This window comes from Callospermophilus lateralis, chromosome 7 (genome assembly GCF_048772815.1).
Source record: "Callospermophilus lateralis isolate mCalLat2 chromosome 7, mCalLat2.hap1, whole genome shotgun sequence".
NCBI lineage: Eukaryota > Metazoa > Chordata > Mammalia > Rodentia > Sciuridae > Callospermophilus > Callospermophilus lateralis.
The window spans coordinates 112,282,941-112,354,336 of NC_135311.1; the positions used below are offsets into that span (position 1 = coordinate 112,282,941).

The 71,396-nt window shown below is 45.3% G+C and overlaps 1 protein-coding gene across 1 annotated transcript; it reads left to right on the forward strand.

Moving 5' to 3' along the window:
* Positions 1–16,920: 16,920 nt before the first annotated feature.
* Positions 16,921–46,879, forward strand: Slc2a1 (solute carrier family 2 member 1). Its single transcript, XM_076862874.1, has 10 exons — positions 16,921–17,189; positions 29,890–29,985; positions 41,405–41,565; positions 41,742–41,982; positions 42,620–42,782; positions 42,873–43,060; positions 43,338–43,442; positions 43,888–43,989; positions 45,222–45,425; positions 45,786–46,879. The coding sequence occupies exons 1-10, from the start codon at positions 17,172–17,174 to the stop codon at positions 45,984–45,986; spliced, it is 1,479 nt and encodes a 492-aa protein (XP_076718989.1). The 5' UTR covers positions 16,921–17,171; the 3' UTR covers positions 45,987–46,879.
* Positions 46,880–71,396: the final 24,517 nt, after the last annotated feature.

Genomic DNA, 71,396 nt, shown 5'->3' on the forward strand with positions numbered 1-71,396 from the left:
ATAACATGAGTAAGGATAGATAAATGTTGAAAACAAAAAGAAAGAATAAAAATATAAAAATCAATGAATAGTAACAAACATGGAATGTACAAATCAAATTGTATCCATCACTTTAAACATCAATAGTCAATTTAAAACCCAGAATTTTTATTAAATTGTTAATTTTATTAATTAAACAGAATTTTTAATTAATAAACAAATTTAAGAAGAGATTGTCAGAGTAGATCAAAGAACAAGATCCAATTTTATCTTGTCCACATGAAACCCACTTTAAATATAAAGACATACAATAGGTTAAAAGTAAAGAGCTAACACTAATCAGGTTAACACTTAAAAGAAAGTGGGAGTAGCTATGTTAATTTCAGAGTAAACTTTAAAGCAAGGAAAGTCACAGAGATTAAAAGTGGCATTACATAGTGAAAAAAGATCGATTCTCCAAGAAAACAACCATCTCTAAAGTATATATACCTAACAACACAGCATCAAAATGTAAGAGGTAAAAATTGTCAGCATTATAAAGAGAAATAGATGAACCCACCTAGTTGGAGGCGTCAACATCTACCTCAGAAATGGGCAGATCCAGCAAGTCAGAATATAAGTGAGGATAGTTCAATCAACAGCACTATAAATCAACTGGCTATAATTGGTGTATGCAGAATACTCCAGCCAACAACAGCAGAATACACATTCTGCTCAAGTTCTTGTGGAATAATCAGTAAGACAAACCACATTCTGGGCCATAAAACAAAGCTAACAAATTTAAAATAATAGAAATCATACCAAAATGTCTGCTCTTAGACCTCAGTGGAATTAAACTAAGACAGCAATAACAGAAAGATAGTTGGAAAATACTTGTAGATTTAACAACACATTTCTAAATACCATTTGGATCAAAGAAGAAATCTCAAGAGAAATTTTAAAATGGTTTATTTGGTGGTGCTGGGGAACCAACCCAGGGCCTTGCTCATTGAGCCATATCCCCAGCCCTTAAAAATGTTTTGAACTAAATAAATTGAAAATACAATTTATCAACATTTGGCAGCCACAGCCCTGCTCCAATCATGACTGAGCTCCCCATGTTTATCACACCTTGGACTGCTCAGGTCCCAGCTCTCGAATATAACCAGGTTATTGAATCTTCCCAACTGTCATTGCTTTAAAATCTCGGCATACCTTGAGTTGAAGTCCACCTTCTGTTACAAGAACAGAAGAAAGTTAAGGTCCTCTTTAATCATTTCCATGCGTACCAGATGAATAATTTCAAGGTGGAACCGATCATCTGGTGAGGGAATAAGAGCCATATTTAAGCCGAGACAGTCCAAGTAGGTACCTCTAATGTTTTAGAGCGGATACCTGTGTTGAACAAGGTAAGGACTCAATGACCTCTTTGGACTCCTTCCCATTGTTAAGATTTTGGGGGATTCTAAAATTCTCCATAGTTCTTAGAACTGAGATCCTTAGCCTATAGATTATTCCAAAATTCTTATTCTGAGATGATCTGATGGGGGTTAGATCCTTGGGGATTGCAACCAGGGGCACTTAACCACTGAGCTATATCCCCAGCCCTTTTTATATTATATTTTGAGATAGGTACTTGCTAAGTTGCTTAAGGTCTTGCTAACTTGCTGAGGCTGGCTTTGAATTTATGACCCTCCTGCCTCAGCCTCCCAGGTCACTGGGATTACAGGCCTGTGCTGCCACACCTGGGGAGATGATTTGATTTTAATGTTCTGGGAGTCTTAGGTTTTATAAGTGCTACTAAATGTGATGAGGTATTAAAAAATTACTAACTAGAGCCTGGGGTTGAGGCTCAGTGGTAGAGTGTTCACCTAGCGTGCATGAGGCACTGGGTTCGATCCTCAGCACCAAATTAAAATAAAATATATTGTGTCCACCTAAAACTAAAACATAAATATTTTTAAAAAATTACTACCTAGGCATATGGCCCAAAATACTTAAGAAGAGAAGGAACTACCTTTGATGGGAAAATGCTTTGATAAAGACTTTAAGCAGAGGGGCTGTGGCTCAGTGGTAGCGCGCTCGTCTAGCATGTGTGAGGCCCTGGGTTCGATCCTCAGCACCACATATAAATAAATAAAGGTCCATTGACAATTTAAAAATATTAAATAAAAAAAAGACTTTAAGCAGAGACCCACCAAGAGCCAGGGATAGCTAAAGCCTTGGGCCCCAAGGAGCAAATTAGGGGGCAAGAGGGAGAGGTTAAGGTGGGGTATGTGGGACCACACATCCCAGTGTACCATCTGGACAGTGATAGACTTCATAGGATGTGATTCTTCTCTGGAACATTCCAAAACTTCTGCTCAGCCTACTCTCAAGAATGCTTGGAGGAAGTAATTTTATTTTATTATATTTTTTTAAATATGAAATCCAAGAGATAGTTTCATCACATTCAGGTCAGTGTGGTTCACAGAAAAGTCAGCATGTTTTGCTGGAAACAGAGATTACAGGGGTAAGGATGAGCTACCAGGGATTTAGCAGGCTTCTCTAGGAGAAAGTGGTGGTGCAGATCATATGGCACCTGGGCACTCCATTCACATGGGAGTCTTTGTGAGTGGCCTTCTCTAGAGAAGCAGAATAATCAACCTGAGCAACTGAACATGACAGGTCTGGACCCCAAAGCATTAGAGGAAATTTCACCTCCATCTGAAGAAACAGGGAAATCTCCACCTTCCTAGCTAACATTACCCACTAGCTAACATTAGGGCTCTGTTCTGTTTAGGTTTTGTGTTCAAGGTCCTCAGAGCCTAGGTTTCTATGACTACATTTTACTGACTCCAGGAATCCAGAGTTTTATAATTCTAAAGCAAGCACTACCACCACAGCCAATGCCATTGTGTGTCCCACATTCCAGGCACAGATGCAGGATACCTTGCATGTTCTGTTTCCATTAAGCCCTACGAGATACACACTATTGTTCACGGCCGCTGGTGGATGTGGAAACTGAGGCCCGGAGAGTTAAGTCATTAGTCCAGGACTGAGGCAGCAGGACAGAAGCCTACAGACCTGACAGTAGGGCCTCGTTCCTCTACTGTGACCTCTCAAGAAGCATCTCCTTCCCTGCTTGGTACTCATAGCCTCTTTGCCTGCGAACTGCTTTTTCTCCAGCGGAGGCCCCAAGGACTGGAAGGCAGACCTGAGGCCTTGCATCTTGTGTTGAGATGTGTTGAGTCACACTGAGTTGTGCTGTGTTGTGTGATGTTTTAAAAGATTGGATTGTGTTGAATGTGTTCGTCTCCATTGAACTGTGAGCCACCTAATTCAACACTGTTAGTCTAGCTCTCCGTCCAGGGACTGGCACATCGTGGATGTTTAAAGATACATTTATTGTAGGAGTGACTAATTGGCCAAATGGGCTCAGGGAGTGAGTTGTGGTGTCCGGGTACCCCTAAGTCATCACCCTGAGATTGCATCCTGGGGACGCTGGGGAGGTTGGCCTACTCTGGGAGGCACCTAAGCAAGTGGAGCCAAGCCAGAGTTTATCCGGAAGCTGGGAGCCAGGAGCAGGACAGACCTGAATCCCAGGTCAGGAACAGATTATAACTGAAGTCAAAAGGAAGAGCCTGAGGGTAGCCTTGAAAGATGGACACTAGGCACAGTGAGAAAATAGCCCAGATGCCCTCAGGAGTCTGTGATTCATCTTTACCAGTAGCCATAAAAGAAAAATGGTCAAGGACATAAATGTGCTTAGAGATAGGTTTCCTCAGTTCTCTGTCTTATAACCTCTTATTTTCAGGATCAGGGCCCCATCTGACATGGCCTATGGTAGGATCTCATTCCTAGGGCTGGGCTTTGCCCTGGTTCCCAGGTATGGGTTGGGGTCCTGCTGTGGACCTTCCAAATCCCTAGACACAGTCTTAGCTGCACCTGACTCTGTTCAAGCCAAAAGCGCAGAAGTTCCTGACTGCCTCAGTTTCCCTTTGACCTTGATCCTTGAAAATCTCGAGCTACCCAAGTGGGACCAGCTCTATAGCCCCGCTGCCCCGCTCCCTCCTCGGCTCCTACACTGAGAGGTGCTCATACTTACTGGCTGCTCTGCCTGGCTTCCTTTCTCCAGCTCATTCCCCAACCAACTTCCACGTGATGATTCTAAAGGCAAACCCGACCACATCCCCTGATGACTGCTCATTGCCTAAGACAGAAAGCTCAAGTTCCTGCGTGCAGTATGCATGGCCCTTGTGGTTTGCCCCTGCTGACCTCTCAGCCTCCACGCCTTCTGATCCCTTGAACCTTACTTGTGCTCTAGTCATTGCAAACCACTGTCTCACACCTCTCTGCCTTTGCCCTTATTATTCTCTGTGTGGCATGATCTCCTTAGATTCCTACTCATTCTTCAAGAATCAACCCTCCACTGGTAACACCCTGGTTTTATAACATTCTACGCATAAGTCTATGGTGATAATAATTACATTGCATTGGTTGTTCCCCACCCAACTGTGAACTTCATGCAAAGTCATGAAGTCTGGCTCTTCCCCGGTGTCTGGCTCATAGTCCCTGTATGTCAAAGGAAGGAAGGAAAAAAATGAATGAGTGAATGAGACAGGGGCATCTGGTGACAGTGCAGGGGCTGGGGGTTGAAGTGGGCAAAGGACCCTGATGAAAGAGAAGAACAGAACAAACATGAAGACACAAAGAACTGGCTCCAAGGGGAAGGTACGGAAGCTGCCCATGAGCTTCTAACCCCAGCTCTCTGCAGGGATCCATCCTGTACCTGAGCTGTGTGCTCTGAAATCCCCGGAATCCTTGTCATTTCCTCATGTTTGTTGTTTTTGCTACCCTGTGAGGAAATGCTCCAGGACCCTGCCCTTGGGAAGAGCTGCTCAAGTCTTACACAAGACTCTTGTCTTCTTTGTAGGCTGGTGGTGGAAGGTGGGCTGAGGCTCACTGTGACCTTAGGTGCCAGGACCCTCCTGACAGGGGGCAAGGCCTGGGAGTTGACCAGGCAAGTCCTGAGCCAGGACGGGAGAAGATATTAGGCCTATGGGTGTGTGAATAGGGGAGGAAAAAGGGGACCAGGAAGCCATAGGGCCTGGAGGCTGGACGGTTGGGCCCTGATGCTGCTATTTGAGCCCCTTGGGTGGATTTCCTGCCCCAATCCTCTTGCACTTAACCACATTCCCAAAGGCAGGGGAGCTGAGGGACCCAGGACTGATCAAAAGCTTTGGGGAAGAGGGATGGATCTGGAACTTGATTCACCAAACCTCCAAGGTCCAACATAGGACCTGAGACATGATGGAAGAGTTCAAAAATAGAAGGAAGGAAGGAAGGAAGGAAGGAAGGAAGGAAGGAAGGAAGGAGGCTGGCTGGCTGCTGGAGCCAGACCACAGGGAAGAAGCATCTCCAGGGGCAGCCCTGGTAGTATATGTAGCCATCAGATGGGAGGACTGCCCTGGAGAGGAGGGGAAGGCTGAGGGTCAGAATTTCCTCTCCCCATTCCTCCTCTTCCCAAGCTCTCTGCTCAGATCTTGAGGTCTGGGCAAGGCATCTGGGTGGGGCCTATCCCTTCTTAGACACCCCCCTCCCATCATGGTTTTCATACCTGATGGGTATCAGAATTTGCCAAGAAGCCTCAAACAATGAAGATTTCTGGGTCTCACCTGAGACTTACTGACTCAGAATATTGCTGGGTTGATCACAGAATGGGATTGTTTTAAAATGCCCCAGGCCAGGCCTGGTGACACATGCTTTTCATCCCAGTTGCTCTGGAGGCTAAAACAAGAGGATGGAAAGTTTGAGGTCAGCCTCTGCAACTTAGCAAGAGCCTATCTCAAAAATCAAAAATGAAAAAGGCTGGAGATATAGGTCAGGGATAGACCATCCCTGAGTTCAAGCCTCAGTACCAAAAGTAAATAAATAAATAAAGTTCTCCGGGTGATTCCACCATATTGACCGAGACTCCCCACCTACTAGATCAGGTTTAAATCCCCAGCATGGCATTCTCAGCCCAATTGAGATCTGGCCCCAATGTCCATGTGCAGCCTTGTGCTTACCCCTCACCCCAAACATGCAGCCTCGTGAAACTGCTTCATATTCTTCTCACACATGCAGGCTTTCTCAAGGTCGAGTCTTTGCACAAGTTCATCTCTCTATCTTCCCACCTTCTCTATCCAGGGAACTTCTGCACATCCTGCAAGGCCTAGCTAAAACTCCACTTCTGGGAAAACTTCCCCACCCTTCTTCCATCCAACCAGGCATTCAGTTCTACACGTGCAGATGCCTTCATCCACATGGCACCCCTGTGAGGTCTCTTCTGTTATTATCAGGCCCATCTTACAGATGAGGACACTGAAGCCCACAGAGGTGAATCACTTGCCCTAGGTTACGCTGGTCATTGGGAGAGCCGGGACCTAACCAGGCAGCACTCCACATATCCTCTGGGATACCTTACAGATGGGGACACTGAGGCCCAGGGAAATCATTAGCCCACATTCACCATTCTCGTAAGTAGCAAAGTCATTATTTGCATTCAGGAACCTCTGACTCCCCAGGCTGTACACTCCCAGATGGCCCCTGTTTAAACCTACTAAGTAATCCCTGGGTCAAGCCCCCAATTCTTGAGCTATCCAAACGCCCTTCCTCTCTCCCCACAAGCCCCCGGAGACTTGCCTTCTCCTCTTCCCGGCCTGCTTCCCCTCTGACCTCACTCCCTACCCATCCTGCCCCACCTTGAGTTCCCTGGCAGGAAAGCCCGCCAGGCCCTCACTGAGGTCACAACATCCCTGGCCGGCAGGGATCCAGTAACACTTGCAAGCCTTTCCCGTCATTTCCCTACCCAGCATTCCAGACGGGGCTGGCTGAGGCACTGGGGGGAAAGCCTCCTTCCTGGGCCTCAGTTTCTCCATTGCTAAGATAGAGAGTGGCCTAGCCTGGACGCCTGCCAGGGCTGAGAGGACACTCTGATGAGACAACCGGCAAGGCTGTGTAAACGCTGGTGGTCCAGCCCTGAGCAACTCACCCTTGGGCCACGGATAGAAGGGTGGGGTCTCAAATCAGCAAGGAACCCTGACACCCTAGAAGGTTACCTTACCTCCTTACACCTCAATGGGGTCCCATCTAAAGAATGGGAATCACAAGAGCACCTTCAGCAGAGGTTCATTCTGAGAACTGAGTGCAACAGGGAACTCCATGCAGTTAAGTGGTATCTCGCGCAGGGGAATGTCTCCATAAGAGAATGATAGCGAGTGTCCAGTGACAGGCCCTGCCTCTTTCTGTAGAATCACAGCTATAGAATCACGTACCTTTGTGGAAACTTCCATCAGAAAACCGTACTTTCCAAAAGTGGGACCCCAGTCCAGCCATCCTGCCTGCTGAGAATAATGCTAACTAACATCCATCTGGGTGACAGCAGGTTTTCAAAATTGCATTGTAAACATAGATATTCTTTTTTTTTTTTTTTTTTTTTTTTTTAAGAGAGAGGAGAGAGAGGGAGAATTTTATTTTATTTATTTTTTTTAGTTTTTGGCTGACACAGCATCTTTGTTTGTATGTGGTGCTGAGGATCGAACCCGGGCCGCAGGCATGCCAGGTGAGCGCGCTACCGCTTGAGCCACATCCCCAGCCCCCATAGATATTCTTTAACTCAAAAAAGTTAGTGGAGCTCTGTACCACTCTCTCTCTCATCTGGTCCTTCACAAAGCCTGAGAAGGAGTGTTCATGGGATTTGATTCTAGGCTGAACGGAGCTTATCTCCAGTTCTGCTGCTTACTTGCTAGTTTTTCTTGGGCAAGTTATTTCCCTTCTCTGGACCTCAATTTGCCTCATCTAAATCAGCATCATGCTCCCAACCTTTAAGGGTTCCTGTGAGAATCACAGATCTCAGGCATAGAGGAAGTACAAATAGACCTTAAAACCCTGTTACCCTTATTTTCTAGATGGAGAGACTGAGGTTCAGAAAAGTTCCATTACTTGCTACAAAGCCAGGAAGAAGCAGATGGTCTCTATGTCCAGGAGCCCTGCTTGCACACAGGAATGTGTCCCCCAGTTCATGAGTTTTGGGGACCACAAGGACAAAGCTCAATCTTAGGGTCCTGCTTGACCTGCTTCTTGTTACAACTCTCATAAGACAGATGGGGACACTGAGGCCCAGGGAAATCATTAGCCCAGACTCAGCAAAAGGTCATTCATAGTAAGTCAGAGCATACAGGGGTCAGAGCAAGACTGGAATGGTGGGTAAGGACACAAGACAGGAAAGCAGTGTACTTATCCCAATAGACAGTAACCTTATGCCTGCAGCCACTAGTATGGCTGTCAGTGTCATGCTTTGCTGATCCAGACTAAATCCATAGGCATCACACTGCTTGGGTCTTGCTGATGTAATAAGACCACCTAGAATTATTACATTCTCCCTAGAATTGGGCTCTGGACAACTTTTAATCTTCTCTCTGTAAAAGATAATAATTAGATACCATTTCTTACCAATCCAACTGACAAAGACTAAAAAGGTAAACCATACCCACTATTGACCAGAGGATTACAAAAGGGCAAATCCCTTTATAGTTGGTAGAAGAGGTATAAGATATATTACTCCCCTCCTTTTTTTTTAAAGAGCCATTTGGTACAGTCTTAAAAATGCACTTGTCTTTTGATCTGGTATCCCTCTCCTACAAGGATTTGTATTGAATCCTACAAGGATTTGTGTTGAATTCTTAGTACAGGTATGTCATTCACAGAGTGTTTATAATTTCCTCTAGATAAAAACTACCTAAAGTATTCATGGGTAAGGGGTTGGTTCAATTCATGACGAACTATCAGTCAATCATTAAAAATTGTGTTGGAAAAATATTACTTGTAAGGAAATGTTCATTGTAGATTAAGAGACAAAGTAATTTAAATCCAGGATGATTTGCACTGATACAACCAGGCTAGATTGGCTTTCACATTGAGGCTTGAACTCTTGGGACGCTCCCTCTTGGAACTCAGCCGCCATGCTGTTAGGAAGCCCAGGCTGTCCTGCCGGAGATGGAGGAGGACACAACACGGTATGGAGAGGATGGCTCAGTCATGCATTTGCTGAGTTCAGTTGCATGAGTGACCATGGTTCACATCATGTAAAGCACAACTTCCCAGTCAATCCACAGAATTATGAGAGATAATAAATCATGGCCAGGCCACCAAGCTTGGGGGTCGGGGTGGTTATTCTATAGCATGTGTAGCCGAAAGGCTCTGTTGTTTTCATGACCTAGATTTTCACAGTGCATACAGGTCTTTCATGCAGAGGCACCTGTGCATGGGGACAAGCTTTATTTCGAGCTCCTGAAGGCAGAGGCCTGAATGACCCCATCTTACTGAGCCTCTACCACTGACCAGCCACCATGCAGCTTCCACAAACACCAGCACAAACTAGGTGTTTAATAATTATTTATTGAATAAGTAAATTAATATCTTCGTTAGTACATATTGTAGCCTTGTGAGGTAAGGATTGTTACTCAACTGATACCCATTCATGACAGACAAATGCAGATATTACAAAAGAAGAAAATAATAATCACCCCTAATTCTAGCTAATTTCCGTTAATATTTAGCGGAATCCAAATTCATGAAACCCAGGCATTTTCTTTTGGGAATGTGACGGTTTTATAACCAGTTTTTTTCCATTTGAAAATATCATGACTTTCTTTCCATGCCAATCAATGATCATACTTGATCATACTTCTCCACTCAACAACATTTTTAATAAGTGCACGTGTGCTTGAGTGACATCAGCAATCACTCTCCCTTTCTCCACCCCATTCCCACACAGGGGGTTTCTGACAGCCTTGTCTGTGGCAGTCTGGGAGGTTACCTTAGGAAGCTGAAGAGACTGAAGTCATCCAGTTAAACTGTAACAAAGCCCGGAGTTCAGCAAACTCATCCTCTGAGTCTAGAACTCTTCAGCCCCCAGTGCTTTCTCTTTCTTACCAGCTAAAGTGCATGGATTTGGAGCATCAACCTCAAGCCTCTATAAAATTAATGCTCCAAGCTTTTTGTGTATGGAAAAGGAAGGTCCCTAGGTGCTCTCAACAGGTTTTCTCCTTAGAAGTATGAGTCAGTTCCAGCATAAAGGGTGAGTCACGCAGCTCCTCTATGATGAATATGCATGTGACTGCCAGGTGGCATTCAGGTGGGGGCTGAGGGAGTGGATTGGTGACCTGGATGGACACTGGCTAAAGAGTGGCTGCTCCCCTGGAGGGTGAGCTATGTGCGTTCTTCCTATCCGGATTGCTACATGATGGATTCTAGAAATGAAGAGGCCCAGGTTTCATAAAAAATTCGGTTTGCTAACAAATTCCTCCCTCACTGTAATGAGGGAGTGAAGCAAGTGGCTTGACTTCTTCATGCCTCAGTTTCTTCAACTGTGGATGTGTGTGGTCTTGCCTTCAGTAAAAGGTGTGGGGAAGACCCAACAAATGATGTGTGGGAAGATGTTTTGTCCAGTTAAAAGGTTATATCAGTCTGAAGGGTGTTGACATTTCTCTTCTCTGGAGAAATTTGGTTCTCAGAACAGAACAGAAGAGCCAAGCCCAGCTGTTTGTTTTCCCATCAGTTCCTGGACTTCTCAGGGTCTCTCGAGTCTCTCCAGTCTCCTTGCTATTCCTCCACCCTCAGGGCATTGAGTTAATTCTTCACATCACGTTTTATGGAATCCTACTGTGCACTATGTCCAGGGCCAAAGGACTGAATCCTTCCCAATGCTCCCCTACAAGTTCAAGGGCTGTGTGTGTGTGTGTGTGTGTGTGTGTGTGTGTGTGTGTGTGTTTTACTGGGATGAAGCCTGGGGTATTCCACCATTCCCTCCACATCCCTGGCCTTTTAAAATTTTGAGCCAGTGTCTCACTAACTTCCCCAAATTGGCCTTGAACTTCCATCCTTCTGCCTTAACCTCTTGAGTAGCAGGGATTGCTGGCAGATACCACAGCACTCAGCCAAGTTCAAGACTATTGTGGTCCTATTTTACAGAGAGAAAACTGAGGCCCACAGGGAATAAGAAACTTATCAGAGATGGCACCACTCACAGGGGGAAGCTGGACCATAAACCAAACTTCTAGACTTTTCCAGCATTCTACCCTTTCTGTGGACTTGAAGAAGAAAACCGCTGGGGGCTGTACTAGGTCTTCTCTTCCCAACCTTAGGGACCCCCCCCCCGCCAATAATACACTGAGAGTATTACACTGTGAGCAGGTGCCCACAACCCTAAAGTAAATCAGGCTTTGAGGATGTAAACACTGGAAACAATAATAGTTATCATTTTTCAATTATTTACCACATGCCAGCCACTCAGTAGACATTGTCTCCCTTTATATTCATGATCTGTGAAGTGAATATTGATATTATACCCATATGACAGCTGGGGAAATTGAGAATCAGGTTAGAGAAATGCCCAAAGATCCATAGCTGGCAGGTCTGTCTCCAAAAGCAGAACTCTGCCCACCACAAACCTCTCTCACCTTCTCCTTCATTCATTCTTTGGTTTACTCATGTACTAAACATTTATGGTTTATTTCCTATGTCAAATTACTTACTGGATAGAGGGAAGACTGAAATGCCCAAGTCCCTGCCTTGGAAAGGTCATTATCTAAGGGGAAGATAAGGTTCAAATAATTGTAATCTAAGTGATAAGAGCCAAGCAAGGTAAGCTGCTTGCAGCAGTGCTGGGCTGGCTGAACAGCTCGGCCAGTCAGTCTTTATTTTGTGTAAGCAAGGTATTAAAACTCACACTTACTACCTGCATGATTTAGGGCAAATAACTTTACTTCCCCAAGAACTTTCATTTTCTTCTTTAGAAAAAAGAGGGAAAAAACCCTCATCTCCCAGAGTTCCTGTGGGGGTTAAATTAACTGAAATAGTATACATTCATATAACAAATATATGCAGAGACCCAGAATGTATTAGGTACTGTTTCTGGTGTTGGGGACACTGGAGGGAGCAGACATTCCCTTGGAACCTCAACAAAAGAATTTCCTGGTAGGATTGAATCCAGGTTTGCTTAACCACCAAACTACATCCCCAGTTCTTTTATTTTTTATTTTGAGACAGGGTCTTAAGTTGCTAAGGCTGGCTTTGAATTTGCAATCCTCCTGCTTCAGCCTCCTGAGTTGCTGGTGTGGGACACCATGCTCAACAAAATAATTGTTTTTGATTGAAGTAAAATATACACAGAGAAAAAGTGCAAAAATCAGAAGTGTTAACAGCTTAATCATTTTTCACAAACAGACTATGCCTGCATAACCAGCATGCTGATTAAGAAACATTACCACAGGGTCAGGAATGGGGTGTGGCAAGAGAGGCGCTTGTCTCCCAGGTAAGATTCAAGGCAGGGGGAGGAGTGCCCAAAATTCAGTTGTCAAGATAAATAATCATCTTTAATGTTATTATTTTTGAAGAGCAAAAATTAATGCAAAAAAATTATGAAAAAACATCAAAATTTTAAATAAAAATAGGATTAGTAACCATGTGCTACTGAGTCATCTTACAGCTTGGGGCAAAAGGAAATCACCAGAACTGCTGATCTGGTCTCCACCTGCCTAGCCCTGATTACCAGTTCCCCTCATGGCCAAGATCCTTCCTTCAAGGGAACTGATTCTCCAGACTTCTAGAGTCCCACACGCTTTGCCTGTTTTTGAACTTTATATACATGCAATCATGAATTTAAAGGCCACCTTTTGCAGGCGGACTCAACACCTCAATGTGATGTCTATGAGATCAGCCATGTTGGTGTGTGCTATGGAAAGATGTTTAAGGGAGGGCATGATTGGCAGCTGGGGAGTTTAGAGACCAAGGCAGTGGCAGTGGGGAGGATGCTTGAGCAGTGGCTCTATCCTAGAGAAAGGGTTGTGAGAATGCAGAGAAGGGGACAAGTTCAATACTAAGTATTTTGAGAGAGCAGAATCCACTGGATACTGAGAGGAATCAGGATGATATCAGAGCTCTGGCTAGTGCAGTTTGCAAGGGCTGGGGCGGGGCGGGGCCTCGGAGAGCAGGGGGAGAGATGATGAGTTTAGATTAAGCATGGTGAGTGTGAGGTACCTGTGGGACCTGCAGAGTGCTGTCCTGAAGGCAACTGAGCAGACAAGCCTGGTGCTCAGGGGACAGAGGAGGAGGGATGTTCTCTCAGTATCCCTCAGTACCAATGAGCAGGTGGTGGCACCGACGAGAGCCCTTGCACAGGGCAGGGAGGGGCACGCAGAAGGAAGGGATGCCGCCTAGCTTTCTGGGAGCAGGTGTGCAAATCAGATTGAAAATACTGAACACACCAAACGGTCCTGCTTGGCCCAGCAGGCTCTCCTGGAGCCCAATGCCACGTTTACCTGCAGTCCCGGAGGATCTGAATTGCAAAACATTATGCGGATTAGGGGATCTCCTGCCCCAGCCCCTGCCAGCCCCCCGTGCCTCAGCTGCAGCTGACTCAGCAAAGCCTCTTCTTCGGGCTGCCAGGGACGCTTGCCTTTAAAGGCAAAAGAGACTTTTCCGGGCTCGCCTTACTCACTCCTGGCTCCAGAGCCGCTAAGACCCGCCCTGCCCAGCACGGCCCCACCCTCAGCCCCGGGCCTTTGCGTGCCCTCAGACACGCACCAGACGCCCACCCGCGTCAGCCTATGCACCTGGCACCTCCGCGCCAATCCCGGGGAGCTTTTTTTCTTCCCCACTGGCCAGAGTTGGAACTACTTGGAATCAACCCAGAAAAGCCCGAGTTCTTTCCAGGACCGAAATCAGCTTCCAGAAAACAAAGCTCCCAGTGTGGGCACCGGCTGGAGAGGGGGGCAGTAAGCTTCTCCAAAGTGAATACTGGGGCTCCAGCAGCGCTTCCCACCCACTTTTAGAGCCTCATATAGAGTAAACTTATAGGGAGGATGAGATTCCCTCGGGTCCCTTCTCTGCTCAGAAACTCTATGGCTCCCTACTGCCCAAGGAAGAAAGTCCTGACTCCTCTACCTGGCATTTGGGAGCCTCTGTGACCCGACCTCTTCAGACTCTTCTTCCCTCCCTGTCTTCATCTCTTCTCTCTCCCAGGTCCCTGGGAGCCAGCCATTTCACAAGGGGCTTGCTAAATCTTCTCGCTTTCCCTCCAGGCATCTGTCCATGCTCCCCTCCCCTGCCCCAAGCCTGCCCAGCTCAGATGCAACTTCCTCAGGCCTCCCCTGGTGCTCTCCACCTAGATGGAGTCAAATTCTGTTTCCAAGGACTTAGTCACTGAAAACACAAACCAGTCCACCTGAGAATCTAACCTCTGATCCAGTGTCAATAGCTTCTGGTGAATTTGCCTCTGAACTGTAGCCTCCAGGGGCCATCAAACATTTACAGAGAGAGGACACCAAGGAGTGGAATTTCAAGCGGGTAATGGGGGTCTGTGTTTGGGCAGGTACGGTGGGGTGGGGTAAAAAGGTAAAGCTGCTTCTCTGGCTACTCTGCTTTGATCTCAAGTGCCACTCCGATGATGGCATGGGGGTTTGACTGAACTGCTGACATCAAGAATTAGTAGTTTTATTAATAGTATAAACCTTTACACACACCTGTTTTCTCTCAAGCTGACTTGGGAAGGGGTTGTTGTGCCCATTTTATAGGCTCAGAGAACTGTACTCATGAATGTCTGGCAAGTAAATAGCAGAACTGGGATTTCGAAATTCAATTCTGACTCCACCATGAATCTCTGGCAGAAATTCTCTTGTCCCTTCAACGATCATTCTCTGCCATCTTTGCATCTGTTCTTCCCTCTGCAAACAGTAGCCTTTCCCATAATCCACCTAGAGAGCTCATATTCAGCCTTCTAAACTCTGCTCAGTATGACCTCCCCTACTCCGTCTTCTTCCCACGGGGTGTTCCTGTGCAGCTTATCCTGTGAACTTGAATTGGAACTGTTGCTGCTCTCCTCCTTTTTGCTGCCCATCTAGTCTGGGGCTCCATGAGGCTAGCAGTGGTCTTTTATATCTCTGTCCCTGGGAAAGTGACCTGCACGGGGCTGGTCTGGAGAGGGGAAAAAGTGGTTGCTTAGAGAGCATGATCCAGGGGCTAAGGGTGGCAAATCCAGAAGACTGGATGGGCAAAACAGGGAACCAGGGAGAGACTTTGAGCAGGGAGGTAGCAAAACCCAAAAGATACTGAAGAGAAGGCTGCAAGGTTGGCAGAATGGACTAGAGTGGAAGGGAAGCTAGAGACAGGAAGACCAATCATCCATTCACTCATTTTGTCCTCTGCTTATTCACCTTGTGCCTCAGTTACAGGCACTGTCCTCGAGTTGCTCACATTCTGGGAGAGACAGAGGATAACAGCAAACTGAAAAACACCCAGGAATAAAGGAGAGAAAGACTGCCACTTCCCAGAGCAGGACCCACTCCTGGGGCACTCTATGGCCTGCTGAGGTGGAGGGAAGGCTCTCCAGGCAGAAGACACAACCTGAGCAAAGGTACAGATGTGAGGTGCTGGTGCTAGGAGTGAGGCTGAGCCTGTAAACAGGTGTCCTGAAGAAGGACCTTGATGGCCAGGATGGGCCTCTCTCCCTCCATGACAATGTCAGATATGTGAGTGGGAATAACAGGGTCCAGGATTGAGAAGATAAAGATGCTGTAGACACTGGGAAGTGGGGAGGAGGAGGAGTGGTGGAAGGTGGTGTTAGTAAGACTTAGTGCCCTCTATAGGCTTGAAGAGAGAGGAGGGATATGGTTCCACACTTTCCAGGCTTAGGAGTAAGAGGCTGTAGAAATTGGAGCCATGGGCAGGGGAATGCCCAGAAGGGCTTCGTGCCCAATCAGAGTGCCCCTTCAGCCAGCATTGGACACACTGCCCAGAGAACTCCAGGGGTCATTTCAGCCTTCCCATTTCTAACAGGACTAATCCCACCATGACCCCTCGGCACAGGGAAAGGGACCTGAGGCTAACTCCGGACTTTGGAGTGGCGGTTTTTCCCTACACTGTGTCTCAAGAAAGACTCTGGTCTGGAAGAGGAAATAAGTGAACTCAGATGACAATACCAGCGGCAGTAGTAAATGTGGTCTGACTGTGTTTCATCACATGCTAAGCACTTTCATCACATGCTAAGCACTTCATGAGCTCACCTCAAGGAAACTGTTAACTCTGTCGAGAACACACAAACTGTTATGAATTTAATTTTACCCATAAGAAAACCGTGGCTCACAGACCAGGAGCTTGGCGAGGATCAGGCTAGCCTAGCATACAGATGAGCTGGCTCAATGCCGAGGTCTCCTGTATCCTTAACCATTCAGTTACCCTGCCTTTCATGCACTTCACACTTAGGTGTCACTATAGATACAAGTGAACTGTCAGAAGTAGAGAAGAGGTCAAAGAGGTGATTTAAAGTCACTTTTCATATAAGAAGTGGGCATGGATTTCCAGGCAGAGGGCCCGGATGGTGCAAAACAGAGGCTTGGCTTGGGAACAGGAATGTTGGGGGTGGAAAAGAGGAAGGGAAATCTCAATCCCTGAGCAAGACCTCCCTCAGTCCAATAAATACTTAAATACCACGTTCCACCTAACAGACGCGGTTCAAAATATTTTACAAATATTAACTCGTCTAATGTTCATCACAGCCCCAGAAGGTGATGATGCTATTATTATCGTTAGTTTACCTAAGTTATCCTGTTGCAGAGTGAAGAATCCAAAGTCCTAGCTTTTACGCGATACCCTACGTGGTTCCCAGTTTGTTTTACAGCCGGGTACCAGCTCCACCATTTTGCGAGAGGCTGCTAAGGCTCAGAGAGGTGTGCGCACTTGCGCGGGGTCACACAGCAAGCGTCCCCTGGGGTCCCCGCGCACTCGGCACGCGGTAGACTGGCAACCAGAGAGAGGCGGCAGCCAGGAGCCCTCCGCCCCTCCCCCCGCCCCTCGCCCCCTCCCTTGGAGCCCCGCCCCGGACGTGCTCTACCCCAGGCCCCGCCCCAGGCTCTGCCCACACACCCCCGACACACCAGCCTGGCCAGCCAATGGCTGGGGTCCTATAAACAGTGGGGTCCGGGAGCTCTGGTGCTAGAGGCAAGAGGCTAGAGGTAGCCGGCAACCGTGCAGATCGCGGCTGGGGGTCCGGGAGTTAGTGTGCCAGAGAGCGGGAGGTCAACCGACGGGAGTCGGAGTCAGGGTCGGAACAGAGCCTGAGCCGGAGAGCGCCGCCGCCCGCTTGTTGCCGCCCGCGCACCCAGCGCTGCCAGAGCCACCAGCGCAGCGCGGCCATGGATCCCAGCAGCAAGGTGAGTAGCGCGCCGCGAGCCCTCCACGCCCGGAACAAAGGCGACCCCTGCGGACCCTTCCGCCGGCCCGGGCCTCCCGGATCGCCTGGCCCTGCTGTGCGCCCGGGGCCGGCGGCGCGCCTCTCTGAGCCTGGCTCCGCGCGGGTTCAGGACGTAGCGCCTGGCCGGGGCTGGGGGTGCGGTGGGGATGGGTTCCGGTTCCAGCAAGCGGGAAGGCGCAACGTGCGTATTTGGCGCCCGCGCCGAGTCACCAGCTTCCTTCCGGGGGCGCCGCGCCGTCCACGCGGCCCGGCGGGGGCCCGGGACACAGGGCCCTGGCGCAGCACGTCGCGCACGACCTCGGCGGCGGCGGCCCTGCGCCGGCTCCTCCCGGTGCGGGGGAGGGGGCCCGAGCGCGCCGCCCATTGGCTGAGCGAGCCGAGCCCCCAGCCCGGCCCCGGCCCCGGCTTAGAGCCCGCGGGACCCGCCCGCGCTCCTGGCGGGATCCTGGCCGCCGCTCCCCTCGCCTGGGTGCTGCGCTCGGTGAACGGCTTGGCCAGGGCCGTTTTCCCGGCCTCCCGCGGTCCTCGCGGCAGCCTCCCGAGATGCCCCGGCGGAGGGCACTTCCTTCAGGCCCGTGATCGGGCGCGGGAGGTGCTGGTCCCGGGTCTCAGACGAACAGCCGGTTTCCGAGACCCTTTTTTCCTGGACAGTGTGGGCCCCAAAGCGGGTGCCTAGTCCTGGGGAGATAGATGTACTCTGATGAGGCGCGGTCCCGGCCGGGTGGGGAGAGCTCTCCGGGGGCCCCGCGAGCCCGGGGCTGGGATAGGGCCAGGCGGGAGCTGAGCGGGAAGAGCGCCTACCAGGGGATGAGGGACAGGGACTCCCTGCCCTGAAGGTTGTGAGATGGGGCAAACTGTCTCGTTGGAATCTCGGTAACTTATCCACACACACGCTCACTCTTTGCATCTGTGAACAAGGTGGTCCTCAGGGAATCTCTGACCGCCCCAAGGCGGTTCCTTTTCAACAAGTGTTTTTGAACCCCTCTGTGTGTAGGGCATTGTTTCTTTGCTCCCTCCCTTCGTCCTTGTCTAGATTATTTCAGGTCGCTTTTTTCTTTTAAAATATTTCCTTTTACCTCTCGATTTTTCAAATGAAGGGTCAAGAATACCCCCCCTTTTTTTTTTTTTTTAACCTGGGACGTGCAGTTTGGGACTGAACCCAAACTACCCTTTCTCTATGCTGTGGAGGTATCCGATGGCACCCAGCTGGGTGACACCAGGCTGTACCCTCGCCTGGAAAAGGCCTCCCCAGTACATACCTGTTGAATCCAGAGGGACTTGCTTCATCCTGCCATGGCCTTCAGGCTTGAACGGAGACCTGAGTAAGTTCCTTCTTTGAGGCTCCCAACTTGCATGGCTGAGCCACAGTGGTGGGGTGTAACTAAAATATAAAAGAGAGGTGATTTTAACCAGGGACAAGTCTTGAGATCCCAAAAGTCCAAGTAATTGCTGGGTTATCTTAGAGGTCTGGTAGGACACTTAACTTTTCGGGGCCTCTGTTCCTCCACATGAGAGACAGGGATAAAAGAACTGTCTTATCAGTGTGTGATGCCAGACCTCGGTATTTATTTGAGTGAATAAGTGAGTATTCTGAGTGGAGACAGAAGAGTAGAGGGGAAAATCAACAGCCGCTTCCAGTTTACTGGGATCTGGGCAAAAATCCTTTTCCTTGTCTCTGGCCATTTATCCTTGCTGAGGTTCTTCTCTGGCCTGGAGCTCAGAGAAGGGAAATAACTTTCCTGAAGTGGCTGAGCTGGATTTGAACCCAGGCTGATCAGCAGGGCTTGTGTTTCTGTCTCTCCAATTCCAAATGGAAGAGAGAGTTCTAACTTCAAAGGCAGCCTTCACAGCATCTGGTCTAAATGCAGTGGCAGGTGGGTGCTTTTCCAGAGTTTCCACTGTCCACTGGGTGGATCATCGGAGCACCTCCTGCCCAATGGTTCATTTGCATTTATAAATTCATACACGTTATCTGCCTACATAAAATAGAAATCTCAAAAGACAAATACAAGGTAGCAATGATAGTAAATTTTGTTTTCTAAATTCTCTATGATCATCTTGTATACTCTGGAGACTGCTGATTTGATTTCTACCACAGCCTTTTGGAGCCACATGTTAAACTGAGACCTGGCATGGTTGTATCCTTTGCCGGGTGTGTCTGGCTTGAAGCCTTAGTTCGGCTATGTTCCTCTTCATCTCCTCAGAACTGGGAATTGACTCAGCTGACTTCCCCATGCTCCTATGTGCTCCGAAATGCTCCTCTGCAGCTCGAAGTAATGAGCTTAACTAAGTAGGAAGTAGGGAGGGGCAGGTGAAATCGTCTGGCTAGCCAGGGCTTCACCCACCGTCCCTCCTGGGTCACAGGCAGGAGTGAGCCCTGTCCTGGGATGTCTCACCTCACCCTTTGTAAAGAACTTGTAGCTAGTCTGGTCTATTCCCATCTATGCCCTCTCTTTTACTGACCAGTCTGACCTCTACACAAAGGAGGCATCAGAAATCTGCAGGGTTCCTTGGCCCCTGGTGGTAGGAAGAACATTGGTATTTGAGTCCTGCAGATGTGGTTTTGCATCCCAGGGTAGCTTAATTGTCTTACCCGCAGAATGATGTCATTTTTATAGCATTAGACTATCTATATGAATTCAGGGGGATAAATGTGGGTGTCTGTCCCCATACGTGTTCCATAAATGTTCCTTGCTTCCTCGGACTCCCATGATGCACTCTGCTTGCCTGGGTCCCAGATAATATATACTTGGCCCTCGGATTCTATGCAGAAGCCTGGTGTTCTGGCAGTGTGAGTTTTTTGGATGCCTGGCTCATGGTTATTACTTAGGTAAAACATTAAAGCTCCTACTGACAGTTCTACCAGAGGGGATTTGTCAGGAAGCTGGTTTGCAGAGATGGCACATGGGCGAGAGTAGCTAGTGTGGCTCCCTCCCTGTCTTGCCTTAGTCTTCTTTGTTCCTACCTTCGGGCCTGAATCTGAGTCAATCTTGGAGTTCAAAAAGGGAGATCATATCCTTTATCTCCTGGATCCTTACAGCTGCCCTGTGAAGGGGATATGAAGTCATGGGGACCTCAGGGTCCAATGAAAAATGACTTTGCCAAGGTCACACACTGAACATCCCATCGTAAAACACGCTGTCTTTCTTTCCAGTATCATATAAACGAATGAGAAAGTCAAGCAGGAAGAGACGCAGCAGCCCGTGGCTTAGCCCTCCACTTGACAGAAGAGAAAACTGAGGCTAGAGAAGGGAAAAGTCTTAAGATAAGGCTGTCACAAAAAATTTGAGGCATTCTGTGGGTTTGGGAGAAAGCATGCTTTCTTCTCCGTATTCCACTGCGTTCTGAGCCATCTTCACTCATCCCAAATGAGCAGAAATCCCGAGGCTTTAGGACTTTCCAAGCTTTTTCTGGGTGCAGTGGCAGTCTGGAAGTTGGATTAGATGTAACCTGACAACTGAAACCCTTCTGTAAATGGAAACAAAACAAAGCTGTGACCTTGGAGAAGTGGCTTTCCTTGGACCTTGGTTTCCCTCTCTGTAAAATGAAGGGTTTGCTACCCCTGGTGGAGCCCAGCTTCATGCCCTCAATTAGCTGGTGGCTATTTTAAGTGGAAAGACCCTTTCCAGAGCCAGTTTGGCATTACAGTGTAAACAGCCCCAAGATGATCCTTGTTCGGTGCTGAGCCGTCCAGTCTACTTGCCCCAGAGCTGGGTCAGCCCTAAATCCCCCATAATCAGCTTGTGACTTCAGGGAACTCAGCTTTGCCCAGTACCTCCTGGTCACAGGGTGTCAGAACTCAGACCTCTGCTCTGGCACCGAGGGTACAGGCATCTAGTTTTCTCTCTCTGTCAAACTGGCAGAACTGGGGAGGCCTAGAACAAAGGGGAAAGTGTGCAGCATTGGCGTGGGTCCTGTAACCTCCACCCCCACCTTATTCCAGGGCATAGAGGTGACAAAGCCATTCAGTCTGGTAACCAATGTCCCCAGGATGGCAGAGGCCAGGAAGGCTCCTGGCTGGATTCATGGGCTCAGAGAGGCTGTGTCCAGGCTGGCAGGCCCAGCCTTGGCCACCAAAACAAACCTCCAATTGTTACCTCCCTCCAGCGGAGGGGTGGAGTAGAGCCCCAGGCTGTCATCCAGCCACCAGGCCTTGGCAGTAGCTGAGGAGTAAACATTGGGGTTTTGTGGTAACTGAAACCGGGCTCCTGGGCCTTAAACCTGGACAGGAAAAAGGTAGGGTTCACCCCTTCACCATTTTGCTGGCTCTTGCCTCTCCTACGCCCCCACAACCTGGAAAGGGAGAGAGCTCTTGCCCGACTCCAGTTGATGGCACCTTTGGCTGCTGAAGACTCTGCAGGACAGAACATCTGCCCAAATTGCTTAGGCCAGAGCTTACCTCTCCCTGCCCTGGAATTGGGCGTGGGAAGGAAAAGTCTGAGACAGAAACGGCTCTACCATTTGACCTTAGGGCGGGCACATGTCTTGTGGGAGCTGTGTCCTCAGCCCTAATGGAGATAACGACCCCCTCTGTGGGTCAGCAGCTCTGAAGCTCACTAGGAGTGTGGGGCCCATGCCGCAGTCTTGAGGAGCGGCTGAGGAGCATAGATCTGCTTTCATAGAAGAGCCAGAGCCCCAGGTGGGCCAGATGACTGGCTGTAAAGCCCTCTGCTGGAGGAAGAGGGGGACTCTCTTGGGATGGGGGTTGGGGGCCGGAGCAGTCCAGCTTAGGAAAGAGAAACCGCCTCTCACTTCTTGAACACCAGGCTCCCCCTGGTGTATAAGAGCTCAGAGCCACTTTCACAGCTGTGCAAAGCCACCCCAGGGTCCAGGCACCAGGTGTCCATACTGCTCTGGGCTCACCTACCTCCCTTTCATACTCGGGTACTGCCCGTGGCATGGCCAGAAGCAGCACTGGCATGGTGGCTGTGTCCATCATGTTGCTGGAACTGATCATGAAATCCACCCCAGTAGTCATAACTTGAATCATCGCCATCTACGGCATGGTGGCAGTAACCCTCAGCATCAACTCTGAATGGCTGTGTTCTACAGGAATTTCCTCCAGCCAGGCTCTGACTTTCGAGTGAACCTGCATGGCATAGCAGCTGGCTTTGCCAAAGCAGCCCTGGCTGTTTGTGGGCATGGCCACCATCCTCATTGTTGCCCAGGTGCTCAGCCTCTGCAGTCTCAGCATCACTCTTGTCCTTTGGTAGCCCTCGATAAGCCCGCCAGCCGCAGAATATGACTCTTCTCATCCTAGAATGATGTGCCTGGCACATAATGTGTACCTGCCCCTCAGTAGTTGATCTTGGAAGTTCACAGTGTCCTAGTCTTATGGTCTCTTGTCCCCACCAGCTCCATGCCATGGAGCTAGGTCCACCTCTCACCCATCCAGACCCCTGACAGGTGAGAATGGCCCTGCTCGGCCAGAGTGCTCCCTGCAGTCAGTGTCATTTTTCCCCCTACTGGATGTTATTTATAAAAGCTGACCTATTCATACGTCTGTGGAACAGCTCTCCATCTCCTAGCCACATAAAGCCTTCAGTACTGGACATCGTGACACAGGAGGCTGAGGCAGAAGGATTATTAGTTCATCAAGACACTGTCTTCAAATAAAATAAAAATGACTGGGGATGTAGCTCAGTGGTAGAGCACCCCCTAGGTCCAATCCCCAGGACTTCAAAAGAACGAAAACGAAAGACCCTTCAGATAGAGTGCTCCATTGTGGAATTACCATTTGTTTTCTGGAGGGCAGTGCGCTGGGCCTGCCAGGCCCTGCTACTGGAGCTATTCTCAATAAAGTTTTTAGATGTGGCTGGGGAAAAAAATTGGATCTCTCTCTCTCTCTCTGTCTCTATTTATTTTTTAGTTGTAGTTGGACACAATATTTTATTTATTTATTTTTATGTGGTGCTGAGGATTGAACCCAGGGCCTCACATGTGCTAGGCAAGTGCTCTACCACTGAGCCAGGATCCCAGCCCTCTCTCTCTTTTTTTAAAACAGAAATAATGAAGCCAACTAAAGAGAAGCATAAGAAGTGAAAGGATAAATGTGTTCTTTCTCCGAGTTGTGACTATTTGATGCTTACGCGCAGAGACCTCTTTGTGAATGTGTAAACGTGTGCTCATATGTGTGATGTTTGTGTAATTGCTTCATACTTTCTACGTGTTCTGTGTGGCACCCATCCAATTCACCAACCCAAGCCTTAGAGAAATGTTTGCAGTGTTTCTCTCTGTACGTACAGTAGCTACCATGGTACAAAAGTTCAGTAACTATTTATTCCTTACACAAAATTACATTCTATACGTTATACCTTGATTTTTTTTTTCTTTTAATAATCTACCCTGGGTCTCTTTTCATTGCAAGTACATACAGATGTGTAGCATTTTTTCCAACAGCTGCATAATATTCTATTACAGACAAGTTCCACCGTGATTGAGAAATAGCATCCCCATACTTTCTTCATACCACTCACCACCTGATATATTACATGTATTTATTTTCTGCCCCAGCCTTCAACTAAAATATCAAGTTCCATAGTCAGGGATTTGATTTAATTTATTGCTCAGTCCCCACTGACCAGGAGGATAGTGTTGGGAGCATGCATTCAGGTATAATCTTTACTTAATAATATAATTAGAAAAACCTCTCTTATGGGGGACTGAAGCCTTAGAGGAAAGAATATTTTCTTAAGGACACAAAACGGAGGAACTGGGCCTTAAACTTGTTTTCCGAGAGTGACAATGACGTTTGTATATATATATATGCCCAGTTAATATTGTCTTAGTTGAACTGGTGCCCATCTCACTGCTGAACGTATACCTCCTCAGGAGTGTCAGCTTCTCCAGGGTCCAATTCTAGACCCAAAGTTCAAGCATACAGCACAGGGAACCAGATGTTTGCATTTAAGGTTACTTACCCTTTTAGTTATTTAGGGAGGATAATGTGTTTAGGCCTAAAAGGTTTCAATAGTTCTTTTGTTTGTTGAGTTCATGCATTGGATTTGCTCCTAACCCCTCAGGGGACCTGGGGCTTAAAGCAGAGACTGACAAACTTTTTGCAAAGGGCCAGATAGTAAAAATATTGTCAGCTTTATGAGCCAAATAGTCTCTGTCTGCCTCAACCACTCTGTGCCATCAAAGCATAAAAATAACTCCAAACAGCAGATACACAAATGAGTATGGCTATGTTCCAATAAAACTTTATTAATAGTCTGAAATTTGAATTGAAATTTTCACTTACCACAAAATGTTGCTCCCCACCCCCAATACACACACAGTTTTAGAAATCCAATCCCCCACCTTAGCTAGCAGGCTGATTTTAGCCCAGGGGCCACAGTTTATCAAACTTGGCTTAGAACAGAATCTAGCAAAGTGGACAAAAGTTTCCCGAGGTTGATCTGAGGCTGTCTTGGTTCAGACGGACAAGGCGTAGAGAGTGGCTGGAATGGAATTTGACCTACATAGCAAGTACCAGGTAGAAACCTTGTTTCCTTCAGGGGCCAGTACCCGGAAGCAGGGTGGGGGTCCAGGGAGGACCTAAGGACATAAAATCAGGCATCAGAGATCCCTCCAATTTGAAGGGCCACATAGCATACTTTTTCCTCTCAGAGTCTCCCTTTTTCTCTGTGAGGGGACAGCAATCCCCCTGCTGAACAGAGCAAAGAATATTCATGGTGGTTCAATCAGGATATGAGCAGCCCCTGGCAGTGTGCCATTGCTGGCTCCTCCCCTCCCTGCTTTAGAGATTGATGGGCACCTTCTGCCTTCAGGGCCACTGTGGGGTGCCCAGAGGCTCAGTCATGCAAGTCCTAACATCACTAGAAGGCTCAAAGGCAATGGTTTCAGGAGGAGTCAGTGCCTGAGGTCACCTGAAGGTCAGGCTTCTGAGGTTAGCCCATCACTCTTCTTGACAAGCCTTTGGGCTGGAAGGGGTCCCAGGGTGAAACTCTAAACTAAGAGCTCCAGTCCTAACCCTGGCTTTTGTTTGCTGAGTATCCTGGGAGCTTGTCCCCAGACCTTAGGTTCCCCATCCATCAAGTGAGGGCGATACAATAGTCTGCAATTTCTTAGGCTTCTTTCTTTTTTAATGCCCAGAACTTTGTTCAAATGGAATCTTAGAAAAGAAATGTACAGAAAATGAAAAAGGAGCTGTCATGGATCAGGTGAACCCCTGCCACACCCCTTCCCACCCCACTTAGAGTTGTGAACCAAGTGCTTAGAAAGCCAGGTGTCCAGTGCTCCTTGCATCTTGGGAAATTGCAGGAAGCTGTGGGAGGATGAGGTGGATGATGAGGTGGAGTGACGTCTGGATGTTGCTGGATTAGGACCCGCCTCCCTCAGGGCACACCCTGTCTCTTGAGCAGGCAGTGCCTCGCGCACTCCCTCTGCCAATATTGACTGAGAGCCTGCTGTAGGGCAAGCCCGAGGCCAGGCTGCTATGTCCAGGAAGGGCACACAGGCACAGGTCAAAAGGCCACTGTGAGTTTAGCAAGTTATGCAACATGGCCAGGGCCACCCACCCTCCCAGTGCGTGGGAGGAGAGGTTCTTGAAGCTAATACCTCATCAGTGACTTCTGGGAGGGGGAGAGCTTTCAGTGGGCCTCAGACCCCCAGATCAGAACAGGGAGGATTAGGAGTGGGGACATGAGATAACCTTCTGTATGCTGGAGGCTGAGCTGAGGTATTTGGTGAACCGAGGCGGGGGGCGGTCAGGATTTGAACTCTTTCTGCCTTCAAAGGTCTCTTCTCTTCAGCCATGTGGGCTTGGAGTGGAGGATTCAGGCAGATGCCATTAGCTTGTTTCCACCTCTCAGAGCTCTTGAGTTCCAGCACTCACAGGGATTTGATGAACAGTTAAGTTAGCTGAGTTACAATGAGCACCATTTTGGCAAAACAGATACACGAAGATAGTTTTGCCCCAAAACTAAATTGATAAAGTGGCGGATCTGTGTTTTACAGTTGTTCTCTGCTATTCCCTACCCAGGGTACTCTGGTTGCAGAGATGAAAAACCCAGGTTCCATTCTTAAATCACAATGGCAGATAGGTATTGAGGGCACAATAAGGACAAAGGTCTCAAAGAGCATGGAATATTCTAGAAGATAGCTGTGTCCTCAGAGGATGCTGGGGGTCCCAGTCTCTGGGTTCTGCCTTGCTCCCCCACCCCTAAAAAAGTTTTCCACAAGAAAGCCACAGTTGTGGGGTTTGTATCCCCTCTCTAAGTCCTCTCCATTATATGAGCTTGACACCCAAATAAATACATGCTGAATAAATGGACTTCATTTCTACGCTTCAGTTTTAGTCATGGGCTAGCACGGACACATGGGCCAGTGGTGGCCCGATTGAGGTGACTTCCTGTCCTTCCCTAATTCAGAAAACACTTGCTGAAGGAACTCCACTCTGCTCCACAATGGCACCAATACAGAATTCAATAGTAGCCCCTTAAGAAAGGAACATTATTCCCATTTCCCAGGTGAGAAATCCAAGGTCCAGAGGCACTGTAAGAAGTAGTTCACTGAAATTGAGCCAGAGTCTCCTGATTCCAGGTCCAGCCATGATTAAGCTGAGTGTGGTGGGAGCAGGGGTATGTGACTGGGCTCAGTGCCATGTGCCTACCAAGGAACAGGGACCCCGTTCCACACTTGCAACTCACATGTAGCCAGTCCGAGCATCTGTTTCTTAATCTGGCTGTATCGGCCCCCATTTCTCCCCCTGCACATACTGTTCTGTCTACCAGGAATGTAGTCTTGCCTTTGTTTCCTACTTGGCAGACTCTGCTTGTCCTTCATGGTCTAACTCCAGTGTCACCTCCTCGGAACTCATCTTTTGATTAGAAGTCTCTCCCTATAGGGCTCTGTCAGTTCCTCATACCACCCCTGTTAAAGCCTGGACCACACACTAGCCTCGTGTCTTCTCTGTCTCCCCGCTGGCCCTCCAATGACCTGCTGGCCCTTTCCTTACATCAGGACGAGGGCCTGTTTGATTCCAGGCCCCAATCCCAGCATAGGGCCTGGAGCACAGGTCACTGAGTATTTTAGTGAGTTCTAATGCAGCAGCCTACCTGGATGGATATGGCCATACTCCAGGGCCTGGTAGACAGGTTTTCTAAAGTGGAGTTTGACCTTGACCTGCCAATGGCAAAGTCCTGCAGAGGGTTTGTCCTTGCCCTCCCACCAGTCCACAGTGCCAATTGAGCAGCTGCTCCACTGGGATCCAAGAGTGACTTCAGAAGCCCAAGGAGCCTTGGAACATTAGAGCTGGGATTCAATAAAACAAGGCCTATAGTAATAACAATAAGTGCCTCAGGCAGGCTGTGAGTCTTTTATTTATGCTTCATCAGCATGACTTTTGCCAGAACCATGGTTCATCTGCATTGTTTTTCTTTTAGTATTTCTATTTAAATTGCTGTGTTCCAAATAATAGGAAATCATAGGGCATGTAAAAACTTTAATTTGCATAGGTAATCCATTCATTTGGTTCAGAATTCAAAAATGTTCGAAAGAGTATAAATTGAAGTCTCCCTTTCACCACATCCCTGGCCACCTGGGTCCCCTGAGGCATAATGTTACCCTTCATGTGCATTCTTTGAAGTAAATATGAATAGTCCCTAGCCCCACCAACTTTGGTGGGTTTTGTTTGTTTACACAAAAGGTAGCATCTAACACTTCTCTGAAGCCTGCTTTTTAACGTTTCATTTGAAGAGTGTCCTAAACAGTACATAAAGAGCTGTATTCTTGTGTATTCCACGACACAAATCTGCCACATCTCATTAAATCACAGATTTGCATTGCTAGTTTTATTTCCATTTCAGTTTGCAGTAGAACAATACATATCTTCCCTGCCTTAAGTATCACACCCAGTCACTGTTGAGTCATCCTAGTGATACCACCTCATCACAGCCTCTTCAATACCAGTGGTCACCTGAGGACCTGGGTTTAACCCTATCTTGACTGGGTCCCACCAAAGGTTTGTCACATGCTCATTGCCCATTCAACTGGCAGCCCCGAGTCTAAAGGCTTCCTAAGAAGTTGAGAGAAGATAGACTTCGGGGTACAGTGCCAGAGATTGTGTGTGAAATTGCCTTTTAGTTGGGCCACTAAAGACAAGATTTAGAAGGAATGAGATTCTCATGGCAGGAGGAAAGCTCCCTGCATGTCAGAAGTCAACCAAGGAGGGGAGACAGACCAGTGGAAGGAAGGCCCGGGTTCTGATGTGTTGTGGGCTCCGAGCTGTGCACTTGGGCAGTAAAGCCTCCTTCCTCTTTCTCAGTCTCTGATATGAGAACCGTGGCTTTTGCAATCCTTGCCCTGTAAGCTTCTAGTGAATGAAAGAAAAAATACTAGGAACCTGTCTGCTTAGCAGCTATGCCCCATGTTATCTGTGGTGATCTTGAAGCAAGAAAGAATCCCAGAGACTTCCTGTGGGGCAACTATGGCGCAGAGACCCCCAGCAAGGCCATGGCTGGGCTGAGACTATCCTCCACTATCGTGAAGTTTTCTCCAAACTATCCTGTGGCCCAAGATGCCAAGCTTCCCTTCCCTACCTGCAGTGCCAGCCCTGGGTGGTATAGGCATGGTGACAGGTGGGAGCCAGCCATTTCTTTGGCATGCTCCCCAACTCCATTCTCCCAGCAGTTAAGGGTCTGCCTAATGTTTCTTGGTTTCCTTGTTTTAAAAGGCAGAATGAGTCCTCTACCTTTCCCTAGCCAGGTGGACACCTCATTGGCCTCTCACCTATGTGTAAGCAGGGCCCTTTCACCTGCTGGCCTCTACCCCTCCCTCTGCCTTCTGTGTCCAGGGAACAGAGCCTTCCAGCCTTTTTCTCCTCCAGCCCTTTGCCCCTTAGAAACATTTGCTGCCCAACACACTTATTCACCTTGCATCATGTACTTTGCCAAAACACACGTCTGGTTGGTGTGTTATCTGTGTTCTAATAACTCTGGGAAGCTCCTGGTTTGGGGGTGCTGCTGTGAGGGGTACTGAATGGGGAGTCCAGAGCCCTGGGTTCCATCCCTGGCTCTACAGCAGGCCCTTGAACACATCTTCCCTTCTCGGGGCTCACTGAGAGGTGGGAAGGGGAGGGCAGGGCAGGACCAGGTGTCCAGTGCTGACAAGTGTGTCTGTACCTATTTTGCAGACAAGCAAATGGAGGGAAGGAGGAGTAATGGGCAGGGTGACCTAGCCTGCTGGAATTCACAGAGCAAATAGGCAGATGGGCGGGACTCAGAGGTCAGCACCTTTGGCTCCAAATCCAGGGTGCTTCCTCCATCTCTGCTGTTCCTTTCATGTAATTTGGACCTGCTTGCATAGGAGAGTTGGTTCTGAGCCTCCCAATCAAGTCTGGGGCTACCTGGATTCCAAGCATGGCCCCACCAGGAGAGACCCTCAGAGAATCCAAAGCCCCTCCCTGTGTCACCAAGACCATGCTTCAGAGAGAGAAGACCCTGATTCCTCTCTCTCCCCAGGAAAAGGTCTAGAAGTCTGCTGGGCTGGTTTAGGCACCCAAGGTCAGGAAATGTCTGAGTTTCCTGGGAGAGGGATGGGTGTGGTGCCAGGAGTCGGGCAAGATACCTGAACGAGGGATCCTGCCAGCCCAGGCCTTGCCCTATAGTATCGTGGCCCTGGACACACCTGTAACCATGTGCTTTGTCTCTCTGCAGAAGGTGACTGGCCGTCTCATGCTGGCCGTGGGAGGGGCAGTACTCGGATCCCTGCAGTTTGGCTACAACACTGGAGTCATCAATGCCCCCCAGAAGGTAAGTGCTATACTGTCCTTGTTCTTGGCCCCATACTCACACTGCTACCTGGGTGTCACTCATGAGCATTGACTCCTGTCTGCCTCCCCAGCCAGGATTCTAGAATCTCAGGGTCCACGGAATCCTGGGGTCTTTATAGGTCATCTTGACCAATTTTCCCACACAACATGGTCATTTATTAAAATCAGAATAGCGCTTGTTGTAATGATGCTGTGTTCATAGGGCATTCTCGGACCACCAAGGGCTTTCCTGGTATTTATCTCACTTGAGACAGACAGGTAGGCAGACAGACCATCTTTCCCTCCTTATCCCACAGGTGAGGAAAATGGCCAAAGAGGAGACTCCTACCCAGGGCCACCCAGCTAGTCAGAGACAGAGTTGGTATCCAACACCTCCCCACTAGGTGGTCCCCCAGCCTGTGCTCACACCCCATCCACACTTAGTGCACTCTCTTTTAAGGCATCTGATTCCAGGTTGAAACCGCTTCGTCCCCCAGGAGACCCCGCGTCAGGTGAAGCAAAAATTCATGTCTTGCCTTAGGGAACCACATAGGTTGGAGGTCTGACTTCTTTCTCCCCACAGCACATCCCAGATCTGCCCTCACTTGTTCATTGGCATGTCAAGACTAGAAGGGATGCTGGCAGTGATCTCTAGCCCCACCAACTTGCTTTAGGGGGAAAAGGAAAAGAGAGTCTGGGCAGGAAAGGAGATTATAACCGAGTCCCTCCTGTACTGGGTATTTTGCATATATTTATGGGATGAGTGGTGATTTCCACTTTATAGACCCGGAAGAGGCCCAGGCTGATGAAATATCCACCAGGCCCAAGGTCACACAGCCAGTGAATGGTAGAGTCAGAAGCCAAGCTCTGCTGTTTCCACAGCCTCAGGCTGTCTCTGTAACCAACTGCCCTGTCATTTAAAAAATTCATACCCTCACCGAGAGGATGGAGTGAGAGTGCCTGGTCTTCCAGTCCAGGACCACGTTCACTGTCCAGAGGGGTGAGGCTAGAAAATGAGGGTGGCAGACTCCTGAGGACAGGGGGCCTGTTTGGGGGACCAGGCAGTGTGTGGAATCAGAGCTGGGCTTCTTCCAAGAGGGCAGACAGGGTGGCTGTGGGGGCCACGCCCAATGCTGGGGAGCAGGTCACCAGGAAGGCCAGGCCTGCTGAGTCATGCTCAGCTGCAGCCGTCCTGACAGAACTTTTCCAAGCTTGCCTGACATGGCGACTGTGGGCCCCGGCCTGGAACAATCCCAAGTGCTGTTTTTGCTAAGTGTTCTGCACAGCTCCTGCCAAGGTGTGTGCTTTTGAGCTGGCTCCCTTCTGAAATCCTTCTAGATGGAATTGTCTGTAAGGCAGTGGAAAGCAGAGGCAGGGAGGCGGAGCTCACCACCTTGGTTGCACATTGAGGTCCCCTGGGCATCCCCAGATTCTGGTTTAATAGTTCAGGGATGCTGTTTGGGTATTGAGTAAAAAGCTTCCGAACTGTGATGCATAGCTGAAGCTGGGAACTGGATTGAGTGATGTCTTGACAGTGGTCACAAAGTGAGTGAATGACAGAACTAGGACTCCAAGGTCAAGATGGAGAGGTGTCCAGGAACAGAACAGGGTGGGTTGACAGGAGGTCTACAGAGGAGAGAGGAAAAGATCCAGAGGAGAGAGAGCCGGCATTTAGTTAAGTGTTTAGTTTGCTGTGTCGCCAGGAGGATGGGAGGAGAGGGAAAATTGGGGAGCCAAAGGTGCTGACCTCTGAGTAAACCGGGGCTGGACTACTGTGGGCTTTGTGGGTGAGTTTGATCTGTAAAACAAGTAACCACCAGAATGGTGTGGCACAGCTAGATTGGGCACGTGGAGGAGGGACTTCAGAGGGAGAATGGTCGGGACCCATGGAAGAGGGTAGACAGGACCACATCTGCATCTCAGGAAACGGATTCAGGCTCCTGGAGTGATGGGATGGATCTGAGAATGTGAGAGCAGAACCAGGGACATTAGTGGGAAGGCTGCTGTGGCATCCTCCGGAGGAGGAATGGATGGGACTGGGTCATCAGTTCAGGCAACACAGGGTATCAGAGAGGAGCAGGCAGGGGAGCAGCCGGTAGGTGTCATGGGACGTGCAGGAATTGAGGTTCAGTGGGACACCATTGGGGAATGTGGGAGGTGCTGGGACACACAGTTCTTAGATGCAGTCTGGAGAGGAGTTGAGAGTTGGTCACTGGTGTCCAAATGGGAGTAGGAAGATCTCCCAGGGAGACTAGAATAAAAAAGAACCCAGGGTGAAACCCCTGAGAACATCCCCAGTGACAGAAGAGAGGAGCAGAAGGAGCATAAAAGGTGATATCTAAAACCCAGAGATAAGAGCCTCGAAAGGGGAAGACGTGAGGTCTTGAAGAACCAGGGTGTTTTGTGTTCACTGCTGTGCCTAGAACGGTGCCTGGGGTAGTAGTTGCCTGTGGTCAATGTGAGTAGATGAATGAAGTGAGGGAATGCTGTCAGATGCCCGGAGAAGAGACTGTGTAGCTGGAGGGATTATAAGGCTAGGATTGTTTTTCATTTCATTTTGAAACCAGTAGATGAGGAAAGGGGGAAGATCAGGAAGTGAGGTGGGGTCCTGAGGAGGCAGATGGGTTAGAGCAGGAGCTAAGGGGTTGCATTTTTCCAGAAGGGACTAAGAAAATGTGACCAAATCTAGAAAGAAGTTCTCTAATCCCTGAAGCTTCTTATCTAATCAGAAGTTGGCTAAAGGTTGGCACTGTGGTAGGCAGTGGGCAGGATAGCTGACCAGGGTGCCATAGAAGTACAGGTGACCAGCACAGAGGACCCAGCTGAGGCTGTAAACTGCATTTATGGGAGTATTTGGGGACACAGGTCCAAAGGTCACTCCATAAACCAGCCTTGAGAACATACAGAAATCTAGCGGTGTTTTCTGGCAAGCACACACGTGTTTGGAATGATTACATTTGCACTTTACAAACTTCTCACTAGAGGGTCTGGCATTTTCTGACAGGAACAGATTAGAAGTGATCATTTTAACATGTGAAGAGAGAATAGAAGGATGAAAGAGGAAGGAACAAAGCACAGCTCAGAGCCAAGGTGTAGAACAAGGCAGAGTGGCCACTGGGCCTGGTAGACCTGAAGGCACTGTCCCAGGAAGATACAGGGATTCGATTCTGCCAACTCTGTCATTCAGAAAGGCTTACCAAGTGCCCGTGCTGTGCCCCATACTGGCATAGGCAGCAGAAAGGGACACACCTGTGAAGGCACTGGGCACATTCTGGACCTCATGGCTGTCTTATGTGGTCTGAGCCGGGCCCTGTCTCTGCCCTCTGAGGATTCCCCATGCAGAGTGGTGGCACCACCCCTCGTAAAACCAGAGTACAGTCATCCTTAGGAATCCATGTGACGGGGACTGGTTCCAGGACCTCCTACAGATTCCAAAATCTTTGAATGTTCAAGTTCAAATGTACACAATGGCGTTGTATTTGCAGATAACCTACACAAATCCTCCCACATACTTTAAACCATCTCTAGGTCACTTACCCTAATACGATGTAAATGCTGTGAGTAGCATGGAGGAGTCGGATTGTTTAGGGAATGATGATATGAAAGGAAAGGTTTATACATGTTAAGTGCAAAAGCAATTTTTATTTTTCAAATATTTATGATCCTCAGTTGGTTAAACTCACAGATTCTGGGGGTTGATTATATAATTAATAGAGGGCTTCAGGGTGCTGTGAAAGCAAATAGGAGGGAATAATTGTGCTGGGGCGGGGAGGATGGGAAAAATAGGCAGGGCTGTATGAAGGATTTGCAGCCAAGTTAGACCTTGAAGGTGCATTGACTTAAAGAGAAGGAGGGCCAGAGACCAGCAAACCTGCAGAGATGCGATGGCATGAAGTGCTTGCTCCCTGATGGGGTCTTGCTCACTGGCATGGGACTTCCCTTCTGTCCAGAAACACTTTTCTTAGGAAACATCATTGGATTGGCAGCAACTCTTGACAGGAGACTCTGCCCACCAGTTGTGGGGAAGCCAGTTCTGCTGCTCATTACCAGAAGCTTCTTCTCTGCCATAAAAGAGGCCCAAAGGGCTTCCTTCTGGAAGTGGCTAATTAATCATGATACTATCTTAAATGTTTACAAAGCACCTTCCCTTCAGTTACCTCCTCCCAGCAGCCCTGTTAGGCAGGTGGGGCTGATGATCTTCTTCCTCCTGTAGTTGAGGAAACCAAGTCTAGGGGAGGGCCCAGGAGAGCAAAGGACTGAACCAAAGGTGGAAGCAGGCCTCACTGCATCCTTTCCCTGCCCTACCCTGTGAGCAAAGGTGACATCCCTGCCATGTGTCCCCTCTCCCTAAAGGAGGGGGAAGGAGGTGGAAGAGGCGAGCCCAGCCACAGAGGGAGGTCTTCCTGATCCCCCCACAGCTGATCTAAGAATTGCCTTTCCCTCCCTAGTCGCCAGCTCACCCCAGAGATGACTAATGCCCACAAAGAAACCATCAGGTCCTCACCAAGGGACAGTGTGAAGCGTGTCTGGGGGAGGCCTTCTCAGAACCCAGAGTGATGGCTGGGAGGAGCCTGATGCCCACAGATCAAACCTCCTTGTTTGACAGTGGAAGGTGAGATATGCGTAGATGTGAGATGGCCTGAGCTGAGCCCGCTTTGTGAGTGAGAGAATTGAACCAGGCTGGGGGTGAGACCTGCCTCCCAACCTGAGCCCACTGCCCCCTCAGCTTAGCTGGGTTCCAAGTTCTATATAAAGATCCAGAATTCTGGGTCTCCTTTTTCCTGCCACCTGTCACCACAACTCTTACATCCTATTTACCTAGTGTCCAACGTTGTTCTAAGTGCTTTAGAAATGGTAATTCAGTTGTTCCTTACAATAACCCCACTAAATAGTTACCATAAAAGAAAGTGGGCCACTGAGATGTTGAGCACCTAAACACACAGCTAATAAGGCAGAGCTGGGATTTGAATCCATGGAGTCTGGCTTCCGTCTGTGTTCTTGACCACTCTGGAAGTTGGGCATGATCAGAGCTGGGCACCTAAACACGGATGGACATACCTACAGCTGGCACTCAGCTGGCCTCATGTTCTCAGCTCGGAGATGAGTCAAGCCCAGTCATGTACAGACGTCTCAACAGTTTCCCATACTTAGTTGCACAATCTCTTACACCATCACACCCTGTCACAGCCCCATCATCTTAAGTCCCTCAGTCAGATTCATGACTTGTTAGCAGTTAGTAATCACCCTGTCTCCCTTTATTCCTATGCTGGGCCGCAGCAACAGGTAAATCAGACCCTCTGTGTTGAAGCTAAGCCTAGAGTGAGCACACAGAACCTTTAAGCTGTATATGGAAAAGTTGGAGCAGAGAGGGTGCTTGGCCCTAGAGCAGGGTTTCTCAACCTCAGCACTATTGCCTCTTTCTAATGGGCAATCCTTTGGTGTTGGGATGGGGGCTGTCCTGGGCACTGTTAGGATGTTTAGCAGCATCCCTGGCCTCCATCACTGTCAATAACTAGTATGACAGCCAAAGTGGACCTGGACTTGGACAGGTGTCTTCTGAAGGCGCAGAATCACCCTCATTTGAGAAGCACTGCAGTTGGGAAGGAGGGGTGGCCCTCGGGGAGGTTTTCCAGAGAAGTATCCACATTGGCCAAGAGCTGATTAAGTGTAAGCAAAAAAGGCTCAAATGAAAGCACGGAGTATTGAGGTGTCCAGGTTGTGTGGGGGAAGCTGCCGCGTCTACCAGAGGAAGGGCAGGCATATGAGTCATAGTGTGGGTGGCAGTGACACTTCATCCTGAGGGCTGAGCAGGGCTTTAGATGGGGCTGTCAAAGTGAAATTAAGGTCCTGCATTTGTGAGGAGGACCCTGGAGGCCATGGACCAATGAAAGGTCACTACAGCCAGAGCAAAGGTCTGGCCTTGATTTGGAGGCAGGCCATGTCTTGCTCTTCCAGAGAAGTAGCCTAGGTGGTCCCATCTCTGTTGTGGGTTTGGGCCCAGCTTCTAGCTTCAACTTGAGCCTCTTTCTTCCCCAGACCCTAAAGAGAGGCCCCAGGGGACCAGTTTGAGCTATCTATCTGTCCAGCCCCACCTGGAACATGTGGCTGTGAACTCCCAGCTGACTCTGGGTGTCTGAGTTACTATGGAGCCATGCGCTCTGAGCTGAGAGCTAGGGGGAGGGGAAATGCCAGGGCCAGCCTCTACTAAGAGGGAGCAAAAAGCTGGGAACAGGGGTCAAGGGACTGAACTGGACAAACTGGTCCTTTCCTCCTTCTAACCAGAGCTGACAGCCTGCTGGCTGTTTAACCCCTTCATCTCCATAGTAACAACTAGAAAAGAGGAAGGAGGATAAGAGGGAGCACTATTGGGGGTGAGGTAGAAGACCCAGCCCTCCTAGGTTAGAGGGGTATCTAGAGGAGGATGGTAAGACCAGTTGGAGGTTCTCAAATGAACCTCTTGGCAATAGTCTAGAATCCCAGATCAGGGGTCAGCAGGCAGGCCAAGTCCAGCCAGCAGCCTGTTTGTATATGGCTCATAAGTTAAGAATGGGTTCACAATTTTAAAGGGTTGGAAGAAAAACAGGGTTCATATGTGGTTCACAGACCCAACCTGATCTTTTACATGAAATGTGGCCAGTCCCTGCTCTAGATCACTTTGACGTATACAGTTTTCCTGTCCACAGACAGGAAATCCACTGCCATAGGTCTTATTCTTAGAAGCCTAGAAAACCAGGGCCTTAGCCCTCTGGGGCTACGGCCTGCTGGGATCCCCGAAGCAGGCCCCTTGTTCCCTCAGGCTCTTCCTTATCCTGTGTTATGATTAGGGTAGTTATTTGTCTCCTGGCTATACAAAAACAGAAACCCTGTCCCTCCTGCTCCTTTGTAGGTGGTGGCCTCTCTCTAAGACAGCCAAAGTGACAGCCCGTTCCACGTGCCAAATGGCACACTCCGCCTCATGCTCCTCTACGTTCACTTTCCGGACAGGGAGAGGAAGTGAGAACTTCCTCTGTAGTCAAGGCAGAAGCATGGTCCTCACCCGCGGCTGCTTGGGCCTGGTGGAGGGTGGCAGCAGGGATTCCAAAGATGCCCATAGGAATACATGGGCCTCCCTCCCCCGCCCAGGACAGCAGCTGAGTGAGAAATGGCCATTGCCTGCACACTACCCCATCCCAGGGCCCTTGGCTGCACTGAGCTGGCTGCCCCCAGCTCTCTTTGACCTTTGTGCTCAGTGAGGGGCTAGCACAGAGATCTCTCATAGCCTCTCAACAGACTAATGCCATGTCAGTCCTCTCTCAACCTGTCCAGGACCTTCCATTTCTGCCCAGCATGCATCCACTTACCCAGCTTCCGAAGCAGGGTAGAAAGGGTGTGAATGGGCTGGGAAGAGAGCAGAGGAGGAATGGAGGGCTGACTGATAATAGTTGTCCTGCAGGGCTCTGACTGCCATGCTGAAGAATAATGAATTGTGGGAAATGGGATCTGGCCTTAAGGGATGGAAGAGTCAGAAGCAGAATCCAAGTGAGACCTAGGGCAGGTGCTGTATGGGTAGAGAAATAGGACTAATCAGGAGGCAGAATCAGTAGGACCTGGGGATGGCTGGATATGGTAGCAGTAGTAGGATCAAGACTTGTGACAAGCAGGCTTGGGATGGGCACATAAGGTGAGAGCCTCTGGAGCTTGCTGGTGCTGGGTCTCGCCTCAAACATGAGCCAGGGTTGAAGAGGCTGCGCAGGGAATTGGAAGACTGCTCTGTGAGAGCCTGTTAGGGAAGTAGGCAATAGGATCTTCTTCCCCAAGGGGTACCAGACACTTCTAGGAGGGATGCTGAGGGATGACTGGAAAAGGTGACCCCAGAACTTTTACCCATGTAGAAGTCTTGTGATTCTCCAGGTATCCCCTGCCTTTCCTGGCCAACTGTCAGCTTGGAGCCCCATATGGCTCCCCACAGGAGGAGGGGACACAAGCCTTCAAACCAGCAGCAGGAATGGAAACCCAGGGCAGCTACTTTCTAGAAATGTCAAGTTCCACATTCAGAGGCAGAAGCCTCCTGCCCAGCCTCAGCCTGGCCACGAAGTACTGCTGGTTTGGGGTTGAGAAGATGAGTCAGGGGGCAAGATTGAAGTAAATGAAGCAGGTTGCTCCCCCTTGCTTATTCCAGTAAAGTGGTCTGAGCAGCAGAGGGCCTGGTGAGTGTGGAGGAGCTAGCTTGGGATAAGGTTTGATACCTCTGACTGTTAAGGAGACTTAACCTAGGATGGGGGCTCTGGGAACACCTCTTTACCTGTGGTCCTCTTACCTGCTGCCTCACCACCTCAAGTAGAGAGTTCGAGATCTCAGTGTCACATCCTTTAGCTCAGGTAGATATAGTTAAGTCCTTACTCGGTACTTAGTTAATCTTTTCTTGTACTGGGGATTGAGCCCAAGGTGCACTCTACCACTAAACTACATCCCCAGTTCTATTTTGAGGTCTCCCTAAGTTGCAGAGACTGGCCTCAAACTTGTGATCCTCCTGCCTCAGTTTATCAAATTGCTGGGATTATAGATGTGTACCACAGTACCTGACCTTATTTACTTTCTTTGCACATAATTCAATTTCCATTAGCTGATTTCTTGGCAAATTTTAGAATGAGTGTAGAAAATTGTGTGAGACCAGCCTGTGAAACAGGGGTGGAAGAAGACCCTGAGACCTTTGGATTGCAGAAATGAAAAGCCTTCAGGCAGGGACAAACATCTCTCCTTGTGCCTGAGAGAGACCCAAGGACACCACTGTGCTTGAACCCAGCTGGTAGGTCTGGTTATTCAGTGAGAGTGACAGAAGGGAGAAAGACTTCCAATCTGATGGTAGGTCAGGAAAGTTTGGGTCCACGGAGGGGCGAGCGTAATTTATCTGTATAGTTCCCTTATCTAGAACAGCTTGTTCTCTGCAAATTCTGATATTAAATGGAGCATTACTGTTCCCAGCTAGTCCCTTGAAAAACACAAGCACTTTGTGTTTTGTTAAAATCTGTCTTGTCTCTGCCCCCCAGCAGAATCAAGGGCTTCTAGGAGAAGAACCTAAGACCCTCTATTCATTGATTCCTGTATTCACCTACAGGTATCCCTGACATTGGCTCTTGGTCCCTGTACTCAGGGAGGACAAAGTCCTGGGAGTCGAGGAAATCTTGGAGTTGAATCTCAAAGACAGGAGTAGCATCCAAAGGGAAGGGCGGAGAAATCAAACGAAGAGCGAAGGTGTGGCCTGTGCTTTGAGAGTAGAGTAAAGGGCAGAGGACAGTAGGCAGGGAGGCTGGATTGACCCCTAGCAGGAGACTTGATTCCAAATTGTGGCATAAAGGCTTAGTAAGGCTTTGTGGGAGGTCTGCACGGCTTGGGGCAGTACCAGTGTGTGGTAGGATGACTTTAGGGGTGATAGTGCCAGGCTTTGTGAGAGGACTGTAAGTGCATTTCACTATTTCCCTATAATACTGTGAAGTAGGTATAGTCATGTACCACATAATGATGTTTTGGTCAGTGATAGGCTACATATACAATGGTGGTCCCATAAGATTATAATGGAGCTGAAGAATTGGTGGTGGTGCTATAAACAACCTATCAAGTAGTAAAAAAGCACAGCACGTACAATTAAGTATAGTATGTAATACTGTGTTATGATGATGATAGTAAATGACTATGTTACTGGTTTATGTGTTTATTCTATTTTCTATTGTTATTTTAGAGAGTACTCCCTCTACTTATTAAAAAAATGTTTGCTGTGACGCTGGCAGCAACCTCCTGCATCACATGTCCACCATGCCTCTGTTGTAGCAAGAGGCCACATCTAGTGGTGGGCCTGCACCATCTATAAGCTTGCATTAAGTGCACTCTGTGATGTTTGCACAGCAATGAAGTTGTCTAATGACACATTCTCAGAATGTATCCCTGTTGTTAAGTGATGTGTGATTGAATTGCTAACATCTGCAGTTTAGAGATGAGACAATTGGAACTCAGATGAAATAACTTGCCCACGGTCATATTGGAAATAAAGACTGGAGCTGAGATCTGAATTTGGTTGTGTTCCGATTCAGAGCCCATGTTTCTAATCACTGCACTGTCTGGCTTCCCTGGAACAGATAAGTAGATCCTCAGGACTTCTCTCCCCTCCCAGTTATGCCAACCCCCTGGAGCCTAGCCTCTACTGAATGACTCTAGACTTGACAAGTCCTGGCAGCAGTGCAGGGATGAAGATGGTTAGTGAGCATTCCAGGGCTCTCTCCATTTCCCCTTTGGCAAGAGTAGCTACCCACCACCTCCTCTTCCTCTGTGGCTTGAGAGGGATAGGGAGGACCACAAGCAGGGATGACAGAAAAGAAGGGTCTGCGGTACACAGCTGGGGAGGATGTCAGGCTAGGTTAACTTGAGACTGAATGTGAGCCACAAGCTGCAAGGGAAGGAGGGGCATGCAGGTTTGTGACAGGTTAAAGCTAGGAATCCTCAGATTAAATGAGCTTAAGTGTATATGTTATGGGCTGTGTGCACAGGAAGCTGTCGCTTATTAGTTGGGCCTGAGCCTGGCTACATGTGCACTAGATGTGGGTCGGTGTTGCCTGAGAGCATGGTGATAGTGCTCAGAACTAGGGCTGCCTGTGCCAGCCACATCTACTCTGCCAGGGGTGGGGATAGGGCTTGTGGGCAGGCCTGTACAAGGACAGGTGTCTCCAGTTCCTGGAACCGTTTCCCTGTCTGTATCCTTTCCCTAAACCTCCCAGCGGAGCACCTGGAGAGGGGAAGAGGCCATGGGTTCTTTAGGCTAGCGCTCACAGTCCAGTCCCAAAGGAGTTGGACTTGGAAGGCAGAATGTGACAGTGTCAGTTTTGTGAGCACATCTGAAGAGTGATATAAGTTGGTCATGCCAGGCCCTAAATGCAAATTCAGTGAGCCTGCACTTCCCACAGGGCCACCAGAATGGCAGAACCTGTCTGTCTAGCTGTGCTTCCTCCCTAGCAGGAGGTTGGGGAGAGGCCCCAGGGCAGGAGCTGGGGCCCTAGGGCACCAAGAGCAGAAGAGAAGAGACATGTGAGAAGAAGCATTTTCTCCCTGTGTGTCTCTGCTCTGTGCCTGAACTTGCACCACTATCACTTGCCATCATCCTCAGCAAGTCATGTTGAACATGTGAAACCACAGGGCACTGGGAACCACGCCTTAGAGGAAGGGTGAGAGCTGGCTCTCAGAGATGGAATCCAGCCCATGTTTCTTGCCTAAGGAAACTGAGCCCCTCCCAAACCCCCAAAAGAAGGGACTTGGTTCAAGAACATGCAGTAAGTTTGCAACAAAACTAGGCCCTGGTCCTTTCAGCATTCTGTCGTAAAATGGAGTTCTCCGAGCTAGGGGAGTGTGGGCCCTGGCCTCACCCACCCACCGAAGCTGCTTCTTCTCTCCTGCAGGTGATCGAGGAGTTCTACAACCAGACATGGATCCACCGCTATGGGGAACCCATCTTGCCCACCACACTTACCACACTCTGGTCCCTCTCGGTGGCCATCTTCTCTGTTGGAGGCATGATTGGCTCCTTCTCTGTGGGCCTCTTTGTTAACCGCTTTGGCCGGTGAGTAAGAGGGTCCTGGCCCTGCTTTTGGGGAGCCCATATCTTCCTGTCCAGGGAGTCCTAGCAGGAAGGGGTGGGGGGAGACTTCTCTGCCTGTTCTAGGGTTTTACCTATGGCCCAGCCCTTGGGGTGTCAGGGAATCCAGGGACCCACCTGACCTGTGACCCCACCCCCAGGAGGAACTCGATGCTGATGATGAACCTTCTGGCCTTTGTGTCTGCTGTGCTCATGGGCTTCTCGAAACTGGGCAAGTCCTTTGAGATGCTTATCTTGGGCCGCTTCATCATCGGTGTGTATTGTGGCCTGACCACAGGCTTTGTGCCCATGTACGTGGGGGAGGTGTCACCCACAGCTCTTCGTGGGGCCCTGGGCACCCTGCACCAGCTGGGCATCGTTGTTGGCATCCTCATTGCTCAGGTAAGTCAGGGCCGGGTCTGCCTGCCTAGCACTGCCCCCATCCATGGCTTTAGTGATCCTCAGGTCTGAGTCCAGCCAGGCTTCAACTAGACCTCCACCCAGCCTTCTAGAGCCCTGCGAAGGACAACCTCATGGTACACAGTTCCCAGAGAACACACTGCCACTTGCAAACCTCCCATGGGCCTTCCTAACCAAGGAGCATTCCCTCCGGCTTCTCATTCTTCTCACTCAGCCTCCAACCACAGGGGACCCCACTGTTTGTTTAACATGTGGGATCTCTCATGCCTCCAAGCTGGCAGGCCCTTGTGCATACTGTACCTCTCATCAAAAAGCTTCTCTGTCCATCCCCAGAGTCTGCCCATGAGAGAGTAGCACCCCCCATACTTTATGCCAGACACATTTGTAGCATTGTCATTTGTCCTCCCAGTAATGTGGTATTGGGTCCTACTTTCCCCACCTTACAAATGAGGAAATTAATGTTCAGTGGAGGTCAGGCCTCATATTAGTGGCAGAGCCTCCATAACTGGAGCTCTTTCCTTAAAGCAGTGGCTGATACCAAGCAGGGAAGGCCACTGTGGTGGGTTGGTATGGGAATAGGGGCCAGGACAGGGGCGCTCACAGCCCCGGCTTCCCCCAGGTGTTCGGCCTGGACTCCATCTTGGGCAACGAGGAACTGTGGCCCTTACTGCTGAGCATCATCTTCATCCCAGCCCTGATGCAGTGCATCCTGCTGCCCTTCTGCCCCGAGAGCCCCCGCTTCCTGCTCATCAACCGCAACGAGGAGAATCGGGCCAAGAGTGGTACGGGCCGGGCCCTGCCCTCCTCCCTGCCCCATGAGCCCTAGCCTTTGCCCCCATTCTGAGCCACCCCACCTTCTCTCGTCCCACTAGTGCTGAAGAAGCTGCGCGGAACAGCTGATGTGACCCGTGACCTGCAGGAGATGAAGGAGGAGAGTCGGCAGATGATGCGGGAGAAGAAGGTCACCATCCTGGAGTTGTTCCGCTCTCCCGCCTACCGCCAGCCCATCCTCATTGCCGTGGTGCTGCAGCTGTCCCAGCAGCTGTCGGGCATCAATGCTGTGAGTACCCCCACCCACCCCTTCCTGTGGCTCCAGCCAAGCCCCAGGCTCAAGTGTGTGCTATGAATTAAGTCAAACAAAATAATAAGCAAGCATCTGCCCAAGAAGCTTCCCTTTAGAGCCAAAAACCTTAAAGTTACTGGTGCAGTGTCCTCTGAGCAGTAGTATTTGTCCCCTTCATTCCTTACTCACCCTTTACCTGCATCTACTGGTACAGAGGCAAGGGAAGGGCCACAGCACCTAGCCCAAAAAAACCAACAATCTCTCTGCCTGGCAGGTGTTCTACTACTCTACAAGCATCTTCGAGAAGGCAGGAGTGCAGCAGCCTGTGTATGCCACCATCGGCTCCGGCATTGTCAATACAGCCTTCACTGTCGTATCGGTGAGTCTTTGCTTGTTGCTGGTCTGCAGCCAGGGTACAGCTCAGAGCCTCAGGGGCCCATGATAGAACTGACAGCATTTGCTGGGAGCCAGGCATATGTCATGTGCTCCCTAAGCGTTCTCTCATTTCATCCTCAACATCTTGTGAGGTTCATTACTGATAAGCTGACATGGATGCTCTCCAAAGGTCACAGCCAGGATGCTCAGCTGTCTGGTCACTAGGGCCACCTTGTACTGCTATTGGGCTCCAGAGTTACCTCTTTGCCCTCACCCTCTTATCTGGTCCCAAATAGAGCCCTAGGAAGGAGGAGGTGCTGTCTCCCCCAGCCCTCTCCCCACCCCCGGGTCTGTGCAGTGCCATGTAGCTTTCCCCACTATTGACTAAATTCTGGGTGGTGAGCTGTGAGAGACACCAGGCAAGGGTGACACTCTCTCTCTGCCCACAGCTGTTTGTGGTGGAGCGAGCTGGCCGGCGGACCCTGCACCTCATAGGCCTGGCTGGCATGGCAGGCTGTGCTGTGCTCATGACCATCGCCCTGGCCCTGCTGGTAAGTGGCCATATTCTGTAGGGTAAAGTGGCTGGGGATATGGGAAATCCATCTGGGCTTAGATCCCAAAGTGCCTGTGTCAGCCCCAGCCTGACAGGCTACGTGGGACTAAACTCTCCCTGGTTCTGCTCCCTGGGCCAGGGCCTGATCTTCTGGCTCTTGAGGTTGTCTCCTTTTATCCCACTCACATCGGGTCTTGAACTTTCTTCTCCTTGCTTGAGTTTCTCAACACAGCACCTCTGGCCTCAGACCCCAAGCTCTCATCTCCCCAGAGAAATGCCTTGCCTGCCCCATATTGAACCTTTCAAAGCTTTCACATGTAGACTCAATTCATCTTCACAAATACCCCAAAAATATTACCCTCCCCACCACAGAGATGTAGAAACATACCTGTCTCGCACAGTTCACACTACTCAGAGATGCAGTTCAGCCATTACAGGTTGAGTACCCCTTATCTGAAATGTCCATACCAGAAGTGTTCTGGATTTCAGATATTTTTGGATTTTTGAATATGTACATATACAGATTGAGCTGTCTTAGGGATGGAAACATGAAACTCATTTTTCATATGCATCTTATAGTCAACTTTATACAATACTTTGAGTGTGCTTACATTTTGACTATGATTAGTCACTATATGAGGTCAGGTGTAGAATTTTCCATTTGTGATATCATGTCAGCAGTGCTCAAAAATATTGATTTGGAGCACTTTGAATTTCAGGTTTCAGATTAGGGATGCTCAACCTGTATTCCCACTTCATTGGGTAAGGAAATCTAAGTCCCATGTCAGATCAATGATGAAACTAGGCATCCACCTCAGGTGTGCAGGCCCCAAGCCTGAGACTAACCTCTGTGATTACCTATACCAGGCACTCACATGCACAAACACTCATTTGTCAACCCCTGTGCATTACACTCGTACAGCTAAACTTGGGGAAATCTGATGATTGTTGAGGGGATGATGAACAACAGATCTAAGATCTGAACAAAAGTCTTTTAATTTTTCAATCATGACCTCCTAAAAAAGAATGATTATATGCAGCATTATAACGTTTACAAACCAAGACCCAACACAGGGTACCCATGTCATATGGTATATCCAGAATCAGCACCCCAAGTCTCCTGCCTTCCAGCCCGGAGCTGGGGCCCTTGGAGCTGATTTCCTCTAAGGAGTCATTACAACCCAGTCTAACCTCTCCACCACCACTCCCATTCCCCAACTTCCTCAACAGGAGCAGCTGCCCTGGATGTCCTATCTGAGCATCGTGGCCATTTTTGGCTTTGTGGCCTTCTTTGAAGTGGGCCCTGGCCCGATCCCATGGTTCATCGTGGCTGAACTCTTCAGCCAGGGTCCACGCCCAGCTGCATTTGCCGTCGCTGGCTTCTCCAATTGGACCTCAAATTTCATTGTGGGCATGTGCTTCCAGTACGTGGAGGTAAGAACCCCCACTGCTCAATCCTCATCATTTTATCACCTACATGTATGACCTCACGTGCAAAGTGCTCTCTCAATATTTTAATCAGGAATCATGCTGAGAAAGAAACTTGGGCTCAGAAGTCCAGGTTACCTGGCTATGAACAATTCTAGGTTCTTTCCTTAGCATTGAATCATATTCATAGAGCCTGTCCCATGCCAGGTATAAGCAATCTCATTTAATTATTACAGCATTCCTGAGTGGTACATATGGATATGTTTCCTTTATCAGATCAGAAACCTAGAGGTAAAGTGACTTATCCAAAGTCCTGCAGCCAGGAATATGGGGTCATGACTTCTAACATGTCTGTATATCTTCCAGCAACTGTGTGGTCCCTACGTCTTCATCATCTTCACTGTGCTCCTGATTCTGTTCTTCATCTTCACCTACTTCAAAGTTCCCGAGACTAAAGGCCGGACCTTCGATGAGATTGCCTCTGGCTTCCGACAGGGGGGAGCCAGCCAAAGTGACAAGACACCTGAGGAGCTGTTCCACCCTCTAGGGGCTGATTCCCAAGTGTGAGGTGCTCTACGCCCCCAGCCCGGCCTGTTCCCAACAGCCCCAAGAATCTCTCTGGAGCACAGATAACTGGACAAGACTTCAAAACTGACAGATCTCAGTCAAGCCGGGTCTGGGGCTCCTTTCTTCAGCCAGCAACGATGTCCAGCAGAATATTCAGGACTTTAATGGCTCCAGGATTTTAACGAAAGCAAGACTGTTGCTTAAATCTATTCAGACAAGCAACAGGTTTTATAATTTTTTTTATTACTGATTTTGTTATTATTTTTTTATCAGCCAGAGTCTTTTGTCCCCACACCCCAGGCTTCACCCTGAGTGGTTCAGTGCCTGAGGGTAGGGGCCAAGCCCTGTCCAGACACTTGCCTTTTTCACCAAGCTAATCTGTAGGGCTGGACCTATGATCAAGGACACACTAATTGAACTATGAACTATGAGGCTTCAACCCCAGGAGGTGGTTGTGGCCACCTCTTTCTGCAGACCTGGATCTCTCCACCTTAGGGATCGGGCTCCATTTTAGGATTTGCCTATTCCCATCTCTTCCTACCCAACCACTCAAATTAATCTTTCCTTGCCTGAGACCAGTTGGGAGCACTGGAGTGCAGGGAGGAGAGGGGAAGGCCAAACTGGGCTGCCAGGTTCTAGTCTCCTGTGCACTGAGGGCCAGATGATGACCATGAAAGAAGGGCCATGGGAGGCCGAAAACTCACTGCTGAAGAAAACATGGACACTCCTGCCCTGCTGTGTATAGATGGAAGATATTTATATATTTTTTTTGGTTGTCAATATTAAATACAGACACTAAGTTATAGTATATCTGGACAAACCAACTTGTAAATACACCAACACACTCCTTCTGTAACTTACCTAAACAGATATAAATGGCTGGTTTTTAGAAACATGGTTTTGAAATGCTTGTGGATTGAGGATAGGGATGTTTGGATGGGAATGAGAGAAACAAGCAAAGTTGCAACCACTGCAGTGGCTTGGGACTTTGGCTCAGGATCCCATCCCTTCCAAGCACCTCTGGGCAATGTGGCCTTTAATTGCTCAAAAATCTGTATGACCTCTTTTATTACCCAAAGAAAATACAATTTCTTTATCTTGGTATTCAAGGTATTCCCATCATATATTTGATAGCTGGAGTTCAAATAATAATAGCTCTGTGCCAACCATGATGCTCAGGCTTGATATGAATTATCTTAAATGTGAAGTAAGGTGCCTAAATCTTCATGTGATGGGCTCACAGAAGTTATGTGCCTTAAGTTGAATAGCAAATGTGTTTAAAACCCTTGCTTTTAACAATCACACTTCAGAACCCCTTCCCCATGCCCCACCTTCAAACAATGTATACTACTGCCTCCTCTAAAGACTTCTGACCCTCCTCTTTCACCCCTGAATTTTAAGAGCATTCATCTGTTCCTTTCCTGTTGCCACTGTGCCCTTCCACCCTTTATCACAAATCCAAGTTTCTTCCACCTGTCCTGGAAAGAAGCACTGACTGGGTTTCTCTGGTCTGCAGAATTATTCAAAAGACATTCAAAATAGCTGAAATAAAACACAAAGGACATTTGTCTCTAGAGACTCGGTGACAAGATCTGAGGATAATTCTCCTTCATAAATGCACATGGGCAAAACTATAAACACTCTGCTATGACGACTTTTTAAGGAGTGGGTGAGAAGGAAAAACAGGTACTTGGTAAATGGAAGTGTCTATCACCTAAAGAAAATGTATGAGGACTTTCCATCCCCATCTCACAAATGAGGAACAAGGCTGAGAAAGGGTGTGCCTTGCTAGAGCCTGGGGGAAGGTGGTTAACCGATGAAGAGGCTGGGGCTGGGGCGACAGGAAGCTTTATCCTGTGTCCCCAAGCCCCAGAGGGACAGTGCAAGCGAGACAAGGAACCAGGCTACCAGGGTTCTTAATCCTTCCGCGCAACTCACCCGGCTGTTCCCGCCGGATCTAAAGGGATGTGGGCACCGGCGGGAGGAGGGCGGCAGGGAGTAAATACCGTAAAACAGTTGGCGCTAGGGGCTCGCCCCGCTCCCTTCGCGTCCGTGGACCTCGAAGGTCAGTAGAATCAGGCCTTCCCAGTCCCAGGGATCCAGACCTGGGTGTGAAAAGATGCGAAAATCCCCTCCCCAGTTCCCTTCTGCAAGAGACCGCAATCAACGCTCCAGAGCGCCGCGATTCCTCAAAGCGAGGCGACGCGCAGGCGCAGAGGCCCAGAATGCTCCGGGAGGTGTCGCTTCCGCAACCCGACGCCCTCCCTCAGGGGACTGCAAATCTGCCCCGGTGTGTGAACAAGGTGGGGCCAGGGTCCACCTTCCCCAAACCCCGGGGCGTTGCTCGCTGCCGGACCTTCTCCCTTAGCCTATTCCCGTCAACTCGCCTAGGGGCGGGGCCAAGAGGAGTCTCCACCAATCGGAGTCGCGGTGGGGCGGTGAGCGGCGGGCTCGCGGGCGCGTCTGCTGCAGACTAGCCCAGCCTAAGCAGGGCTTCTGGAGGTGCGCGGTTTACTCTGGCAGGGAGGGACGTGGCTATTTAGCGCCGCCAGTCCTGGGGAGTGGCGCTCACATGGATACCTGTCATGCATCAGGTGACTTCTAGAGGGTCAATAGGTAACGGAGCTGCTCCCTGATCCCCTTTCTTTCCCCACCGGTCCTTAGTTTCGTTTGATGTTTTAATCTGAGATCCTAGACTCCAAGTGTCCTCTCCTCGGCGTCCTGTATCCCCTGCATCAAAGCCCTTTCCTCAAAGTATAGGATTTGTTTCCAACACAGAATCTGGTCGAGATTGTTGAATGAATGGACTAGAGATTTAAAAGAACTTTCATAATCTTAGTCCTTCCAGCGCTGTTTTAGGCAGAAAACCCAATTGAGAAGGTGTATTTACTAATAAAGAATATTTATCCTCTTTTTTCAAAACTGCATTCTAAATGACTTCTTTCGCGTTCTGTGATTTTTATTTCTTAAATTCCCTACAAATCTGACACCTATGGCTATTGAGATACTGGCCATAGTGTGGACCATTCATCCTCTTTTTCAGGATCACCACAACAGCCTCTACTCTTCTCTCTGCTTCCTCTTTCCCCTCATTCTCCACATTACAGTTTTAGTGATCTTTCTAAAATGAAAATTAGTTATGTCTCTCTTCTACTTATACACCTTTCTGGGTCCCCATTTCCCTCACGACGTCCAACTTTCTGAATCTGGGAACTCCAGGCCACTCATAATCCATCTCTCACGACTGCCCCCTCTCCACTCCCATATCCTCCAGCCATCAGCCATTGTAGCCTCTGACCTCCACATTCTCCATTCCCACTGGGTCTTTAAGATCCCCTCTGTACATGTTGCCCTCCCATTACTACTGTTTTCCACCAGGTGATCACACCTAGTCACGGCCCAAGGAATGATCCGCTGGAGAAATTACCAGTTGGGGACCTGGCTCATCCATTAATTGGCACATTGCTGCCAACTAGTGGTTCTTGGGTGAACTCTTAAGTCAGGGCAGGATTTAACATCAACCTTTCAGGTGTCAGTGAGAATAGACTATGAGATTAGTGCAACAAATATATATTTTTTGGTACTCCATATATTTCCTTGGCACTCCAAGTGACTTTACCAAAGCAGTATTCTTTTTTAAAATATTTTTTTTAGTTGTTGATGTACCTTTTTTATTTATTTACATGTGGTGCTGAGGATCAAACCCAGTGCCTCACACTAAGTAAGTGCTCTGCCCCTGAGCCACAACCCCAGCCCCATAAAGCAGTATTTTTATCATAATACTCTATTGCTTAATGTTCAACACTGTCTCATGATAAAGCCCAAATTCTTCAATTATATTCTGGCCCTTATAGACCTTGTCTCCCAATGTGCTCCTTCAACACCCTAAGCTCCAGCCAAGCAGATTATTTAGTATTTCCCAGACAGCTCTTCCCTCTAACTGTATTACCCTAAATCTTTATGTTCAAGTTCCTCTCTCCTTGTTTTCCTTTGTTCTGTCCATAGGTTGTCTGGTCTCAAGAGACCAAATTAAAAATCATTTTCTCTTTGAAATATTATTTCCTTCAATTGTTACTTAACTGAGTACATACTTTTTGCCTGGCATTCAGTGTTACTTAGTGTCTTTGAAACAACATGACTTCTAGAGTCAAACAGCTGATTTCAGCTTCCTGCTGTGCTAGCTGAATAACTTTGGGCAAGTCACTTCACTTTTTCGATCTTCAGTTTTCTCATCTGTTGTGATATGAAGGTGAAATAAGCTATGTGTAATGCAGCTGGAGTTACCGTAATCCCCCTTCCTCATGTTTCAGGAAGTCTAGTACTCACCACAACAGTTTCTATAAATTCCCAGGATTCTCTCCCATTTTTAAGGTCTCCTCCAGCTTTGATGGTTGGTATCCCCTAAAACCACCTTCTGCAGGGGTTCCCAGTGCAAGCTGTTTCCTGTCATAAAACTGAAATATTTTCCTTAGTTTCATTTCATGTGTTTAAGCATCTACCTGGTGCCAGGGATGCAGCAGTAAGAAAAAAAATCATATTTATTCTGTTAAAAAAATATAATAAAGAGTCAAATGGTGATTTGTGTTAGAGGAGTAATTTAGGAGAAGATGATGATTGTGAGGGCCATGAGGGGGTTATGGGTCAGTTTTATATGAAATCACTTGAAGACCCTCCCTAAGGGAGTGATATTTGGGCAAAGACCTGAAAGAAGTACAACATACATATATCTTAGGGCAAAACTTCTAGTAAGTTCACAGGTGCTGAGACAGAACTTCGTTTGGTGTATTGGCGGAAAAGCAAGGAGGCCAGGCACCTGGACCAGGGTGATGTGTAGATGAGGTGAGAGAGGCTCTATGTAAAGCCTCAGAGATCACATGAGAATTTTGTTTTATATTTCAATGCCGATGAGAAGTCACTGGAGAATATTGGTCAGAGTAGTGACACAATCTGATTTACATTTTTAAAGGTTCATCCAGATGCTATAAACTGTAAGGGAGCAAAAGCAGAAATGGGAATACTAGTCTCAAGCAGTTGCTGTTGTCCAGGTGACAGACAATGGTGGCTTGTCTCAGGTAACAGCAACAAGTAAACGTATGTGGTCAGAGTGAGGATGTATGTCAATGTTTCAGCCAACAGGATTTGCTGATGAGATCAACTATGAGGTTTGAGAAAAAATAAATAATGGCTGGATTACCTGAATGAATGGTGGTGGGGCTAACTGGGATTAGGAGCCTTGAGGAAGTTAGAATCAAGAGTCAGGTTTTGGAAAAATAAAAAAGGTTTTGGATGTGTTGAGTTGAAGCCTATCAGATTTTCAAGTAAAGACATCAAGTAAGCCATTGAATATCCTAGTCTGAGACTCACAAAAACCTTTATGAAAAGTTTGAGGGAGAAAGGATTCAAATCACAGCAACATAACCTAAAATTGATTTTTAGTCACCTCAGTCCCTTGGCCTCTTCCCCACCTCAGGCCTTGGCTGCATCCAGTTTGTCCCATTCCCTACCTAGTTATTAAAGGCCTTGGCTGATGCTTTGCAATGATAGCTGGTCAGGTAAGGACCTGTCCATTTAAATTCCTAAGCTGTCCTTTACCCAGTGTTTTTCAAGGAGCAAAGGAATAGCAATTCTCCCCTAACTAAAATTTGCAATCTCTTGCAAAAGTTATCCCAGACATGTTTGCATTAAGCAGCAGGTGAGGCAAGAATCTAAGGGTATTTATTAAATGATAGTGGATTTCTTTCCTTCTTGGATTTACTGTTTTTGTCCCATTCTTGTTCTAATAGACTGGCCTCCATGCCTCATAGAAAAAAGGCTTGATTTTGATTTAAGGCTCAAGAGGAGAGTGGTGGTGGTGACCCTAACTTAAGATATCTTAGGTTTTATCTTCCTTCACTGTCTCAAAACAGATTCTTTATCTCTCTTTCTCCTAGAGTAGTTATCTTCAAACATTTTGCCCACATATTCTCTACAAAGAATTTTGGGAAACTGTACCTCTGCACATTTTTAGGTTGATATTAAAATTTTTTCATCCTAAATTCAAACATTTACCAGGAATTTAATTTCTGGTACATGATATTGTCATTTTTAAAAAATATTTATTTATTTTTTAGTTATAGTTGAACACAATATCTTTATTTTATTTTTATATGGTGCCGAGGATTGAACCCAGGGCCTTGCACATGCTAGGCGAGTGCCCTGCCGCTGAGCCACAATCCCAGCCCCGATATTGTCATTTAAAAAAAAATCTGTTATACCGTTCTACATATATTCAAGAATATACCACAGTGATCCAGATCCACAGATATTAGATCTTCTACTTATTTTGTTATATTTACACCTAAGTATTTTACATTTCATGTGCTCATATAAACAGTAATGAGTTGTGATTTCAACTTCCACTTGTTCATTGTTAGGGCTATGGTAAGATGTTGAATGTGTTAAATTAAAGTGAGGTCCCCAGAATGGTGCTATTCAGAGGTGGTAGAACCTTTGAAAGGTGAAGCCTAGTGGGAGGTCCTTATGTCATTGGTATACACCCCAAAGGGAATTGTGGGACCCAGACCACTTCCTCTTTTTCTTTTGCTCCCTGGCGTGTGATAAAAATGGGTTTGCTCTGCCATGTCCTCCCCACCATTGCCATATAGCACTCCATCAGGGGCCCAGAGCAATGGGTCTGTCTACCCAGTCTTGGACTGGAACATTTAAAATATGAACCAAAAGAAACTTTTCATTTAATAACTGAATCATCTCAAGTATTTTATTATAGTGACAGAAAACTTATTAATAACTTGTATATAGCAAAGCAATTGACTTTTGTTTGTTAACCTTGTACCTTCAAACTTGCTATAATCACTTATTAGTTCCAAAAAGGGTTTTTTTTGTTGTTGTTGATTTTTAAGGATTTTGTACTTAGCTGATCTTGTTATCTGCAAACAAAGACACTTTTATTTATTTCTTCTCAATCTACATATTTTTAATTCCTTTTCTTGTCTCATTGCATAAGCTAGAACATACTGTACAGTGTTGAAAAGGAGTGGTAAGAGGGGACAACCTTACTTTGTTCCTGATCTTTTTTAATTAAATTATTTATTTATTCTAATTTGTTATACATGATGGCAGAATGCAATTCATTTCATATACACATATAGAGCACAATTTTTCAAGTCACTGATTGTACACTAAGTATTTTCACACCATTCATGTCTTCATACATGTATTTAGGGTAAAGATTTCTAACTCATTCCATCATCATTCCTACCCCTTTGCCCCCTCCTTTCTCCTCTCTCCCCTTTGCCCTATCTAAAGTTCCTCCATTCCTCCCATGCTCCCCCCAACCCCAGTTGCCATTATGAGTCAGCATCCTCATATCAAAGAAAACATTCAGCCTTTGGTTTTGGGGCATTGGCTTGCTTCACTTAGGATTATATTCCCCAACTTCATCCATTTACCTGAAAATGCCATGATTTTATTCTCTTTTAATTCTGAGTAATGTTCCATTGTGTATATATACAAAGTTTCCCTATCCATTCATGTACTGAAGGGCATCTAGGTTGGTTCCACAATTTAGCTATTGTGAATTGTGCTGCTATAAACATTGATGTGGCTGTGTCCCTGTAGTATGCTGTTTTTAAGTCCTTTGGATATAAACCCAATAGTGGGAGAGCTGGGTCAAATGGTGGTTCCATTCCAAGTGTTCCAAGGAATCTCCATACTGCTTTCCAGATTGGCTGCACCAATTTGCAGTCTCACCAGCAATGTATGAGTGTGCCTTTTTTCCCCACATCCTCGCCAACACTTATTTTGTTTGTATTCTTGGTAGCTGTCATTCTGACTGGAGTGAGATGAAATCTTAGAGTAGTTTTGATTGCATTTCTCTAATTGCTAGAGATGTTGAACATTTTTTCATATGTTTGTTGATTGATTGTATATCCTCTTCTGAGAAGTGTCTTTTAAGTTCCTTGGCCCATTTATTGATTGGGTTATTTGGGGATTTTTTTTTTTTGAGTGCTTTATATATCCTAGAGATTAGTGCTCTATCGAATGTGCTTGTGGTAAAGATTTGCTCCCATTCTGAAGGCTCTCTATTTACCTCACTGACTGTTTCTTTTGCTGAGAAGAAGTTTTTTAGTTTGAATCCATCCCATTTATTGATTCTTGGTTTAAATTCTTGCGCTAGAGGAGTCTTATTAAGGAAGTTGGGGCCTACTCAGATGTGATGGAGATTTGGACCTACTTTTTCTTTTTCTTTTTTTTTTTAAAGAGAGAGAATTTTTTTTAATATTTATTTTTTAGTTTTCAGCAGACACAACATATTTATTTTATTATTTTATTTATTATTTTATTTATTTATTGATGCTGAGGATCAAACCCAGCGTTGCACACATGCCAGGCGAGTGCGCTCCTGCTTGAACCACATCCCCAGCCCCCTACTTTTTCTTTCATTAGGCACAAGGTCTCTGGTTTAATTCCTAGGTCCTTGATTCACTTTGAGTAGAGCTTCGTGCATATTGAGAGATAGAGGTTTAACTTCATTTTGTTGCATATGGATTTCCAGTTTTCCTGGCACCATTTGTTGAAGAGGCTATCTTTTCTCCAATATATGTTTTTGGCACCTTTGTCTAATATAAGATAACTGTAGTTATGTGGGTTAGACTCTGTATCCTCTGTTTTGTACCCTTGGTCTACCAGTCTGTTTTGGTGCCAATACCATGTTGTTTTTGTTACTATTGTTCTGTAGTATAGTTTAAAGTCTGGAATAGTAATGCCACCAGGTTCACTCTTCTTGCTAAGGATTGTTTTAGCTATTCTGGGTCTCTTAGTTTTCCAGATGAATTTCATGATTGCTTTTTCTATTTCTATAAGGAATGTCATTGGGATTTTGATTGGGATTGCATTGAATCTGTATAGTGCTTCTTCTGTTAGTATGGTCATTTGACAATATTAATTCTGCCTATCCAAGAACAAGGGAGATCTTTTCATCTTCTAAGGTCTTCTTTAATTTCTTTCTTTAGCATGTTGTAATTTTTATTGTAGAGGTCTTTCATTTCCTTCGTTGATTACCAAATTTTTTGTTTGTTTGTTTTTAGGCTATTGTAAGTGGGATGGTTTTCCTAGTTTCTCTTTCATCAGATTTGTCACTGATGTATAGAAATGCCTTTGATTTATGGGTGTTGATTTTATATCCAGCTACTTTGCTGAATTCATTTATTAGTTCTAAGAGAAGGATTGTTATGTTTTCTCGGAATATTAACCCCATTGTCATATAATGGCTCTTTTTTTTTTTTCCTGTACTGGGAAACCTGGTTGAAACCTGGGTGCTCGACCACTGAGCTATATCCCCAATAACTTTTTTTAAAATTGATTTTATTTTTTAAACACATGACAGTGGAATGCATTACAATTCTTATTACTCATGTAGAGCACAATTTTTCATATCTGTTTATATATAAAGTATGTTCACACCAATTCATGTCTTCATACATGTACTTTGGATTATGATGTCCATCACATTCCACCATCATTGCCCAGTAACTTTTTAATTATTTTTTATTTTGAAATAGAATCTTGCTATCTGTTAGCTTTTTTGTTCTGGAGACCAAAATACTTGACAAGAACAACTTAGAGAGAAAAGTTTTATTTTGGCTCACAGTTTCAGAGGTTCAGTCCGTGGTCAGCTGACTCCATAGACAGAGTAGAATATCATGGGTTAGAACATCATGGCAGAAAGGCATAGCAGCGGAAACCAGCTCAAAACATGGCTACCAGGAAGCAGAGAAAACTCCACTCACCAGGGACAAAATATAAACTTCAAAGTCACACTCCCCATGACCTATTTCTTCCAGCCACACCCTACCTACCCACCTACAGTAGATGAAATCAGAGTTTTAAGGTGAAACTCAGTTCTCTGCTTCTGCTGGCAGGTGAGGTCTGCATAAGCTGCAGCTCTCTGCAGCTGAAAAATGTGTTATATCTCTTAATGGTGGCCTGTGCCCTCTAGTGTTGCAGGAGACCCTAGCAGCTCACCACAATTTCTTTTCTCTGGGTTCTTCTCTCACAAATTCAAAGAATGAAATCCAAAGACCACGTGAGTGAGTGTAAGAGTAGGATTTATTTAAGTATGCATAGAAACAGGACTCCTAAAGAGCAAGAAGGGACCCAATGGGGGTTGCCTACTAAGTGTGCTAGCTTAGGAGTTTATATAGCACTTGGGTCAATGCTATGGGCTCAAACTTACAGAGTTTGAAAAAGGTACCAATGCTACTGGTCCAAAATTATGCTAATTAGGATTTAGAAAATACTAATTAGCATAATTTTGCTAATTAGGTTAATACTATGGTTAACTCTTTTTAAAAAAAATTTTTTTAGATGTTGATGGACCTTTATTTTATTTATATGTGGTGCTGAGAATTGAACCCAGTGCCTCATACATGCTAGGCAAGTGCTGCACCACTGAGCCACAGCTCCAGCCTCTATGTTCAACTCTTGAGTCCAAACTTTCATTCATTCAGGTCTGCCCCACTTCCATTTTCTTGCCACTCTTCCGCAACTGTAACTTCCCAACAGGTTGAGGTCTGTGAATCATGCATGCTCGGGTTCCGAAGCTGAAGCACTGCATGTAGTAGGGCTTCTGCAACAGGCATCCTCACTGGGCCCTAGCCAGGCTGCCAAAAGTGACAGGTCAGTGTGTTTCAGGCTCACCTCTGTGCAGGCTGTGCCTCAGGCCTACAGGCCCATGCCAGCAAGGTGAGCTCCACCCGACTGCAGCCTGGTGCTTGCTATGTGTACTCCAGCTTTCCCAGGCCTCTACTTTGCTGCTGCACCACTCTGCTGCCACTTCCTGGCAGTGACCAGTGGGCTGGCTAAATGGCTTGGTGGCTGGGGAGCTGTGTCATTACCACCCTGTTAGTTAGTCCATGTCAGTGAATTAATCCACTGATTATGTTGCAATTCTCTTAATCTGATCATTTTACCTCTGAACATTTTTGCAGTGTCTCACACATGAGCTTTTGGGGGACAATTCATATCTAAACCATAGCACTTGCTAAATTGTTGAGGCTGGCTCAAACTTGTAATCCTCCTGCCTTAGCCTCCTAAGTCACTGAGATTATGGGTGTGTACCACCAGAACTGGCTTCACTACTACCTCTTTTTATCCCTGATAATTTTTCTTGCTCTGAGGATTGCTGTCTGAAATTAATATAGCTATTCCCACTTTCTTTTGATTACTATTAGCATGGTACACTTTTGTACTTGAAACGCTGCTTTTCTCTTACTGCCTTCAAAAATTCTGTCTTTGACTTTGGATAGTTTGATTATAATGTGTCTCAGTGGGGCTTTTGGGGTTCATCACAGCTGGAGTCCTTTGAGATTCTTGACTTTGGATGTCCATTTTTTCTCATATTTGGTGAATTTTTTACCATTATTTCTTCAAATATTTCTTCTTTCCCTTTCTTTCTCTTTTTCTAGAACTCACAGGATGTATACATTGGTCCAGTTGGTGTCTCATAAGGTCCATAGGCTTCCTTCACTTTTCATCCTTTTGTTCCTTTCATTTCCTCTGACTAGAAATGTTCAAATGATCTGTCTTCAGTTTGATGATTCTTTCTTCTGCTTGATCAAATCTATTATAAACCTCTCTAGTGAATTTTTTCAATTCAGCTATTGTGCTCTTCAACACCAAAATTTTGGGCTGGGGATGTGGCTCAAGCGGTAGCGCGCTCACCTGGCATGTGTGCGCCCCGGGTTCGATCCTCAGCACCACATACAAACAAGGATGTTGTGTCCACTGTATAACTAAAAAGTAAATGTTGAAGGTTCTCTCTCTCTCTCTCTCTCTCTCTCTCTCTCTCTCTCCTCTCTCTCTCTCCCCCCACTCTCTCTTAAAAAAAAAAAAAACACCAAAATTTCTGTTTAGTCTTTTATATGGTTTCTGTCTCTTTGTTGATATTCTCATTTTGCTCATGCATTAATTCCTCATTCCATTTAATTGTCTATCTAGATTAAAGGAACATATTGAGCTCCTTATTTTTTTGCATTCTTTATTAGGTGATTCATAGACCTCTAGTTCTTTAGAATTTCTTTCCTGAGATTTATTTTTCCTTTGATTGGATCATGATTACCTGTTTCTTCATGTGCTTGTTATTTTTTGCTAGGATTTGTGCATATGAAAAACAGTCATATATTCCAATTTTTATGGACTGCCTTCATATAGAGGGAACCTTCAACAATCAGCCCACCTAATAATTCTGGGTATCTCTTAAAACTATTTTGGGGGATATGCCTTCTTTGGGTTTGTGCACATACTATCCTGATTCAAAAGGGCTGCCAGATTCTTTTTCAGAATATTGTAATCTTTTGTTTTCTCTGGTGTCTGTCTATAGTACTTCAGGTTTTCTGGGCACTGGAAAAAGCAGCTCATCTCTTTTCTTCCAGAATTACCCAAGCATTCAACACATGCCAATTTCATAAGCAGTCAGAGTGTGACAAAACAGAAACCATTCCCTCAGATGTCCTCCTGAAAAACCAGAATGTTGGATACATATTCTACTCTTATATTTCCCTCTCAAGTGAAAAGCCTCAAGTTGGGCATTTATTCCTGATATTGCCAAGTTGTACTGGTTTGGGGAAAAGACTATTATGGGTTAAATGAAATAGTATATATGTATGTATGTATGTATGTGTTTGCCATTACAATGTGGCTGGTATTGATTTTGAGCTTGCATGGGATTTCTGAAGTTCTCATATAAAAATTTGGGAACAGTGTTAAGTTGGTCTCTGTGGAGAAACAAGGTCTAAGGATTCCCATTGTGCTATCTTGCTGATGTCACTACTCTAGGGCAATTAGTTTTTGAAAAGAATGTGTACATGTGGAAGCTGAGGGTTAGGATCAGGGAAATTATTCTCTTAAGAAAAAATATGTTCACGTAGTCCTTGGAAAGTTTTTCAGACACCCAGATATATGCAAATCCAGTTAGAGGACTGCTTTTCTGGAGATTCTAGGTATCCCTCTGGCTCCCAGTTGAGTTTTATTTCCTAACTCTCATCTGGATATGCTGTCAAGGGACCTGCTTCCTCTACTGAATTTCTTCTAACCCTGATCCTGGGCACCTGGGTCAGAGGATATATCTGGCAGGCTTTGAGTGGTTTGGTCTTAACTTTATGTACTAACTTGATGGGTTGAGGGATCCCTGGATAACTGGTAGAATATTATTTCTGCATATGTCTATGAGGGTTTTCAGGGGAATTAGCATTTGAATCAGTATCAGATCTACACACACAGTGAGGACAGGCATCATCTAATCTGTTGAGGGCCCACTCAAATAGAACAAAAAGGTAAAGGAAGGGTGAGTCCCTTCATCGCCACTGCCCCGCCCCCCACCATAGAACTGGGCATCCATCTTCTGCTGCCTTTTGACATTGGTGTTCCTAGTTTTCAGGCCTTCAGACTCTAGAAGAATGCCAAAACCACTCTTAACTCCCTACCTTTAGTTCTCAGGCTTTAGCCTTGGGTACTGGGAATTATGCTATTGGTTCCCCTTGTTCTCAGGTCATTGAACTTGAACTGAATTATACCAAGGGCTTTTCTCTAGCTTTCAGACAGCATATCAAAGACATCTCGGTCTTCATAATCATGTGAGCTGATTTCCATAATAAATATCCTGTTGTATATCTATGTAAATATCCTATTGGTTCTGTTCTTTGGTGAACTCTAATACAGATTTTGGTACTGAGAATAGTGTACTGAGAATAGTTCTAGTGAAACAAAATCTTTGATTTGTTTGCTACATCATGGATTAAAAGATGGACCACTATATTAGCCAGCTATTTGGCTATAAAAAAAATGTCTAATGCTGCATACTTTATAAAGACAATAAGTGTACTTAGCTCACAATTTTGGAGGCTCAAAGTACAAACAGTATGGTTTTGGTTCTGGCGAGGGCTCCTCAGCTACATCAAATCACAGCAGATGGCAGCATGATAGAAATATGTGCAGAAGAAAAGATCACATGAAGAGACAGGAGGCTATTTTCAACAAATGATGCTGGGAAAACTGGAAATCCACATGTAACAAAATGAAATTAAATCTGTATCTCTCACCATGCACAAAACTCAAAGTGGATCAAGGATATAGGAATAAATCAGAGACCTTGTGCATAATGAAGAAAAAATAGGCCCAAATCTCCATCACATCAGATTAGGCCCCAACTTCCTTAATAAGACTCCTATAGCACAAAAATTTAAACCAAGAATCAATAAATGGAATGGACTCAAACTAAAAACTTCTTCTCAGCAAAAGAAACAGTGAGGTGAATAGAGCGCCTTCAGAATGGGAGCAAATCTTTACCACAAGCACATTAGATAGCGCACTAATTTCTAGGATATATAAAGTACTCAAAAACCTTAACGCCAAAAAAAAAAACAAAAAACCAAATAACCCAATCAATAAATGGGCCAAGGAACTGAACAGACACCTCTCAGAAGATGATACATAATCAATCAACAAACATATGAAAAAATGTTCAACATCTCTAGCAATTAGAGAAATGCAAATCGAAACTACTCTAAGATTTCATCTCACTCCAGTCAGAATGGCAGCTATCAAGAATACAAACATCAGGCTGGGGATGTGGCTCAAGTGGTAGTGCGCTTGCCTGGCATGTGTGTGGCCTGGGTTCGATCCTCAGCACCACATACAAATAAACATTTGTGTCCGCCGAAAACTAAAAAGTAAATATTAAAATTCTCTCTCTCTCTCTCTCAAAAAAAAAAAAGAATATGAACAACAATAAGTGTTGGCAAGGATGTGGGGGAAAAGGCACACTCATACATTGCTGGTGAGACTGCAAATTGGTGCAGCCAATCTGGAAAGCAGTATGGAGATTCCTTGGAACACTTGGAATGGAACCACCATTCGACTCAGCTATCCCACTACTCGGTTATACACAAAGGACTTAAAAACAGCATACTACAGGGACACAGCCACATCAATGTTTATAGCAGCACAATTCACAATAGCTAAATTGTGGAACCAACCTAGATGCCCTTCAGTACATGAATGGATATATACACAATGGAACATTACTTAGCATTAAGAGAATAAAATCATGGCATTTTCAGGTAAATGGATGAAGTTGGGGAATATAATCCTAAGTGAAGCAAGCCAATCCCCCAAAACCAAAGGCTGAATGTTTTCTTTGATATGAGGATGCTGACTCATAATGGCAATTGGGGTTGGGGGGAGCATGGGAGGAATGGAGGAACTTTAGATGGGGCAAAGGGGTAGGAATGATGTGTGGAATGAGTTAGACATCATTATCCTAAGTACATGTATGAAGACACGAATGGTGTGAAAATACTTTGTGTACAGTGACTTGAAAAATTATGCTCTATATGTATAATATGAAATGAATTGCATTCTGTCATCATGTATAACAAATTAGATAAATAAATAATTTAATTTAAAAAAGAGAGAGACAGGAGGCTAGAGAGAAACCAGCAAAGGGCGGGGCAGGCTTTATTTATTTACTTATTTATTTTTGAACTGGGGGTTGATCCCAAGGGCTCTTTACCACTGAGCTTCATCTGTAGTCCTTTATATTTTGAGACAGGGTCTTGCTAAGTCCTGAGGGTCTTGCTAAATTACTGAGGCTCACTTTGAACTTGCAATCCTTGTGGCTCAGCCACCTGAATCTCTGGAATAATAGGCATGTGCCTCTGTGCCTGGCCAGACTTGCTCTTTTATAACAACTCTCTTGTAAGAACTAACCATGGTCCCATGAGAACTACACTAATTGACTCCATGGGCAGCACTTTCAATAACCTGCTCACTTCCCACTTCCCACATCACCACACTGAGGATGAAGATCTAAATACATGAACCCTTGCAAGACACTCTCAAACAGTATCCAAACCATAGCACCCATCATGAGTGAGTTGGAAATGCCTGGTTTCCCTTGATTTAATATAGAAGAAGGAATTCAAAAGCTTGGACAGACTGAAATATTAGAATGGACTTAAGCTGTACTAATCCATACTGGGGTAGTGTTATATAGAATATAAACTTTTCACCAATAGTTTTAAATAAATTAGTAGGTGGAGCCTAATATCTTTGAAGAACTCTGTGATTACTCTTCTCTGTAGCCATAACTTATAGTGGGAACCAGCCATTCAGTTGTAAAACCTAAGTGTAATGAGAGTAGTTGAATCCCAAGGTGGCAAGGACAAAGTGGCAGCACTCAATTGCCAAAGTCATAAGAGGAATCGTTATGAAAATGGACAGCAGATGTGATCAAAATCATCAACTCACACATACCTATGCCATTGGCTACTTAAATCATGGTGTTCCTAAATGTAAAATATATAGGAAACCTACCATATTCTTACTTGATATGAAAAGTTCCAGGACAGATAAAGTCTAACTCAAATCCTCTTTTTTTTTTTAATGTCAGAGTCCCTCAATCAATTCTCAGACTTGAGTCAGCTTACAAACCCAGAACCGCTTAATGAAAGAGTGTCTAGATCCCCTTGAGGAAGGACCCACACACTACCTTCCCCCAAAATACTTAACAGTCTTTTACTAGGTAACTGTGCATTGGGGAAATGGAAATAAACAGACCTTTTGGAGACTGTTAAGATACTGGCTCTGAACTGATATTTATTCTAACAGAACCAAAATCTTGCTGTAGCCCTCTAGTTAAAATAGGTGCTTACAGAGCTCAGGTAATCAATAGAGTTTTAGTGGATCAAGTGGGTCTCACAACCCATCCTATGCTTATTTCCCCAGTTTAAGAATGTATACTTAAAATAAACATACTTATCAGCCAGCAAAATCTCTACATTGGTTCCCTGGCATGTGGGGTGAGGGCTATTATGGTGGAAAAAGACAAATGGAAGCCTTTAGAACTACCTCTGAGAAAATTGTAATAAAAAACAATATTTCCTTTGCTGTATAACAGAGATCAGTGTCAATCTCTGTGGTAAAGGCTTTAAAAGATGCAGAAATGTTATTTCCCACTATCCCCATTCAACTTTCTTATTTGACCTGTGTAGAAGAAAAATGGATCTTGGAGAATTACTGTGGATTATCATAAATTTAACTAAATTGTGACTCCAACTGCAGTTGCTATACCAGATTTTGTTTTTTTGCTTGAGCAAATTAACACAGCCCCTGGTACCTGGTATACCAGGTAGGTAGGTAGGTAGGTAAGTAGGTAGATAGATAGATACATAGATAGATATATAGATAGATTTGGAAAATGACTCCCCCCCCATCCCCATCCAACAGGCCTACCAGAAGCAATTTTCCTCCATCTGGAAAGGGAAGCAATACCTCTTTACTGATCAACCTCCAGTCCTATGCCATATTTTAATCCCTTGAAAGACATCTCTTGGCCTACTACTTTACCTTAGTAGAAACTGAATGCTTGACCATAGTCCATCAAGCTACTCCATGATCCGGCTGCTTATCACAAACTGGTGTTATCTGATTCCAAGCCATAAAGTTGGGTGTGTACAACACTCCATTATCAGATGAATGTTGTATATATGCGATTGGGCCAGAATAGGCCCTGAAGGCACAAGTGAGTTACATGGAGTGTTCCAAAAGCCCATGGTTCTCACTCCTGCTACATTGCCTTCTCTCTCCCAACTTGTATCTATGGCCTCATGGGAGAGTACCTTATAATAACTTGATAGAGGAAGAGAGGACTGGTCTTGGTTTAAAGATGGTTCTTTATGATATGAAGGTACAATTTGAAAGTGCATAGCTGCAGCATTATAGCCCCTATGACATATCTAAGGATAATGGTGAAAAGAAATCACCTCGTGGGCAAAATTTCAGTCAGTGCACCATTAGTGCACCATTTGTTTGGAGGGAGAAATACCCATACATGCAATAATACAGATATATTGACTTATGGGCTATTTCCAGTGGTTTGACTGGATGGCCAGGAACTTGAAGATGATTGAAAATCTGTCAAAAAATCTGGAGAAGAGGTATGTGGATAGATTTCTTTGAGGGCCAAAAGACATGAAAGATATTTATGTCCCATGTGAATAGGATAAACTATTTTGTGTATGCAAATTAGCCTCTTTCTCCAACTACACCTGTGCTCACCCAATGAGCTTCATGAACAAAGTGGGCATGGTGGCAGTTATGAGGTTATGCTTAGGCTCAGCAGCCTGGAATTCCACTCACCAAGGCTGTCCAGCAATGCAGATATCATACTGAGCCCCCCAATGTGAAACAAGGCCCTGCCATCATTCACATATAATGACTCTCTTTTGGAGAGACAACTCTTAGCCTGCTACTACATCTTAGTAGAAAATGATCTTTGGGGGTGATCAGCCAGCTACCTGATGGCAAGTTGATTACTTTGAACCATTTTCACCATGTGAGGGGTGGCATTTTTGTCTTTACTGGAATAGACACTATGGATATGGATTTGCCTTCTCTGCATGCAATGCTTCTGCCAATACTTCCACACATAGACTTACAAAATGCTTTATATACCATCATGGTATTACACTCAGCATTGCTTCTGACCAAGTAACTTACTTTATAGCTACAGAAGTGCTGCAGTAGGCCCATGATCACAGAATTCCTGCTACTACCATGTTCCCCACCATCCCAGAGCAGCTGGCTTAATACAAAGGTGGAATGGCTAGGTGCAGTGGTACACATCTGTAATCACAGCTACTCAAGAGGCTGAAATAGGAAGATCTCAAGTTCAAGGCCAGCTTAGGCAACACAGTGAGATGCCATCTTAAAATAATTTTTAAAAGTATGGTGGAATAACCTTTTGAAGACTCAGTTACAGACTGCAATTTTTTTGTAGAGCTAGAGCTCTACAAAAAAGATTCTCTGAAAGACTTTGTATGCTCTGAATCAGTGTCCGATATGCAATACTGTTTTATACACAACTAGTATTCATGGATCCAGGAATCAAGGAATGGAAACGGGAATGGCACCACTCATATTACCCCAGTGACTCACTAGGAAGATTTTTCCCGCTCCCATGAATTTATGCTATGTTGATGTAGAGGTTTTAGTTTCAGAGTAAGAAATACTTCCACCAGGAAAGACAATAATGACTCTATTGAATGGTAACTTAAGACTGCTACCCAGACACTTCAGATTTCCCATGAATTGGCATCATCAGGCCAAGAAGGGAGTTATAGTTAGCTGGGATGGTTGATGTGGACTACCAAGGTGAAATTGGGCTATTATTGCACAATGGAGGCAAGGAGGCCTGTCTGGAATATATGAGATCCCTTAGGGGATATCTTAGAATTACCATGCTCTATCATTATGGTCAATTGGAAACTACAACCTAATGCAGACAAGACTATGAATAGTTCAGACCCTTCAGGAATTAAGGTTTGGGTCACATACCACCCCCTACTCAAGGTTAAGAACAATGACCAGCTAAGGTTCTTACAGAAGGCAAAATAAACACAAAAACAGGTAGAAGTTAGTTATAAATACCAGCTATAATCACGTAATTAGCCGCAAAAATAAGGACTCTAATTGCCATCAGTATTTCTTATTTTGTTAATAAAAATATTAAAATATATATAAATATTAAACAAATATATATAAAAATATTCAACAAATATCTGTTATTTTCCCTATTATTTCTTTAGCACATAATATAAAATGTGTTAACTTTATATAAATTTAAGTACTTCAGTTTTATATCACTGAATTTAACTTACAGGATATCAGGAGAAGAGTATACATCACTCAGGGACTTTATCTCCTCTTCTGGGGAAGGCTTTGGTGTGTTTTCAGTTGTACAGAGAGTAGTTTTATCATGTTAAGTGCAATTATAAATTTGTCATTGTCTTTATTTGGAGATTAAATGTGGTGTAAGGGATATGTATGGGTGCCAAGTTGACAAGGTTAAGGGTACAGACTTTAAACCAGTCACGCATGAAGTTGATTCTGATTTCTTAACTAAGATGCTTCAGTTTCTTTAGCTGTTAAATGCAGATAATAATAGTTTCAGTGTGATTTTTTTTTCATGTATGAGAGTGGATTTTTGTGAGCACAAAGGACTATTTACACTATCTTGAGTTTTAAATTAATACTAAATTTATTTTTCCATATTTTTATTGGTGCATGATAATTATATATAATGGTGGGAATAAAAAATGCATTAACCAAAGACTCAAACACTTGGTTTTGTTTAAGCATTAAAATTCAATTCATAAATATATTATCCTATTTATTAATATATTTATATAAAATAATAATTAGGTTTAAGAGGATCTTTTATTATTGTTCAAGTAACTCAGGTAAAATGATCTAAACTTTGTTAAATAATCTCATGTATAAACACAAAAAGTTTCATTAAGTATTTTAAACTGAATTTTTAAATCTCATATATTCTTTTTATTTTATATCCTCTATATGCCTGACCGATCAAGTTTCCATCCCTAATAAGTAAATCCTTCCCAAGTACTCAACAAAAATTTATATATATGAAACACAAATCTAGTAGGCCTCATTCTCAAATATTCCAATGATCTAATCTATCAAACAAGGCTGATCTATCAGATCTTCAATATGCTGTATTTTTAAATTATCCTTTAAGTATGAAGCACATACATACACACATAAAGTTAATTTAAACACAAAATTATTAATATGACAGGTTTTATTTTTTTCTCTATATTTACCTCTAAGTTTTTCAGGTTTACAAATCCCCTTAGTCACTAAGGAAGAAGGTCTAACATATCCAGAGAGTTCGGATTACTGACTCAACAATTCACATCCAGTATAGAGTTACCATCTCAGGGTAGCTAAGATGAAGTGACTGACTCAACAATTCCTGGCTCTGATATGGTTTCTTTCTCAGGAAGGCTAAGGTTGACATCTTAAACAAGTTGAGGCTATTGAGTTAACAATTTATTAACCCAATAAGGTCATTACTAATCAAAAATTTGACAGAGAGAGAGCAGGACCTGAGCTTTGCTAGCTTCCAGGTTGAGTCTGTTAGAGCCACATGTGTTACAGTGTGCCCTTTTGTAGTCACCATGACAACAGAGGACTTTTAAAGCATATCTTCCTCTCAGATTCAAATTACAGTCTGTGTAATTCATCTGATCAAAGTCTGCAACCTCATCCAGGCTGTAGAAAGAAACTTCTATCACAATTTGAGTGGATGCTGGAACTTCTTAAGGTATTTTTATGCAGTTCTTTAAAAACTACTGAGGCCTCTCCGTTCATTTCCTAAGATTCTGGTGCATACCTATATCAAAACTTATAAAATTATACCTCAAATACTTAAATACATGCAGTTCATTATATCAATTATAGTCAATAAAGCTATTGAAACAAAGAAATCATCAAAGATATATTTCTTGCTCATGCTCCTTGTCCACATGAATTTACAAGGGGTACTCTCATTGTTCTCACCCAGGACCTAGGCTGATAGGAGCAGTTCTGAAGGAAGAGTGCATGTAGCAAACCAAACCCAGATCCTTAGAGCTCCCACCCAGAGGCAACAAGGCCATACCTAACTTTCAAGCTTTTGTTATTATAGGTGTTTATAACTTCAGAATTATATATTCCTGGTGAATTGCAATGCATCATTATGAGGCTTTTTTTTATTCCTAGAAATGTTTTCTCCTTTATAATCTGTATTTTTTGATCTTACCATAAACACACACTAACTATATTTCCTTTCATTAGTAATTATGTGGGATAGTTTCAGCTCTTATGTTTAGGTCTTTATTTTGTTGATTTTTCTTAACATAGGTTTAGAAAGGTCCAACTTCACTCTTGCATGTAGACATGCAGTTTCCCATTGCTACTTGTTGATGGGAAACATTCTTTTTCCATGTGTAGTCTTGACATCCTTGTCAAAGATTGTTTGAGCATATATATAAGAGGACTTACCTCAGAGTTCATTACTCAGATCCATTGATCTTTATCTCTCTTTATGCCAGTGTCGTATTGTTTTCATTACTATATCATAATATGTTTTGAAGCCAAGAAGTGGGAAGCTTCAGCTTTTTTCTTTTTCTTCAGGTTTGTTTTGCTATTCAGGGTCCTTTGACATTCTGTACGAATAATCTACCTCTGCTGAAATGCCTTTGGTATCTTTAAAGGAATTGCATGAAATATGTAGATTGTTTTGTGTGGTATGGACATTTTACCAATATTAAGTCTTCTGATCTATGAACATAGAATAGAATGTCTTTCCATTTTTTGTGGGTTCTTTAAATTCTTTTTTTTTTTTTTTCAGTGCTGGGGAATCCAGAACCTCAATTTAGCAATGTTTTATAGTTTCCAGTAGGCAATTTTTTGCCTTCCAAAGTTTTTTCCTGTCAGGCATGGTGGCTCAAGCCTATAACCCCAGCTACTTGGGCGACTGAAGCAAGAGTATCAGAAGTTTGAAGCCAGACTGGACAACTTAGCGAGAACTTATCTCAAATTTAAAATAAAAGGGCTGGGGATGTTGCTCAGTGGTACAAGGCCACTGGACTTGATCCCCAGTACTGCAAAAAGGAAAAAAAAAAAGTTTATTCTTAAATATTTTAATTCTTTTTGGTGCTTTTGTAATGGGATTATTTCCTTAATTTTCTTTTCAAATTGTTCATTATTAGTGCATAGAAATTAGCAGATTTCTCAAGTTCAAGTTAATGGCTTTGATTTGTGTTCTAAAGAAAAGCAAATAATGCAAAAATTAGTAATATCCTTAGTTATTGCCCTAATGAGATAAGTACTGGTATTAAGTGCCATTTTATACTTTTCCTATATGTTTTCTGTATTGTACTAATCAAATGTCCCCTCTCCCCCAATCATTGAGTTGCTCTTAAGAAAAAAAAAAAGATACAGGAAAAAGCTTGACATTGTATACCCATTTTTGTTGATCAGTAACACACATAGAAACGTGTAATCCAACTAAGTGAAATATCTGTCAAATTTTTGGCTTATCCAGTTGACAGAATTGCACAGTGAAGCATTTATCAGATTAATCCTTGTATTGGTCTAAATTATTGAATATATTATTAATCCATTTATAAATCAATCATAAATTTCGATTAAAATTATCAAGTGATTTCTTCTTAATTAAAATCTATTGTGTGAAACATGTCTACCCAAAGAGGTAACATTCTATAAATATTATTAAACAATTAGCTACAGTCTTTTTAAGTATAAAATTATATATGTCAAACTGTTAAAATGAGAGTACAAGTAATGAATAAAAAATTTCTGAGCAACATTTGAAATTTTTTAATTTGCAGATTTCTTATTTCTTATTTTAGGATTTGGAATCCTTTTGAGGTTTTTTTTTGTTGTTGTTGTTCTTTGATCTTTCACCATGTAATTGCATTGTTTAACAACTAATAGTGGTAAATTTTTTAATGCTGTTGGCTGGAAAACTGATTGGTGTATGATATATTATTTGTACTAAGAAATAACTTGACCCAAAGTAACTTTTGTTTGCTTAGGTTTCTTTCTTTCTTTTTAATGCCTGAAAATTGAAGGTATTTTTGTCATAATTGTAAACAGAATTATCCTGTATTAAAATATATACTCTAAAAAAAAGAAATTAGATTTTGCATATTGATGTCATATCCTGCAACTATTTATTTCTCTGTGTGTTTCTACAAATAAAGTAATATCATCTGTGAACAGAGATAATTTGACTTCTTCCTTTACAATTTAGATGACCTTTATTTTTCTTGTCTGCCTGCTCACAAGAATGTTTGAATGGAAATGGAGAGTAGACATCTTTTCCTTAATCCTAATTTTGGAGGGAAAATTTCCATTTTTTACCACTGAATATAATGTCAGATATGTGCTTTTCATATACAGGCTTTATTTGATTGAGGAATTTTCCTTCTATTCCTACTTTATTGAGTGTTTTTTGTCATGAAAGGGTATTGAATTTTGTCAAATGCTTTTTCTGCCTCAATGAGCTGATCGGGAAGATGATCACGTGACTTTTGTTCTTATTCTGTTAATGTAGTATATGTATTGATTTGAATATACTGAACCATCTTTGTATCGGGATAAATCCCTGTTGGTTGTGATGTGTAATCCTTTTAATATGGTGTCAAGTTTGCTAGCATTTTATTGGGAATTTTTGCAGTAATATTTGTCAGGATATTAGCCTATCTTTTTCTTTCCTTGTGGTATCTTTTTCCAGTTTTGGTGAAATCTAGTCTTAGTTTCATTTCTGTTCTAATTTTTATCATTTCCTTCCTTCTGCTAACTTTGGTTGAGTTTTTCTTTTTCTAGTACCTTAAGGTATAGTTAGGTTTTCCATTTGAGATTTTTTTTTAAATGTAGGTGTTCACTGCTATAATCTTCCTTCTGCTTTTGATGTATCCCATAAGTTTCCACATGTTGTATTTTCATTTTCACTTATCAAAAGATTTTTTTAAATTTTACTTGTGATTTCTTCTTTGGTCCATTGTTTAAGAATGAACTGTTTAATTTCCACATGATTTAGAATTTTTTTAGATTTCCTTTTGTTACTGATTTCTAGTTTTATGCTATTATGATCAGAAAAACACAACAGTGCACACCTGTAATTCTAGCAATTCAGGAGGCTGAGGCAGGAGGATTACAAATTCAAGGCCAGCTTAGCAATGAAACTTGGCGAGACCCTGTCTCAATATAAAAAATAAAAAGGGTTGGGGATGCAACTCAGTGGTAAAGTGCCCCTGGTCCAAAAAAAGAAAAAAAAAACTTGGTATGATTTCATCTTTTTAAATTTGTTAAGATTTGTTTTGTGACATATGATCTATCCTGGAGAATTTTCCATTGCACTTAAGAACGTGTATTTTACCAATGTTGGGTGAGGTGTTCTGTATGTCTGTTAGATCTTATTGGTCTAGTATTGTCCAATTCTGTTTCCTTAGTAATTTTCTGTCTAGTTGTTCTTCCACTGAAGGTCGGGTACTGAAACCTCCTGCTATCATTGTATTACTTTCTATTTCTTCCTTTAATTCTGTCAATGTTTGCTTCATATATTTGGATGCTTTGTTACGTGCCATATGTTTTATTATCATTATTTTTATTCTATCTACCCTTTCATCATTATAAAATATCCTTCTTTAACCCTTATAATTTTTTACTTAATGTGTGTACACAAACACAGAGAGAGAGAGAGAGAGAGAGAGCACCACTGCTACTTTCTTTTGATAACCATTTGCTTGCAATAACTTTTCCATCTTTGTTTAAGCCTATATGTGTCTTCATATCAATAGCAATTCTCCTGTAGATAAGTCTTTTTTTTAAAGACTTTATTTATTTAGCTATCCTCTCTATCAACATCCCCCACCACATGGTACATTTGTTACAACTGATGAACCTACACTGAGACATCATTATCACCCAGTCCATAGTTTATCATAGGGTTCCCTTTTGGTGTTGTACATTCTGTGTTTG

Coding starts and splice junctions, on each gene's coding strand:
- Slc2a1 (XM_076862874.1), top strand. Junction 29,986..41,404: donor TCATCAATGCCCCCCAGAAG/GTAAGTGCTATA, acceptor TCTCTCCTGCAG/GTGATCGAGGAGTTCTACAA. Junction 42,783..42,872: donor GGAGAATCGGGCCAAGAGTG/GTACGGGCCGGG, acceptor TCGTCCCACTAG/TGCTGAAGAAGCTGCGCGGA.